Genomic DNA, 54,662 nt, shown 5'->3' on the forward strand with positions numbered 1-54,662 from the left:
TGGCTTCAAAGAGGGCTAGGTCCATTTTCGGTAGGAGCTCCAGTTCGAGGGAGGAATACGACCCAGATTTGCAACTTCCATACTAGCCGACGATCCGCATTGCTAGCCGAGAGGAAAAGGAGCGGCTAGAGCACTTAATTGGTCGTGAGGTAATTCCTTCTCGGTGGTTACACCGCCCTACTCTAGAATCATTTGGTTTGTATGATTTTGTAAAACGATTTTTAAATGACATTGGCATGAGAAAATTTGTTGATATGCACTATCCTACATTCCGAGAACTTACTTGTGAATTCCTGTCTTCTTTACATGTTGTTAGTAGTAGAAATGGGCCAAATTTATGTTTTAGGTTGAATAATAGAAATATTAGTTTAACTTTTGTAGAATTTTGTAAATTATTTGAATTAAATTCTGAACTATCTCACCAATGGCATGTGGACTATAAAATGGGTGACATATATAATGCTTTGACTGGTTTACCTACTCCCGACCCCCAACATGCTAGTACCAAACCTATTCACCACCCTGTCCCAAAAATCTGGCAAAGATTTGCGGGTTTGTGTTTTTTAGGTAGGGCCGAGTCCCATAATGCCCAAACTAACGAACTAGCTGTCATAGGACACTATGTGTATGGGTACGGTAAATTGAACATAGGTAGGTTTATTGTTCACCATTTGAGTAGGCATGCCACGGCCAGCACCACATCAAAAACCCCTATTCGTTTAGGTGGCCTTATCACTCGAATAGTTGTGAAAAAGGCCGGTTTTATAGTGGATGGACCCCACCAGCTGACCAACTGTGGATCTGATACCTATATGACTGCTAGGTATTTCGAGGAGTTGGGGTGGGTTCGGCCGGATAGCGAGCAGACACCCTTTTGGTGTATTCGGACTGGGAGCGAGCAACCTTTGCCCATCTTTCCCCTTCCCAGTCCTGACTTGACCGCCTTTCCCCCAGGGCAACCTTCTTACACTTATGATGTTTTAGTTGCCAACGCTAGGGGGCAGGCACCACCACCGCCAGTTCCACCACCCCAGCCTCAGCCGAGGTGGCATTCTCTCCACCTCGCATGTCTCATTCCGTCCCTCATGTTGACTCTGACCCAGTTTGGGACCTTCAGAGTATAGGTCAGGCCTTAGGACGTTTAGAGCATTCCCATACTGACCTTAGTAGGATGGTAGGCTCCATAGACCATAGGTTAGGGTACCTAGAGAGGAACTAGGGTAGAGCTCTCTACCCTATGTACAATGATTATGCTTGTCGGGGCAACATTCCCGACGACGCTATTCACCCTGACTGGTTTCAGCCTCCACCCCAGGGATACGATAGGGATCCCACTGCCCGTGGTGTTTACACTGACTATTCTTCCTTCTACGGGTACGGCCAGGACATTCCTTTCGGGGGACCGGCGGGGGGGGGGGAGTTTTCATGTTGATTATTTTGGTGGTAGCTCTTCTGGTGCAGGTGGTGCAGGTGGCAGTGGAGGTGCGGGTTTCGGCTCGATGGATGAGGATGATCAGGACTAGCTATGTTGGGCTAGTTCCCGAGCCAATGAGGACATTGTCTGATTCTGGCTTGGGGGAGATTTTAGTTTTGGTATTTTTCTTTTCCTCTTTTCTTTTATTTTTGGTGTGTTTTCTTAGGTTAGATTTATTGCTTTCTAGGTTGGTTTTATTGTTTTCTTATATATGAAAAAAAAAATACAAAAAAAAATTTGAAAAAAAAATTCAAAAATATGTTCTAATGAATTGTAAATTATGCTTCCCTATGCCCCTTACTTGAGAAAATTGTTTTGATTCTTGGTATTTGATGTTAGGCATTGTGGATTAGTTAATCATGATTTGATGTTTGATTGCCTTGAAACCTTAACATGCGTCAATTTTGTCCAACTACTTGTGAATATAGTGCTTGACTAGTTGATTTGGTTAGGAAATGTGTGATAGTTCCATAGTTCCTGGTATGTCAATGAATTTGAGTATTGGTTTGCAACTATTAGTAATATTTATATGATTCATTATTATGCACATTGTGGAGGACGAAGGCATTTGTTCTTTTAGGTAGCCTCCAAATATTGTAGATACATTTGTCCCCTTCTTGCTACCCATGTTGTTGCCTTGACCTTTTGTTGTTTTATTAGCCATATTACAAGCTTATTTTGCCCCATTGGTTACTAGTCCCAAGCTTGGCTTGGGGGAGCTATTAGTGAGTGAGGTAAGGGAGTTTGTAGTGTGTTTATTATTTGCACAGCTTGGGTGGGATTTTGAGAAGTTGTTTTGTTGTTGATCATGTTTATTTTTGATGAGTTTGAGAGTTATATTTTCTTGAAAAAAATAAAGCATGATGTTATGAAGAAAAAAAAAGAGAGAAGTTCAAAGAAAAAAATATGTTGAAAAAATAAGTGAACTTCAAAAGAAAAAAATGTTCAATGTTCAAATGTTCTAGTTGGAGGTTGATAAAAAGAAAATAATAGAGCTTCAATGAAAAAATTCAAGTTTGGAAAATAAAGTTTGTTTATTCACTCCACTTCTTCATTATTATATTTTTATGAGTAAAATTGTAAGAGTTGGGATTGTTTATTATGATTGGAGTATATTTGGTTGATGTTAGAGTTGGTTATGTAGGAGATGTTGATCATTATTTATTTTGATCATGGGTTTTATTAGGATATGGCTCCTTTAAGCATAGCTTTTCTCTCACTTATTCCCAAATTTATCCTACCCTTCACCCTAGCCTTACATTACAAGCTTTAAAGACCTTCCGACCTTTGTGCATACAATTTTATGAATGTGAAAGTGTTGTTTATCAATGCAAGTTATGATTTGACATATTTCGAGTCGACTAGTAGGTTGAGCGTTCATTGTTTTATACACACGAGAGTGTGAGTTGGGAGGGCATTGTTCACATAAAGGGGTTGGATGGAGAGCGATCGAGTACATCTTTTACTCGCCACAAAAATGAGAGTTGAGTGCGTGAGCACTAGTCTTGAATTCTATATGCTCTTGTGGTTTGCTCTGTTTGACAATTGTTAGGGAAGATTGGTAATTAGATGGATTTGATTGGTTGATTTTGAAGCATGTTTATTTGATCTACCCTGGATCGTTTGTGCTTGATTTTTACTTTTGGGGTGAAGCATATTTATTGATTCATTGATGAGATCTTTGCTTAGGGACAAGCAAAGGTTTGGCTTGGGGGAGTTTGATGTGTCTATTTTATATAGTATTTTACCCCCGTCCCTTGCTCGTAATTAGTAATGTTTTTGGCTCTTTAGAGCCACTTTTATTACTAATTGGTGTTTTCTAGTGTTTTCGTAGATTTGGTTGACTTTTGCAGGGATTTATGCTTGTGGAGTATTTTCCCGAGATATTTTGGAGCAATCACGAACATTGGAGAAGCACGACCAGATTTTATAGCCCAGGGCCGGTTAGAGCCATCGAACCGGTGATTAAGGGCTCGGTATAGGTGATACCGGGGCATTTGGACCGAGTATTCAAGACCGGAAGAGGAAACTCAAATTGGTCCGAAGAATTGGAGCCCAATCGTAGTCCAAATAGTGGCCCAAGTGAGCCGCCCGGCCAAAGAGGCTGGCGCCCGGAGGCACGCCCGGCCGGGCGGGAGAAGCTAAGGCTGGCGCCCGACCGGGCGCGAGATTAGTATTGATGAGCAAAAAGGCGCGCCCGATCGGGCGGTGCCTCGCCCGATCGGGGCGCGTGTATTTATTAGGAGACGATTAGCGTCGTTTTAGTTTGTTTTAATTTAGGATTTGTACGGAGTATAAATACTCCTCCGTAATACGATTTTTCACTCTCTCTCTTCTTTTACTCTTTCTTTACTCTCTTAATTGTTCTCTTAGATTATCTCTCTCTTAAACCTTTGTTCTTAATCCATTCTTAATTCCAGATTTGTTTGGTAACTATTTCTCTTCTCTTAATTTTAGTTGTTTATTCTATTCCTTTAATTATGTCTTATTTTATTGCTTTGATTAGTTTAGTTTTTACTATGTGTGAGTAGTTCTATTTCTAGGGTTTATGGGGATCTATAAATAATATGAAGGGGTAATTTATTGTTGTTAATTATCAATGATAGATTAATTTCCTATTGATTGATTTAATGCGCTGTGACTAGATTAGGCCTGATCTTTTATGCATGAGTTTGACAATATTGATTCGAGATTCGACATATGAGAATTGATGTTTAGGTCTAGTTTCAATAGGCAGATTAATTTATAAATGGTTAAGTCGAGATTCGAGAGATGAGATTTAATACCGGTAGATTAATTATGTGATTGTAATACGTAGCGAAAGCCCTTTACGATCTGGTTAATTGATGCATTGATGATTGACTATTATTGATTTTTGATATTGCATGATAATTTCCTATTGAATTGTTTTAACGCTTTACAATTATGGCTTGTAAAAGTATAGCAATATTGAATTGATGAATCGAGCAGATGTTAATTTGATATTAAAGGCTATTTTCAATAGGAACTTAGATCTAGTAAATTGCGAGAGCCTGTTAGATCTATGCTGATTAATAAATTGCGAGAGCCTGTTAATCATGTTATTTATGCAATGTCAATGATTGATTATTATGTTTTACCCTGGAGTATTATTAATTGGTGAACATATGCCCTAGATCCTTTTATATATTGCTTTCTACCTATTCTCAATCTTCGTAGTTTAGTTTCTTATTCAAATATAAATATTGGTTACTTCATAATCTAGATTATTTTAGTTAATTAGGAATAGAAAGACTTGTTTCCCTGTGGAGATCGACCCTACTTCCCTATCTACTTTAGTTAGAGGACTTAGGAATTATTTTTGATTAGGGGATACGACTTTACCCTGTCAAGAGATATTCACACCTTTGAGAGTATTAATATCCTCTGCCAAACTCAACATCCTTGAGAGAACATCCATACAGAAGAGGAAAAGATAAGGAGAAAGAGGGTCCCCCTTGCCGTAAGCCACAGTTAGGCCTAAAGGTATCTGAAGTTTTCCCATTGATAAGGGCCTTGAAGGAAACCGTAGAGATAGATTGAGAAACCATTGTATCCACTTTGGAGGGAAACCATAGGCTTGGAGAGTCTTTAAAAGAAAAAGCCAGTTGACTCTGTCATAGGCTTTAGACATATCCACTTTAACTGCAGCCAGATGCGTAGTAAGACGTCTAGAGTTAAGGAAATGCAAGATTTCTTGAGACAGAAAAATATTATCTTCCATATGTCGGCCCGGAATAAAAGCATGTTGATAATCTGAAATTAGAGAAGGGAGAACATGTTTCAAACGTGAAACCATATATTTTGCAATACACTTATAAATTGTATTGCATAAACTGATTGGACGGAATTGAGAAGCCAGCTCCGGGGTATCAAGCTTCGGAATCATGACTAACAAAGTAGATTTTAGTTCTTGTAGAAGAAACCCAGTACTGAAAAAATGTTGGACACTTTTGGAAGCCAGATCCCCAACAATTTCCCAATTAGAATGGAAAAATTCAGCTATGCATCCATCTGGTCCTGGAGATTTTGATCCTTTTAGCTCGAAAAAAGCGTTTTTTATTTCATCGATGCCAAAAGGCTTACAAAGCTCCTCACAATCCATAGGGGAAACAGTCGGGAAAGAGAGTTGTCTCAAGAGTAGGTCGATGTGCTGCTCTTGCAAAGTATCAACTTGAGGGGAAAAAATATCTTTCAAAGAGTCCACAATTAGGTTAGAGACACCCACTTCACCCTCCACCCAAGAGCCATCATCAAGACTTAGGGTAAGGATTTCATTCTTAGCTTTCCTTAATTTGACTTTATTAAAAAGCCGTTTAGTAAAAAAATACTTTACATGTAAACTCCCTCGAAAGAAAGGGCGAACCACCTTGAAAGAGAGGATAACCTACCGCGGTACATCGTGGTTTTCTCCGGCTACAATGGCCGAAGAATTGATTGACAAGTGCTCTAATCTGAATTTAGACGAAGATGAGAACGAAATTGTTGACCTGGGCGCGATGGATTCGTCAGAACAGAACGCTAGGGTTTCGTTAATGCTTGTGGGGAAATTGTTAACTGACAGAGGAGTGAATTTTGAAGCCTTCAGAAGAACGATTACACAATCATGGGCGATGAAAGGTAAAGTTGTATTTCGTGGAATTGGTGCAAATTTATTTGTATTTCAGTTCTTTTATTGGCGTGATATGGATAAAGTCCTTGGAGGTCGCCCATGGTGTTTCGAACAAAACCTCTTAATTCTTAATACCATTACTGGAGATGAACATCCGCAGGAGGTTAAATTAACTCAATCGCCGTTTTGGATTAGACTCGAAAACTTGTCGTTTAACTGTCGTTCGGATGCTCATGTGAAGGCAATTGCTGCTAGTCTAGGAGATTTGATTGAAATTGAGGCTGACCCTATTGGGATTGGCAAAAACCGCATAATAAAAGTAATGCTCGATGTGAATAAACCTTTACGAAGGTTCCAAATTTCTTTGAAGTATGAACGGCTACCGTTCTTCTGTTTCATGTGTGGGATTATGGGACATAGTGAGAAAGATTGCATCAATGTCTCTGAGGATATGCATGATAAAGGGTTTCGTTGGGGTACATGGATAAAGGCATCTCCGATAAGAGGGAAGAAACAAGAGTCTGATGAGATTGAGGGCCTGCATGCCGCAAGAAAGCTTCAATTTATTACGAAGAAACAATCTGATATAGATGTTGCAACTGGTGGAGCAGGGGGGCAGGTTACGAAGAGTGGGGGAATGCCCTTAAGGTGTAATGAGGACAGTGATTTCTTGTTGAGCAATGGGAGTAATAAGGGAACAGAATGTACTAGGGAGAGCATGGGAGAAGGGGAGGGTGTTGATATGGGGGTGAGGTATGAGCTGGGGCACAAAGGGGATGAGGAGGTTGAGGGTGGGGTCTCAAAAAATAGGGGAGCAGAAGGATACTTAAGCTTGGAAAATAAAGGAGTGGATGTTGGGGGGAAAGGCGTATGAGGTGTTGATGTGTCTGGGTTAGTGGGTGTTGATGTGGGGATCCCTATGCTGACTTTTAATGTTGGGGGGGGGGCAAAAGCATACAACACCCTATGAAAAAGAATAAAAGGAAAATCCGAATGTCTAGTTCCATTACAGCTGATGTGAATGCAATGGTGATTGATGATGGGGGGCATAAAAGGAGAGGAAGAGAGGGTGTGTGGGATGAGGAGGAGGAGGAGATGGGGGTTGGTGTGAAAAAGCAGAGGAATGATGTTGTTTGTATAGGTACTGCAGTTAATGAGAAAGTAGCGGAGGTTGGTGTTGTCCAACCCCGCGAACAACAATGAAAACCTTAGCTTGGAACTGCAATGGGCTTGGCAACCCATTGACAGTTAAAACCCTCCAAGATTGGTGTTGGAGGGATAGGCCAGAGATTGTTTTCGTTTCGGAATCAAAAATTGATGCTCAAAGACTTGAATTAATTAGGAACCGGTGTGGTTTTATTAATGGTCTCTGTATCAGTAGTGTGGGAAGATCAGGGGGGTTGGGGCTTTGGTGGAGAGATTTGAATGTTAGGATTGTGAGCTATTCGATTCATCATGTTTATGGTGAGGTGCTCGATAGTGAAAATGTAGCAAAATGGAGGTTTGCTGGGGTGTATGGGTGGCCGGAGGTGGAAAACAAGCATTTAACTTGGAATCTCATGAGGTCGATTTTTGCCTTGTTTTCTCTTCCATTATTGATGTTCGGGGATTTTAATGAGATCCTTGGTATACAAGAGAAAGAAGGAGGGGTTGTGAGAGGTGAAAGACAAATCGATGCCTTTAGGGAAGCAATTGATGATTGTGAGTGCCGAGATCTTAGGTATAAGGGGAGTGTGTATACATGGCAACGTGGCAACTCCATGGAGACGGTAGTTCGTGAAAGACTTGACCGATATTTAGCTACAAGTGAATGGTGCTCGCTTTTTCCATATTCGGATGTTATACATCTTCCATTATGTCACTCTGACCACGCTCCAATATTGCTGAAATTTGGGGATAAAGAAGAGGAAAAGAAGGATGGGAAAATTTTCAGGTTTGAGGCATTATGGTTATCGAAGGATGAATGCAAGCAGGTTGTTGCGGACTCTTGGCTAGTGGGTGTTGGTGAACCAATCCAAGAGAATTGCGAGAGTGACAAAGGGGCTTTCCTCATGGGCTGCTATGACTTTCGGGGATATAAAAAAAAAAGATCGTAAAGGCAGAAACTCGTTTGAAGGAAGTACAAGGGCAGAGACTTGATGGCCGACGACTTCAAATCTGTAATGAGATTGCAAATGAATTGAATGAGCTTCGTAGACTTGAGGAATCCTATTGGTATGCTCGATCTAGAGCAAATGAGCTCCGTGACGGAGACAAAAATACCAAATATTTTCACCATAAAGCAAGTCAAAGGAGGGGTCGGAATAGAATTTTTGGTCTTTATGATGATCAAGGGGTGTGGCAAACTTCGACAGAGGGGAGGAACAAGGTGATTGCAGATTATTTTAGTGGCCTTTTTGCTTCAAGTATGCCGAATAATTTTGATGAGGCACTCATGGGTGTTGAGCCGAAAGTGACAGATGCAATGAATGACATTCTTGACAAGGAGCCGAAGGAGGATGAAATTAAAGACGCTCTATATCAGATGCATCCGAACAAAGCTCCGGGCCCGGATGGGATGCACGCTTTATTCTTCCAAAAATTTTGGGGGACTCTCGGTCATGATGTGGTCAGTTTTGTACAGTCTTGGTGGCGTGGTGAGATTGATTTGTCGGAGGTAAACCGCACTTGTATTGTTTTGATTTCGAAATGTGATGATCCTAAGCAAATGTCTGAATATAGGCCTATTAGTTTATGTAATGTGCTTTACAAAATTATTTCTAAAACTCTTGCAAATAAATTAAAGCCTATGCTTAGTTCAATCATTTCGGAAAATCAGAGTGCTTTTGTCCCGAAGAGGTTGATGGTAATGCCCTTATTGCTTTTGAGATTTTTCGCTCTATGAAGAGAGGCGGGGAAGGTAATGATGGAACTGTGGCCCTTAAATTGGATATGAGTAAAGCATACGATAGAGTGGAATGGGTCTTTATTGAGAAAATTATGATGCAAATGGGCTTTCGAATAGCATGGATTGATCGGATTATGAGGTGCTTAACGAGTGTATCTTTCTCGTTTAAGTACAATGGTGCTATTTCGGGTGAGTTGACCCCCACTCGTGGGCTTAGACAGGGTGATCCCATTTCTCCATATTTATTCTTAATTTGTGCCGAAGGTTTCTCATTTCTAATCTCGAAGGCGGCTTCGGACAAATTAATTCACGGGGCACGGGTGTGTAGAGGTGCCCCGAGGGTGTCACATCTCTTCTTTGCGGATGATAGTATATTGTTTGCTAGAGCTAATTTGCATGAATTCTCTAAAATTGCTGAAATTATCAGTACTTATGAGAGAGCTTCCGGTCAGAAAGTCAATCTAAGCAAAACAAAAGTGGCTTTTAGCAAGAATGTTAATTCGGAAAGAAAACAGGAGATTGTTGCGACTCTTGGTGTCCGTGAAGTTGATAGACATGAGAAATATCTGGGATTGCCGACAATTATTGGGAGGTCAAAGAAAATGGTTTTCTCTTGCCTTAAGGATCGCATTTGGAAGGAGTTACAGGAATGGAAGGAAAAATTGTTGTCTCGCCCGGGGAAAGAGGTTCTTATTAAGGTTGTGGCTCAAGCTATTCCGACGTATATGATAAGTATTTTCAGAATCTCGTACGGTCTTATTGATGAGATTCATTCGTTGATGGCTCGGGTTTGTTGGGGGTCTAATGGCTCAGGCAGGAAGATCCATTTGAATCGGTGGGAGGCTCTTTGTCTTCCAAAATCAATGGGGGGCATGGGTTTCCGTGATCTCAAGTGCTTTAATCAAGCTCTCCTTGCTAAGCAAGGTTGGAGGCTTTGTAATGATACTAACTCTCTTCTTTCTCGAATTTTAAAGGCAAAATACTTTAAAAATTCTGGTTTTTGTGATGCAGCGAGGGGTTTTGATCCAAGTTATTCTTGGCGCAGCATTTGGGGTGCAAAATCGTTGCTACTTGTAGACACCCATTTGTGTCTCCCCAAAACCAAACCCAGTGATGAGTACCTTTCACGTCGAATCACAATCGAATGAAACGAAAATGTGGAAAGGTCTAGTGTTGCGGAAAGTTTTTATTTCTTTTCTCTTCTCTCTGTTTTTGAAAACTTATTTTAAGAAAACAGCTAATCCAGTTTGGTTGGTCCATGATATGGGTCCAATAGCAGTATAGTTGGATGGGGCTTGCAAAGACCTTTCCAACGATATATTATAAGCCCAATTCCGATGAATATTGAGGAAGTTATGGCTAATTTACTAAACTGGGCCCGGTTTGAGCTTTATGTACGACCCAATGATCTAGGGGAGGGCCTAATATGATTTATCATTCCTAATGCAATTAGGAATGGTTTTAGTCTTCTAGAATCTTCTAGAAGGTTCTTTTCATTCCTAATTCAATTAGCATTGATAAATTGACTTTTGTTGACTTTTCAGAGTTTTAATCAAAATCAAATAGCATTTTCGAGGAAATTATATTATTTTATTCTCCAGTACGGTAAACTTATCGGATTTTCGAAAACGCGTTGGAATCAGGCTTGGCTCCTAACCCCAGGCCTTGGCGCCTGGAACTAGGCCTGACGCTAGCCACTGGCGCCTGGCGCTAGTGTTGGTGGCTGGCGCCAGCTAGCCAGGGTTGGCGCCAGCTCTGTTTTTAATGCGTTAGACTCTGTTTTGTCTAATTTATCTTTTTGGCCGATTTTCTCTATAAATATCGTATTTAAAACTCCGTTTTCATTCATCAATAATCATCTACATCTATCATTCACCAATTGTTTTCATTCACCAATTGATTTTTCATCACCTATTCTCTCTTTCTCTTCATCATTCTTGAAAATTTGCTTTTTCATACAAAATTCCGCATTCACAAGATCTAGAAACACCTAGCCATATTCGAAGTTGCCTTCACCCTAGACGTGAAAGGTTTAAATTCTGAGGGTTTGGTCCCAAATCTCTCTTTCAATTATTTAATTTGATTGTTTTGTTTATTATTTTCCTTGAAGTTATTAACGTGTGTATTTTGTTATTAGAAAGAGGTACGAGGCATCAAAGTAAGTACTTTAATGGTTTTTATTGATATTATGATGTAGAAATCATGTTTACATTGTTCTTATGATATTCCTAGTATCATGTCTAGGGTAATTTTAATATTAAATATGATTGTTATGATGCTTCCTATGTTCTTCCTAATATTTATGATTGTTAGTATCATGTTAGGGTTAAAGATTTGATTTTTATTGCTTAGTGACATGCTAGGGTTTGTTATTAATCTTCTTAGTATCATGCCTAGGATCTTGCTATTTTTATTATGCTTTAATATTTACATGAACATGATTATGATTATAATTGTTATAATTTATGATTATTATTATGACTATTATAATGATTTATTATTATTATTTATTATGTTGCTTGATATTTATTTTATTGCTTGATCACACTTTTTATTGCATGTTTAAAGGGAATTTTATACTTGTAATCACGCTTAATAAGATATTAATAATCTTGTTTAGGGTTAATTGTGATTATAATTCAAGTGATCGCCAATAATAGTTTATTTGTGCATTAATATTCAACCAACATAGATAAACAGGTTTAGGGTTAAATTTATTGATTGCATGTTAATTAAAAAGCGCACATGAATACGATCAGAATAAAGTAGAGGCCTATTATTAGGGCAGGTTCAATCTCTTTTAGGTTGGATTTTTATCTTCATCCCCGAACCCTTATTTGGTTCTAGACCTTATGGAGTTGACGATCTCTTGGATCGTTAAGGGGTGTAACCTTCACCTCGTGAACGGTTTACAAGTTCCTTAAAAAACTTATTGGCGACTCTTTTGCTCTATCTTCTTCCCTTTTGGACGCCACTGTACTTTAGTGTATGATCACAGTGGGGTTCAAGCTAGTGGGATTTAAAGGCTTGAAATTATTCCCTACATTACTTGAGGGATTGAAGCGGAGAGTGGGTAATGGTTCTTTGATTAAGGTTTGGGATGACGCTTGGATTTTGGGTGATGGAGCTCATTCGGTATTATCTCCGCAGGCTAATAGTGACTTGAATATGCGCGTGTGTGAGCTGATTGACTTTGATCGTATGGGGTGGAATGTTGAATTAGTAGCTGCAAATTTTTCGGAAGAGGGGGGTAAGAAAGTGCTGGAAACTCCCCTGCCAAATATGAGTGTTTGTGACAGGCTGTATTGGTGGCCGAATGCTTCTGGTATATTCAGTGTTCGATCAGCTTATTGGTTGGGAAGAATGGGTCACCTTCGTACTTGGGAGTTGTTTTATGGAAATGAGCGTGAGGTCTGGAAGGATGTGTGGAGCATGAGTGGCCCTCCGAAACTTAGACATTTCATCTGGAGAGCTTGTAAGGGTACGCTTGGGGTGATGGATGTCCTGTTTTCCAGACATATCAGACCTACTGGAACATGTCCTATATGTGGAGCTGCTAGAGAGTCAATATTGCACGCCTTATTTCACTGTAAATTCTCTGAACCCGTGTGGCAGAATAGTCCCTTTAAGAGTCTGTTGAGGGATGCACCTCATGAATCCTTTGCCGAGTTATTTTGCTGGTTGGTTCAGAGGATTGACAAATCCCAACTGCTGACCTTTGCTAGTCTTGCTTGGGCTGCGTGGCATACTAGAAACTCTTTTATTTTTGATGGCTGTACTCAGATTAATGGTGTGAGTGTGGCTGTGGGATTTGTTAATTTTTGCAGGGAGTATGTGAAATATAATGTCAAAGTCGGTAGGTGCATTCCAGCGTATGTCGTGCCTTCTCAGTGGGTGGAAGCCGCCAGCTCATGAATGGGTTAAAATTAACGTAGATGCCTATGTTCCAAGGGATGGAGGGGTGTGCTTAGGTGTTGTTATCAGGGACGAACAGGGGAAGCTTTTGCTTGTGGCAGCGAAGAAAACTCACTGCAAATGGGGTGCTAAGATCGCTGAAGCTGCAGCAGCAAGATATGGTATGGAGGTTGCAAGAAGGATGGACTTTAGCAGGGTGATCCTCGAATGCGATGCTATGGAAGTGGTTCGATCTGTCAGATTAAAGCAAGAAGGGGCTGCTCCCATATTTCTGTTTTATGATGATATTATTAGAATGAGTAATGATTTTGATAGCTTCAATTGTAGCCATGTTAGACGGGCGGGTAATACAGTTGCTCATTTTGCTGCTAGGTGGGATACGGGCACAAGTGATGAGCGTGTGTGTATGAGTTTGTTCCCCCAAAGTTTCTTATCTTTGGCCGAACTTGATTTAAGTTGATGATATCCTGCCTCGTGTTTCAAAAAAAAAAAAAAAAGTCGTTTAGTAGGAGCATCCCCATCTCTAATCCAATCACATTTTAATCGTTGTCGCCAAAATTGAAATTCAATTTTACATTTAGGAATAATAAAGTCTAACCTTTGGATAACACTGATTTCCGAGCAAGGATAAATCCTTTGAGATACATCGCCAATTTATACCCCAAAGCTTCTTATTATCCAAACACCATCTCTGAAGTTTATTTCGGACATGTCGAATTTTCCTCATTAAGCAAAAAGGAAAGGAACCATAGCAAGGAAAGGACCACTCCAACCGCACAATCTCACGCACCTCTGGAAAACCAAGACACCATAATTCAAGCTGGTAAGGCCTATTAGATCGTTGAGCCAGAGGGTCCGAATCATAAGTTATTGCCGCATGATCCGAGACTGTTTTATCAACGCAATAAAACATGTGTAAAAAAAAACCAACCAACAAAAGGAATATTAGCCAACAAAATAAAGATATTAGCTAACTAAAGAAACATAACAGCAAATATGATGTTTGATAGCAGCCAACAAGGAACGTATCAAAAATGTTAAAAAAAAAAAACAACTAACAAAAGGAATAGGAAATTATCCACACACAAAAACCATATCAGCTAATTACAAATGAAACAAATCAGTCACATGAAACATATCAGCCAGAATAGTTTAAGGAAATGTTGAACAAAATCCATCCACTTGGCAAGCTCGGATTCATCTCCTTCGATGAAATAAGTGGTCGGAAATTATTTAAGGCACGCGTCGCATCTTACACCATATTTGATGGTATTTTGGCTACTAAGTAAAGTTTAGGGTGCTCAGTGCACTTAAGACATACTTCAAAATGTTACGGCCAATTTTGTAAAAAAAATAAAAAAATAAAAAAAATAAATTATTACAGCCGTTCATGGCAGGGTATACTTAAGTGTCATTATTAATTGAGCCACACTATTAAACCTTTTCATAGTTTCATAATCACGTTTCTGCGACTAAAAGTCTTGACATTAAAATATTTAAAAATACACTCCTAATTAATAATGACATGACCTCATAAATATAATTACTATCCATAACCCAATAGAACTAGAGGGTACTTCTGGGTTCAAGAGGCTTCTATAACTATGAGGTACCATTCTTAAAAAATGACACCAGGTGTCATGTTATGATTGGTCGATTTTTTATTTATTTTTAAATACCTAAATATACTATACATGTATGTATAATTATGAATACGTGTATTTTTTATAGAATACCTAATTAAAGTTTTTTAAAATCTATTTTAAACATAATAAAATCATTTTCAAAAATTAAATTAGAATTACAATTTAGTAAAAATAAAATCATCATTGTTCTTCGTTGCTCTTCATTCCGTCCACAATTCCGACCAAAATTCCGACCACAACTCCGACCACAATTCTGACTAAATTTCGACCAAGTTCTGACCAAAATTCCGTCCAAAACCCCATCCAATTTCAGGTATAAATTTCGTTTAGGGTTTGATTGATGATTTTGATTGATGTAAAAATCACTTTATTTGATAGTTTTGAGAATGGAAAAAGCCTTAGTCGTGTGTAATATGATGATGTGAAATGCTTAATTTCCATTTTTTTAACGTCAATGGATAACGAGGGTTTGCTCTTCAATTTAGAATTCGAGTTTGTTTTTTCTTTTTCGAGCTGTTTGATCCAAAATTTTCATTTGCGATTTTTGAAATATGTTTGTGATTAGGTAATTACCTGTATGTAGTTAGGTCATTACCTTTATTTATATAGGTCATTATCGTAAATTTTTAGCTATAATTAATTAGGTTATTACCAATTGCGTTTAGTAATCATAATTTTACGCTAATCACATAACAAAAAAAATGATTTAAGGAATTTTTATCTTATCATTTTGCAAAAAATATTTATGGTATCATTAACTTATTGTATTTTGAATAAAATATTTTTGAAATTTTTATCATAACATTTTAGCAAAAAAATAGTTATGAGATTATTATCTTATTATAATTTGGAAACAATATTTTTGAAATATTGGGCATATAATTTAGTGGCTATAATTTTGGGATATTCCTAAATTAGTATATTGTTCTTTATCAAATCCTGCCATGTTCTTAAGTAGAATTTTACTTATTTTTCTTTTTTCACGTTCAATTGTGGAATCATAAGTCCTTCTATCGAAGTTGGTACTGCTGAACTCCAATCATGGTCAAGAACACATATGTAAGTGTGCTCACCTAACTGGCTTTTTATCTTATTAAAAACAAAAATTACATAATCATACTTGCAATTTCATCTATAACATGATTTTTAAACATAATAAAAGTAATTGATTTCTATGGAGTATTTATTTTCTAACAATATATAGGTAAATTATAGTATAGTGTGAGAAGGTATATCGTAATCTAATATTTTGTCACTTCCATATTATAATAAGGTTCATACCAAAGTATAAAAAACATTGTTTTCCTATGTAGTGACCAAACTTAGTTTAAGTCATTACCTAATCCACAAACAAGTTCGAGAAAAGCTAATTACATAATTACATTTATCGGATCAAATAGAATGCGACCACTTCATTGTCTACAAACTTGATACTCCTTGTTCTTTGACAAAATTGCACAATTTGAGTCCACATAAAACAAATTTCGAACCATTTAAAGAGGAATTCTTTCTTTACAAATACTTATGAACAATATCAATTTTCTAACAATATATAACTATATTATATTTTATTTTGACAAAATATAAGTATATTATGTTAGAGTGAAAACGTATATCATAATTTAATTTTCTGTCTAGTCCATAATATAATAAGGTTAATACCATAATTTTAAAAAGATTATTTTCTTATGTCATGACCAATGATAATTTAGGTAATTACCTAACCCACAAACACCTTCGAGAAAACTTGAGTACATTTAACAGATCAAACAGGGGTTGCGGTAGTTAAAAACATGCGACTAACTTCATCTTCTACAAATTAAACTTGACACTCTTTGTTCTTTGACAAAACTGCACAATTTGAATCCACATAAATCATATTTTCGAACCATTTATTCCAAAATTCGTCATTTGCAAATAATTATAAATGCGATTGTTGTTGAGATTTTTGTATGAACGAAAACCTAAAATCAAAAAGTGCAAAAAACAAAATGCAAAAACACAATTATTTTCGAAATTTTATCACGATTTTAGCTGGGATATGCGAAATTATCAACAATTAACATTGAATTCGGGAATGGGGGGCTAATCTAAGGTATGATTGATGGATGAACGATGATGAATGATGAATGATGAACGATGAGCGATGATGAGCGATGAACGATAAACAATGATGAGTGATGATGATCGATGAACGATAAACAATGATGAGTGATGATGATCGATGATGAACGATGATGAAAAATTTTGACGTAAATGATGAATGAATTTAATTTTATGATTTATAATTATAATTATAAATTCGAAAATTAATTTTTATTATAAAAAAGTTTTTCATAATTTATAAATATGTATTTCTAAAAAAATACATGTATTAAAAATAATACAAAAAAGAATACAATTTTAATACATTATGGACATTAAAAATAATTCAAATTAATAATAAAAATACAAAATATGGCCCAATCAGATTTTGCCACATAAGCAAATTGTGGTGTCATTTTTAAAGAATGACATTGTAGAATTTTTATTCATGGCAGGGTATACTTAAGTGTCATTATTAATTGAGCCACACTATTAAACCTTTTCATAGTTTCATAATCACGTTTCTGCAACTAAAAGTCTTGACATTAAAATATTTAAAAATACACTCCTAATTAATAATGACATGACCTCATAAATATAATTACTATCCATAACCCAATAGAACTAGAGGGTACTTGTGGGTTCAAGAGGCTTCTATAACTATGAGGTACTCTCTAGATCATCTGTCAACTTTTTATTTTTTTAGCTTTATTCGCTTAAAATATATACTTTATATATATTCTTGCAAAATCATAATATTCTTGTTGCCAAATAATCAAGGGAAAAATATAGTCAGTGTGCTCAAAATCTTTCAGTAACCAACTTTGAGGAGCTGCTACCATGGCTTTAAGAAATGCAACGGTACGTTCTATAATCCATTTTTTTTCCTTAATAAACTTTTTAATCTAGTACTCCGTATCATTTCTCAATTTATCGTATATTTAGACTTAGCTCTTCAACAAAGAAAGTATATTTTGGATAGCTATGCTGTAATTAAATTGAATGTTGTAGTAATATAATGTAAAGTTTGCAAGAATAATGAATACATTCAAATAATCTTTCCTGTATTGATACTCGTATTAATTAAGAAATACACGATAAAATCACTAGTTGAATATTATATTGTAACTAATGTTGAATTTTACTTGTCACTCGTATTTTAACTTTTAGCTAGCTACTCGTATTTATGTTGTCTTAAGGGCATGTTCACATTTAATGAAGTGAACTGAATTGAGTTGAAATGAATATTTTAAGGAAATTAGGAACCGAGCAAAGCTGAATAGGCCCTTAGTGAACAATTTTTATTGATTTTGTAGGCTAAAATGCTTCAAGGAGTGATGCCCGTTATATCAAAGAGCCGTAACATAGGGACAATAGCAAGCGAAGAGGCTCAAACATGCGTAGGGACGGTCCGTTCCCATGAAAGGAAGAGCATAAAAGATGAATTGTTGCCTAAGGGTAAACCCATGGGAGACTATGTTCCGGTGTATGTAGCTATAGGGATGATAGGACTGTCCGTAACATTCGGGCTAATGACCGCGAAGCAAGAGCTGTTGTATGCCCCGGATGTTCATGTTAAGAAGAGTAGGAGAGAAACTTTGCCTGAGGTGGTGGAACCTGAAAATGTTGTTCATGAAGCTGAGGGGTTTGTTAAGAAGTCTTTCTTTAGGAAGATTGCTCATATTCAAGAGAATAAGGAGCCTGTTATTATTCCTAACCCAAAATGAAGGGGATAATTGTCACGGCTCATGGACTATCTCGAAAGCCTAATTAATCCGCGTTGTGCATTTCTGTTGTTAATCCAAATGTGTTTACACGATAGTTCTGATACAGAGAGGTTAAGAGGTGTACTGGATTGTATATATGCTTTGTAGTGTTTGTACACTGGATTTGCTTATGTAGCTTATTTATTTAACCCGTCAATGAAACAAGTTTATGTATTCAAGAGTCCAATATATGATTGGTAGGGCTGTGCAGAGTACGGTCTAGACCGCACCAAACCGCAAATCAAACCGCAATTTTGCGGTTTGGTGCGGTTTGCGGTTTGGAAATTACGGTGCGGTTTTCAAATTTGACCAAACTGCGGTTTTGCGGTTTGGTGCGGTTTCAAAAAAATTTCAAACCAAACCGCACCGCAAACCGCAATTTAATGCAAAGACTCTTATATGGAAAGAAGACTCTTATATTGTATTTATATGTACTGAATTGTGTGGGTTATTATTAAGAAAACCAAAGTTTTTCTTTCTTATTACTCTCCGTTTCTTATGCTTTGGAGTTGCAATGGAGTAGTTGTGGTTTACTTAATGATTTTGCTCCATGTTTGCCTTGGCATGTTACTGGGTCACTATTAACATTGAAGTAAAGCACTACTTTATTGAATTATTTGCATAGTTGTACAGTTTCCAAGTAAAAATTTCATAACAAAAGATTAGCAAATAATCATTATTTGTGAGGTAAAAAAATTATGGAAAAACCGCAAACCGCACCGCACCAAACCGTATTTTGCGGTGCGGTTTGTATAAAATTGCGGTTTGGTGCTGTTTGAAAAAATCACAAACCGCAATTTTGCGGTTTGGTGCGATTTCAGATCCAAACCGTACCGCGCACAGCCCTAATGATTGGATTGAGGATTGTTGGACTTGTATTGAAATAAGACTTGGAATCTAGATGGTTGTCTTGCTAAGAAGACAAGTACAGTATATTAATTTGACAAAAGAATAACAATTGCTTAAGAGGCTTCCTATCTTAAGATTCTTAACTAGTATTATAAGTAAAAGTTCTCTAAAGAATAGGCCCACTTCTATATCATTAGCATATATAGCCCAATAAAAACCCTATTAGTCATATATCCATCTTAATTTTTGATGATCAAATGTGGTTTACTTTTGTATCTTTGCTCCCAATAAAAATCATTTTTTTTTTAATTAGCAATAAAAATCATTTTGTTATGCTAATACAGTAATACTTATTATATAGGGAGTTTTATATTTACTTATTTAAATTCCTTTTTAGATTATTTCTTAAAGTTTGATGACATATTAGTATATTACCAAAACCTTTTATACACATACGGGGTTGACTTGTCTCATATGAGTATTTTGTAGGGAAAAACAAAAATAAAACACAAACAAAATTACAAGATGTGGCCTATCACCTATGGGATTTTATCTCTGGACCTGCTGCACTAGTATATCAAACTTAACTATCTTTCTATTGCTAAACAAATACAACAATTTGGTATTTAATTCTAAAATTTATGGGCATGATGCAGGCTATGGTCTAGGTAGGCTCGCCCCTGGATCCGGCCATGTATAACAACCTCAATACAAGAGACATCATATAGATATAGATGAAAGGATACTAATTAAATAATAAAAGGGTTCACTCAAGTCCAGGGCCGTAGCAAGGGGAGGGCAGTTGGGGCGGCTGCCTTGGCCCCCTTGTTAAAAAGCCCAGTTTCAATACAATACAAGGCCCCAAATAAATATACTTCGTACTAAATAATATTACATATATATATACAGTTAACACACACACAAAAAAAAAAAAAAAAAAAAAAAAAAAAGCAAGAAGTGTGTACTGTAAACACTACAATAGTATTGTAGAATTCCAAAATATCAAATGACATTTTTGGTAAACATATTTCCTCCCTAATTTTTTGCCCAAATTATTCACTTTCCCTAGTGAATTTGATTAACAAAAAAAAAAAAAGTCATTAATTTTAATTGTATCCCCATTTTTGGTAATTTTATTTTTATGTCATTACAATTTTCAGTTAGTTAAATTCCTTCTCTTTCGCGATTCAATTGAAGATGAAAACTATAATAAATAGTCATTTTACTCTTAAATTTTCAACGGGATTAATCTAATTATATATAATTCTCTTTGCATACCCTACTTTGTTTTTTTTTTTTTTTTTTTTTTTTTTGAACGGTGCATACACGACTTTATTCATCAAGATCTCTTATTTGTATTAAATTATATTTTTCTTTGTATTAAAAAAATCTAATGGATTGGTTAGATACTTGGTTTGAATGGTTCGGCTGGTGTAATTACTTCAACGAAAGTTACGGGAATGTAATTTCAATGTTTTATGAAATTTGATGTTTTAAAAGATTATTGATCATTATAAAATATTTTTGCATACCCAATTTTTTAAAATTTTATATAGTATATGTGAATTAGGGCCCCGATTTATGTTTTTGCCCCATGCCACCGAATTCTCAGAAACGGGCCTGCTCAAGTCAAGATGTGTTTTGTCAGATTTATTAATGGATACACTTTAATAACAACCAGTACATTTTGCTATTATTTCAAATAAAATACTCCGCAGTAAATTTTATGTTTTCATTAACTTGCAACACAATCTCGTGATATGCTCATTGAGGTTGAGATTAGATGGTATAAACTATAAACGAACAAAATAGCAAAATAAATTTTAAACATAATGCCTAACTCTTCCCTATTTCTTATGTCAAAATTATTTTGATAAAGTCAGTCATTTTTCTCCTCTAATCCCTTCTTAAAAATGTATTATAACTACATTACAAGTAAAAGAAAACTAGAGTGAATAAAAGTACAATTTGTCAATCCGATTGGTACATAATTAGTTAGTCCAAAATTTAGCTCGACTTGGGGCTAGGGATGACAATGGGGTGGGTCGGATGCGGATGGTGGTATCTCCATACCCATACCCGCCTAAAAATCTTATACCCATTCTCGCCCCATTACTCATGGCAGGTACAATATCCACATCCATACCCGTGCCCGCTGAGCACAAGATAAGATATATCCCCGCCTCACCATATATCCACTTAGATATCTATACTCATATCCATCCCATACCCCTCCCCTAAATTGTCCCAAATTCACTGCCATGATGTTGTATTGTATCACATTAATGATAATTACATCAAAATATGTTAAAAAATTTGGGACTCTTACGGTTTGGTCGAATTGAGCTTAAGAGGTATCAAGTTTTATAAATTCTAAACTCTTCTTAAAGAAATATAAGGCGGGTACGGGCGGAGCGGGTATGGTATGGGGTGATTTTTATTTAAAATCCATACCCGCCACCATCACCCATGACGGGACACACATTTCTTACCCATCCCCACCCTATCACCCGCCAAACCTCCCTCCATCCCCGCCCCAACAAGGGAGCGGGTCTCTCATGTAACTCAATCAACTGCCATCCCTACTTGGACAACTACATATTAATCCCAAATTCCAATAATGAAACACCCAATCTTCCATACCCATTAAGTAAAATAAAAATAATAATAAAAAATAAAATATTACAGTATCAAACACCCAAAAATAGAATAAGAAAAACTACTATTATCGGAAACATGTAAGAAAAACAAGGAATGGAAAAAATTAAACCCAAAACTCGGGTCAACGAAACGGGTGGGTGAGAAAAATAAAATAAAAATAAAAAATGTAACGTAGGAAAAATTGACGTGGCATAAAACCATTGGCTAATTTAACGTGGCGAGTGATATCATTGGTCCGAGTACTTCGTTAGCAGTCCTATTAAAACAAATCTCACTCTTCACTTTTTTTCTTAGATGCGCTTCATTTGAAACTTCTCGATCATTCAAACTACGGTAATTTTCTCTCACTCTTCTTCTACTTAGGGTTTCCTGAATCTCATCTTTTGTTGTTGTTGATCAATTTTTGCTTTGATTTTTCCAGAATTTGAGCTCTTTTTCAGTGTAATTTGTGTTAATGGAGACGCGTAAAAGGAGTAAGAATCAGTTTGTTGGATTGTTGCTTGTTGCATGCTTTGCGATTCAGCTTTGTGCTGCTGATCCTGTAAGTCAATTGAGTTTTTGAATTGTGATATTTGAATTATTTTTGTTGATTGATTGATTGATTGATTTTTGTAAATTGGATGATGAACTCAGATCTTTTACGAATCGTTTGATGAAATGTTCGAAGGTCGATGGATCGTTTCTCAGAAAGAAGAATACAATGGTAAATTTTTACGAAACAAATTCTTAGTTGCTTGTAGATCTGGATAATAGAGTGGTTTTGTGTTAATGATCTTGAAAATTAGCTTGTAATAGTAGTTAAGGGTTATTTGACAAATGCTGTTTTGATTTTTGATTTTTTGAAGTTTCGATTTTAGTTTAATTTGCCTTACTCGTAGATCTAATTGTGGTAGAAGCGTCTGCTGGTGAAAAATTTTAATTTTTTTTAGGTTGTTAATGTCAATGTTAGATGGTTGATAGAATGTGAGTGACTTCGATTGTATTTCGTCTGGAATTCTAACAATCACCTGTACTATTTTGAGATGTCGGGAATGATAGACACATTTCCTGAAGTAGATTAGATAATGCATATATTCTAGATTCTGAATGTATCCTCACTATGAAGGATTGGGACAATGCGACTATTAATTATGGGTAACGGGAGTATTTAATGTCATTGTGTTAGGTTGCTTAAATTGCACCGTTTCTGAGTGCTTCCAAATAGCCTATTCTTTGATTGAATATTACATTATTACAGAATATTATACACACATTAATCTTGAATATTAAGCAAATGTACAGCGGATAAAGAAGTTGTGGAGGGAGGAAATATGGTTAGAGTGGAGTTCAATTAAAAATTAATTTTACTCATAATTATGTTTGTCTGTGTGAGCAATACAAGGCCTGAAATAGAATTATATAGAGAAGATCCTAGAGCGAATTCAAGCATGGTTAATGAATTTGCAAGCTACCTTTTACGGTTTAATAAATCATATCTTGGTTGGGTATGCAAGTTGTCTTTGACATTACTCGTGTTATGTAACTCTTCTCATCACCTGGGTTTTGCCTTAATTCCCATAAATATTAAGAAGGTAAACTATCTTCCACATTATTAAAAAATCACAACTTGGTTAAGCATGAAAATTGTCATCCAAGCTATTATACAACCATCTAATATGAATGAGAATCATGAATCATCTCTCATTACAAATAGGCATTAAGTGCTGTGCCTTGGCGTGCCTTGTCGTGTAATCATATGTGTATCATGTCATGTGTCGATACATTTTTTTTTACCTTGTAGCATTAGGATATATTTTGGAAACTAGTTTTTCCTGGTATAACTTTGATTTCACATTTATGGTCTAATGGGTAACGTGGATCTGGCTCTCACTACTTTTGTGTACATTGTAAAAATTGTGTTTAGACTTTTATATTCTGAAAGAAGGATTTTTTGTCTCCTTGCTTTCTACTTTCCTTGATTTAAAAATTTGTTTTCTGCAATAGATATTTGGCTATGCTTATCTTGCTTAGGATAGTAATGTAATTGCTTGAAGTACGTTAACAAAAGAGGGAAGGTGTAATATGTGTGGAATTTCTTATTTCAAAATCAATTTGGTATGAGTGTTGTCTTATATAATCTTGTTTTTGCATAGGTGTTTGGAAGCATGAGAAAAGTGAGGGACATGAAGATTATGGGCTTCTAGTCAGTGAGAAGGCAAGAAAGTACGCCATTGTGAAAGAACTTGAAAAACCTGTTGAATTGAAGGGCAAAAATGTTGTTCTTCAATTCGAAACTCGCCTCCAGAATGGGCTTGAATGTGGTGGTGCCTACTTGAAATATCTCCGTCCTCAAGAAGCTGGATGGGTGCCAAAGGAGTTTGATAATGAGTCACCTTATTCTATCATGTTTGGGCCTGACAAATGTGGGTCAACAAACAAGGTTCACTTCATTCTGAAGCACAAGAACCCAAAAAGTGGAGAATATGTTGAACACCATCTTAAATTTCCTCCATCTGTCCCATCTGACAAGTTATCTCATGTGTACACCGCTGTTTTGACCCCTGACAATGAGGTGAGAATCTTGGTTGACGGGGAGGAGAAGAAGAGGGCAAACCTTCTTTTAGGTGATGATTTTGAACCAGCTATCATCCCACCAAAGACTATTCCTGACCCAGAAGATAAGAAGCCCGAGGACTGGGATGAGAGGGAAAAGATTCCTGACCCAGCAGCAGTTAAACCTGATGATTGGGATGAGAGTGCACCAATGGAAATTGAAGATGAGGAAGCTGAGAAACCTGAGGGATGGTTGGATGATGAACCAGAGGAAATTGATGATCCCGAGGCATCTAAACCTGAAGATTGGGATGATGAAGAGGATGGTGAATGGGAAGCACCAAAAATTGAGAATCCCAAGTGTGAAGAAGCACCTGGTTGTGGTGAATGGAAGAGGCCGATGAAGGCAAACCCGGCTTACAAGGGGAAATGGCATGCTCCACTAATTGACAACCCAAACTATAAGGGTATTTGGAAGCCACAGGAAATTCCTAACCCTAACTACTTTGAGCTTGATACTCCAAACTTTGAGCCAATTGCTGCCATTGGTATTGAGATATGGACCATGCAAGACGGCATATTGTTTGACAACATTTTGATTGCCGAGGATGAAAAGACAGCTGAATCATACAGGCAGACCCAGTGGAAGCCAAAGTTTGACGCAGAGAAAGAGAAACAGAAGGCTGAGGAAGCAGCTGCCCAGCCAGATGCCATTTCAGGCATTCAGGTAGAAATCTCGCCTTTGTTTTTGTCATAAAGTGTTTATGCTATTTGAGTCTGTACCTGAACTGTGGTGTGTTCTCTTTTGCAGAAGAAGGTGTTTGATCTCTTATACAAGGTTGCTGACGTCCCATTTTTGGAACCCTACCAGTCTAAAATTCATGTAAGTAGAGGGATATATATTGTTGACTAAATTCTTGTGTAATAAATTTTAAGATGATGGTAACAGGTATTCTGGAGGTGTATTAAACCATTTGTTTCTTTACAGGAATTGATTGAGAAAGCCGAGACACAACCAAATATCACCATCGGTGTCCTAGCTTCCATTGCCGTGGTCTTTGTTAGCATTTTGTTGAAGCTTCTCTTTGGTGGGAAGAAGCCGGTGAGTTTTGCATTACTCTCCAACAGATAGGTTTAAGCTCCTCATATCTTTTGTTCATGTATCCTTAATTTTTTGGGTTACCCTGTGCAGGCTGCTGTGAACGCTCCAGCAAGTGAACCTGCTGCACCAGAGGCTTCAAGCACCAAGGAAAGCGGTGAGGAGAAGGAAGAGGAAGAGAAGGAAGAAACTGCTGCTCCTCGCCGAAGAACTAGGCGTGAGACCTAGATAGTTTGTTATAAATGTGATACCGGTTTTAATGTTGTGATGTTGTCGGACGTAATGATACGGCCACCGAAAGAAGAGTAACCATTAGTGGTTGCAAGAAATTTTTTGGAAGCATAATTCAGTTGTAGGAATGTAAATGAGGATTTTAACAGGATCTCAGGGACTAGTTTCTCGATGAAAATGGAATTTTGCACTCCCTGTATTTTGGTTTTTATTGGATATTTAGTTTATTTTATCATGACTATGAAGTTTTACTCAGTTAGTAATTTTATGTTTGATAAAAGCCGATAAACATGTATCAATTTAAACCCATTGTGATCTGTAGGAAAATGTGTTGTGGAGAAAGGCTCGCCTATAATAACTGGAGTCGTCAATGACTAATTTTGCCTGAATTTGAAATCTAGTTTTTGTATTTGTTGGTACTCATACCGTCGTACTAAACGATGATGAAGATACTACACATTTTCACAAGTAAAAAACTATGATGAAGTTCATTGGTTTTGGAACAGGGCTGGACAAATGACAGCAGAACTTCCTAATTCCTAAGCATGCTGTATTAATGTCGGGATTCTCGGGAATTTAACTAGCTGTTAATCTGCTATGCTACACAAATAAAATCCTACTGAATTTAGGACTAGTCTTTAAAAACAGCATTGCATACAAATGTAGGAAGTACAAATGCAGTTCTGAGTTTCTGACCATTTTGCTGAACTGCTTCACAGAAGAGTAGATATCATGATGATGACAAAATGAGCTGTTTTTTTTTTTTTTTTTTTTTTTTCAAGGACGATTCAAATTGAAACCTTAAAATCCTCTATGCTGAAGCCACATAAAAACACCAAAGGTACAATTCTTGATCAGTGGAGTTGAGTTTGCCCATAAATAGCTTTTATTTGGCACAAAAAAAATCCTCTATGCTGTTATGCTCGCAACTGCCGTGGAGGATAGGTAGTACTTGGTGTATTTGAAATCGAATCGTTAGGACCAAGATCATCAATTGGGGGGCGCTGTTTGTGATAATCAGTTATTGATTGAAAAGCGATAGCCAGTGCCAGAGCCTGCAAAAAAGGAAAATTAAAAAACTGAACAAAGCAAAATGACCTTTCAAATACACTGTGTTACTCTAGACTCGAAGTAAGTTGGACATGGGAAAAGTCCAAGTGTTAGATTTAGCCTTTGGTCCCAAAGGTGCTTAGTGTTTATGCCGATATAGAAAACCAAAGCATCCAACACAATTGGGGTGAAATGAAATTATTGGGATCCGAGTGACACAATAATCAAGGATGCAAGTATCGTATCAGATTGCAAAACAATTGACATGTCCCACAGAAAAATTGAAAATCTGTGTCAAAAAAAAAAAAAAATGAAAATCTTACAATGTGATCATGCTGAGGAGGGGCATAGATGCCAGTCGTGACAGTAGTTCTCCTTCGAATGTCGCTTGAAGTTGAGTTAGCTATTGGATCGAATCCAACAGGTATAACCATCACAGGCATGCCAACAAGGTTTCCCATGCAAACTTTCTCCCAGTCAGTTGCATTACCAATAAATGCATCAACAGTAAAACTTTCTCGCACTTCTTGAATTAATCTTCCTCTTGCTCTTTGTGCCTGCAAAATATCTGGATATTAGGGTCTTCAAATCTGTACTTTGAGTATAATAAACATTTCTTCCCAACAAAACTGCAGATGTCACACAACAAGTACTCTTATCATCTTTTAAACGAAAAGCTTGCGGGACTTATGGAGCTATAATTAGTTTGGCAAAATTTCTCAATAGAAAAATGTTATAAATCATAGTTCTTGAGAAAACAAACATTATAACCTCCAATCTACACCAAAACATAACAAAGGGTGGTTTATGTATTTTCAAGTGTGTGTTGGGGGTGGGGTTGGGGGGGGGGGGGGGTGGGGTGGAGGAACTTGTTAAGTATGTATTGTATACTTAATGGTACCCTCGTACTTTTTTACTTTTACTTATGGTACAAAAATATTTCAAGATTACACTCGGTACCCCTGTACTTTAGGCTTCATTGCTACTATGATCAAACCATTAATCAAACTTTATTAATGTTGAGGATGAAGGCGCAAATCTCCAGTTCTTCATTTTTCAATTAACACAGCTGCAAGACCATAAACTGCTATACATGTATATATTATCTAATAGGTGGTATAAGAGGAGTCCTTTAGTTGCCAAGGTTGATCAGGTCAGGTTGTATACTTGCATTCATGAAATTTGGAAGGTCATAAATACTTTCATGAAATTTGGAAGGTTATAAAGGCTTAATTACACGTGAGGCATCCATCAGCATAAACTCAAAATCATATTAGTGAAATCAACAGCATGATCAATCTCTCAAATAGATGCCAAATACTGTCCACTATCCGTTTCAGGAAACTTGTATTTAACATATCAGAAATTTTTTATATAGATGCCAAAGCATCATGAAAATATTATATACAGAAAATCTGACTAACCTGCATATAATCTACTGCAGTAACGACTCGCGCACGTCGCAGCTCAGATGGCCATTGATCCTGAGCTTCATATACATCATCCAGCCCAGAGCGCTGCCACTCATCAAAATGAGCTAGCATATCAACATCCATTGTGAAATTCAAAATTCCTTGGACAGAGTCAACCGTGTAATTTAGTTGGAAAGGAACCATGTTAACGCCCTTTGATGCAAGTACATTAACAACCTAAAATTAGGCAAATAAATCAGGTTAAAAAGAAAATAGGTACCATAAAAGAATTTCATCTATGACTCGACAATGAACATTAATTCACTAATGAATATAGGTTTCTCTTTCTGCTTTGGTGAACAAAAATGCACACCTCTTTCTCAGAATCATCAAGATATCCAACAGTGAGTTTTGTGAGATCAACATCAAAAGGATCACCAAAGGGCATATTCCTTGAAGACAGGTCATCTGGATCCTTGCCTCGAATGTTATCTAGAATGACAGCACAATCTGCTGCACTTCTGCAAAAAGGGCCAAGCTTATCCTGTTTAATTAACAATAACATTAAATTCCGAAATATCAGCTGTTCTGAGAGTAAGAGCGAATACGAGACAAATCATAGCAAATACTCCTCCATTCCCAAATTTTAAAAAAATAAATAAATTTATATTTGTTAGTAGCATACTAGCATTTAGTTTGTCAAGAATAAATCATTAGTATACTGTATACAGGTCTCGCTGATATATTATCAGACAGATAATATGGATAATTATTAACTAAATAGATGAACAGATAATATGGAGTGGAGGGAGTAGCATGAAAACTGAAGAAGTTGAATTCTTACCAAACTTTCTGATATACTCATCACACCTGTTCGACCAACAGTACCAAAGGTTGGCCGTAAAGCAGATACACCACAACGAGCAGCAGGGTAAGTCATTGAGCCTACAGTTTCTGATCCAATGGCAAAAGGCACCATGCCTATCATCAAAGCATATCAACTCTTTAGAGAACTATGGAGATAACAAACTAATCAATTTCTGTGAAGTGAAAGCAAGCTGATAATCTTAAAGAACACGATTGAACTGCTCTTTTCAGCCCAAAATTATCGTTGTCTGTGACTTCTATGGTTAAGGTCAGCTCATTTCAGTATTGTATAATGTATATGGATGTATCTCAAAGCTTTAGACAAATACTAAGACTATTATATTTTTATACTAATACTATCAACAGCATTAAAAAGATGGAGGTTAAAGGGAAAATTCTACAGTTGAAGGGAAAATTCTACAGTTATGCGACCGCAGCATTCCCCTACAGTTGAAGGGAAAATTCTACAGGACTGCCATAAGACCAGTGTTGCTCTATGGTACAGAATGTTGGGCTTCTAAGAAAGAGCATATTAAAAAGATGGAGGTTACGGAAATGCGCATGTTAAGGTGGATGTGTGGAAACACTTTAAGAGATAGAATCAGAAATGAGGTTATTCGCAAGAAAGTAGGTGTGGCAGACATTGCAGATAAATTAAGGGAAAATCGTCTGCGTTGGTTTGGACATGTAAGACGGAGACCCGTGGGTGCACCGGTGCGAAGAGTGGAAGAGTGGGATCATGGAGGGATTAAACGAGGAAGAGGGAGACCAAAAATGACTTGGTTGGAAGGAGTGAGGAAGGATATGAAGTGCATGGATTTACGTGAGGATGAAGTTTTGGATCGTAAGGGATGGAGGAGAAAGATTTATGTTGATGACTACACGGAATAATCATATTTGGTTCATGTTAGCCGACCCCACTTTTGGGATTAAGGCTTTGATTGATTGATTGATTGATTGATTGACTATCAACAGCATTAGGAAGTTAAACCTTATAAACGCAAAGAAGCAAAACGAAAATATTTTAGGAACACACGGGGCATACTAATTGAAATGACCCCAAATAGGACCAAAATTTTGTCTAATAAATGGTAGGCAGTGATTTGTAGGGGGGAAAGGTGAAAAATAACCTGCGGATGTGCAAGCAGCAGGCCCAGCAGAAGAACCAGTTGAAAACTCCTCTATGTTCCATGGGTTTCTTGTCCTGCCTCCAAACCATATGTCATCATAGGCCAGCGAACCAGTCACAAGCTTTGCAACAAGAACTGCACCAGTAGACTTTAACCTTCCAGACATAAAAACTACATTTAATATCTACGTTTCTAAGAAAACGAGGCTACATTCAATAGCTTAATTTCATGAGAAAATAAAGCTTATTGCACACAGAAAGAAAGGGATTTTTCTTTTGGACCTTTTATAAACCCAAGCTTCAAAATCAAGCACTTGATCTTTGAAACTTTGGGAACCCCAAGTTGTCTTATACTGGGGAACTGCAATTATATCTTTCAATCCATAAGGAATCCCATGAAGAGGACCTGCAAATATTTTAACATACAAATCATGTAACTGAGTATTTTGCAAAGGGAGATACAAAGTTTACATTTCCTTCCAGCATCTCCATTTCCATTTTTACAATTCTATAAATATTACTTACTGTTGACGACAACTTTCCTTATACTACCCATAGCAATCTATTTTGGTTCAAGTTCAACTGAGAAACTGTATTTTTGACATTTGTGAGAAGATGTGATACAAACATCTGTCAAATGAAAGCTTCAGTTATGTAACAAATGCTTATAAAACTCCACTTAGCTAAGTTAATATCTTAACGAGTCAAAATTAGCAGTTGCATACAAGTTCAGCACTCATACATTGAACAGATACAGAAATGTGAGTGACTAAATGTCAAGAAGATACACATAAAAATACCTAAATATACACCCTCAGAAAGCAGCCTATCAGCTTCTTTTGCTTGCTTGTATGCTAGTTCTTCTGTTACAGTCACCACAGATTGGAGAACATGATTATACCTGGCACAGACTAAAAACTGAGAAACTTGGAAGCAAGATGGCACTATAAAAACCAATTAAATAATTACTACCCCTCATTCCCGGATCATATCCTGACTACCCTTGGGTCTCTTTCTGCATTTTTTTTTATGCTAATGTAAGCAGAGATGCCTAGATTCAAGACATCAACTTTTGATATTTGAATTTTTACACTAAGGGACAAAAACCTATTGTAAATACAGAAGGTAACATCTAATATATCTGGGGCAACACCGAAATTTAGGGTACTATAATATTTCCATTACTTCTATATAGAAAGGATAAAACATTAAGCAAAGAAAATATTACACCTTTTCAATCTCTTGAGGAAAATTTCAGTAAGCTCAACAGATGAAATCTTTTTCGCCTTAAGGAGCTGTCCCAGTTCAAGAATCTAATCTTACCAACAAAAAGGAGACAAGATACAAATTATGGAGGCGGGAAGAAATACACTAACAACAGAAGTCAAAGAAATGCACTAACAATAGAAGTCAAAGAAAGTATCTAAGAAGCAGATATAGAAGAAGTGCAGAAAACTCACACTCATAAAGGCAATATCCTCCTCATTGGTAGGCCTCTGAATGTCAGGGAAAGAAGGGTAGGAAAATGTTTTTTTTGCAGGTTCTGCTTGTTTAGCACCCCAATCAGGGTTAAAAACTAAAACAGATGGATATTTCAGTCCTCCATTAGAAGTAGCGACTAGTTTGCGATCAGCTTTAGTAATAGGGAGGGTAAATTCTGAAGCCTCCTTTACAATATCAACCATCTAAATTGCAGATAAACTTTTAGCACTACAAACTTGAAGCATATTAATAGTAAGTCTAATACTAAGAACTTCACATGCATCCAAAAAGAATCACCTTCTTGTCACTCAAGAAATCAGCATCAAGCATATGAAATGCATCGTGCATGGAGAAATTGCTACTGGCACTTCTAGATTGCGTGCTGCAAACTTCGGATTTATACTTTTTACTGTCCTAATTGCAAAGAAAACAACATTCTATGTCAGCATATAATACATGAAAAGAAGGGGAAAAAAAAATCTATTTTTTAGGTAGGCGGCATTGAAAATTTGATCCAATTGAATATGCTTATTCTATATTCACAGCAGAAAACAACTAAACATATATCTCTCCTCAAAGAATGCTAACAGTTTATTATCATCACCCATGCTTAAACGTACGTCAATTGTTTAAGCAGGGAGATGCAATAACATCCCCCCCCCCCCCCCCCCGGACTGCATACCAAACAAATCATGTTATCTTTTCTGAAACTTAGAACACATATCAAATGAAAACAATTCAGCTGGGCCAAAACTGCAATTCTACCTAAGATTTGATACCAGAGGGTGCTCATAGTAGGCTGGCTGCTCTATCTAAACCCATTATCAACTTCAAGGAGCTTTGGTGTGGCTGCCGAGGGGGAAGAATGGACTGTTGAACTAGTGTGTCCAGACCCCCCTAATGAATAGACATTTAAATACTTGAGGACAAAAGGGAGCTTGACTGCAAGACCCACCCCATTACACTTTGCTGCTAAGCTTGTGAATGCTGTGATTGATAGCCACAAAATGCAGATTGATAGCCACAAAATGGGTGCATTTTGTGACGATCAATCACAACATAGGAAGAAGTTGGACTCTTAAATAGATACATGGCCTATTCTCAGTGAAGCTCCACAGTAATGAACTAATGATGCTCATCAGGTTTAAGATTGTGCTAGGCTTGTTTGGACAATCAGTTTCTTCTTGCCATGTGGAATTTGAAACTACTGCTATAGAATAACCCATTTAAATGTGCATACCCTTCATATAACAACCAATCCCATGTGATATTGATTATATCCTTATAAAATTGTAAACAGTTGAACAATCACATTGAAAATACAAGCATCAACTTAACTAAACAGAGGTAATATTTACCAAATACTTTTATACAATCAGCTATTTGCAACCATCTAGTAAACAGAGGTAATACTTACCAAACACTTTCACACAATCATCTAGTCAAACCAGCTAATATTATGAGCTATTCAAACCAGTTGATGACAACCATCTAGTCAAACCAGCTAATATTATGAGCTATTCAAACCAGTTGATGACAACCATCTAGTCAAATCCGCAAATATAATGAGCTATTCAAACCAGTTGATAAACATATTTACAATCATGAACCATCTAGTCCAATTAAACCAGCTATATCAATCCGCTACCAGGTCTATGTCCGTTCCAACATGGCTAATACGGTCAAGACACACACTAGTTTGGCCATTAAAACATACAAGTAAATAAAATCATTAAAATTATACTCATACTATTTGCAACGATTTAACATAAAGAAGACAGAAAATATATATATATATATATATATATATATATATATATATATATATATATAACCGGCGCAAATAATACGAAAAGGAGGTAGTATAAAAGTTGATATTACTAAATTAATCTAAATTATTTTTTAATATCTACTCAACAACATTATTACACTCGACACCATTTAGTTTTAATATAAGCCAAGTCAATCATTCTACCAAACAAGGGATCACAAAATCACAACAACCCAATAATGCTCACAACACACTCCCAACTAACTAAAGGTCTATTCACATTTACTAAACTGAACAGTTGAACTGAGAATATTTTATAAGAGAGGGAAATTAAGAGCTGAATTAAACTTTACTGATTAGAGCTGAGCTGAACTGAAATTAAGTAAATGTGAATAAGGCCTTAATTAACCCAACCCAATAATATCAAATTAATTGCATTTTTAACAGCATTAAAAAAAAAAAATCAAAATAGATAAAAATAGTAAAGAGAAATTACACAAAAATTCTTCGCATGAGACAGGCAAATTTGTGGAGGTTTAAGAAAGTAGGAGCAGGAGCAAATATGAGAGAAAAGAAAGGTGATACCATAGTGTTGATGTTAATGTTGATGTCTTTGAAATTGGAGCAGCAACAGGAAACATGAACAAATGAGAATAATAAAAACATAGTAGTAATTGTTGTAGTAGTGAATAAAAACAGTGAAGAAGAAGAAGAACGTGTCTTTGACTGAAGAAGAGCAGTAAAACAGATGTCATTTGGGTTTGCCATACACGTCGTTGACCTCTTTCTGCAGCTTTCTTTCATCGCCTCTTTACTCTCTCTTCTTCCTTTGGTTTTCTAATTACTCTACTTTAATAAGAAAACCCAAGTGTAATAAGTGCTTGTGGATATCTAACAACCTTTTAATCTTTTATTGCATGTGGCCCCAAATGTAATGCTATTCTAATTGGAATTTTAAACATGGGATTAGAATAGTACTTGTATTTATTAATAAGAAAATTCAAATTTATCATGTGTTCGTAGATAAATAAATAACAATCTTTTATTTCATTCGACCCCAAATGCCATGCTAAGATTGTTGACCATGCTAATCACTAATTAGGATTTTTTGTTGATTTATTTATGAAATTAGTATTTGACAAGTGTTTTTTAACCGTTTATTTAGAAGATAAACTGAATCTTCCTAATTAAAGGTTGACCATAGCATTTTGAGCTCTTGATAAATTTTGGGACATCAAACGACATGGAAAGAGGAGATTTGTTTAAGTTTAGAAAAACAAAATTTTGTTGTTTGAAAACTATATAATAGAGAGTTAGAAAAAAAAAAAAAAAAAAATTTGAATGATAATCTACATTTGTTTTAGGTAAGTAAGATGAATTATCAAAAATTTTGGGCCGTGAGACCGATCCGATCTTATTTTACGGGTTCAGCCAAAGAGTTTTTGGCCCTAATATTAGCCTGGCTCGACCAAGTGGGTTGATTAAGCTCAATTTAATTTATTTGGCCCGTCATGGCTTGTCCTTTAGTCACATCTAATGAAAACCACCTTTTAAAAGGGTCAAGGCTAGACCTATCAATTTTGGTCAACAGGTCGAATTCGGGTTAAATTTCGGGTTAATTGGGTCATTTGATTCGAGTGGTTTGGATTGCTTGGATCATTACAAATTATGATAAGTGAGTCAAATCGGGTCTATTTCGAGTTATTTGGATCGGGCCGAGTCGGGTACAAATTCTCTCTTATTCCTATTTAAATGTGTTAGGAATCGGGTCGGGTCGGGTCCCCGAATCGAGTTAGGAATTGATAGGTCCGATACTTAAAACATGGGAAATTGTGTATGCCGTTGCCACCACCACATTAATTCCCATTGGCGCGCTTTATGCATAATTTTGATCTCCGACTAAATTGTGCTATTTAAACCCTAGACTACGAAATTTATCATTCTTTCTTACAAGTTACAACAAAATTCAGAGAACTCACTTCAATCCAAAAATGGCGCTGTTATTTTTCGCTCTCGATTTACGTACTCTCTCTCCTCCATTACTGTCACAACTGAAGCAGGTCAAACTTTCTCTCTCCTCTTCATTACGCCTTAAACAATCCTTTTCCACTTCGAATTATTTTCTCTCTCTTCAATTTATTTGCATTGTTACTTTGCTTCGTTTCTTTTGAATTTTGATTATGTTTACTTTCGATGATTTTGTGATTTATTTTCAATTCAAATTTTGCTGATGTTCAATTTTGTTTTGTTCATAAATCAGTTTTTATTTGCATCGTTAATTTACTTCATTTCCTGCAAATTTTGTTTATGTTTAATTTTGATGATTTTGTGATTTATTGATGTTCAATGTTTGTTTTGTTCATGAATCGGTGTTTATTTGCATCATTAATTTGCTTCCTTCCTGTAAAATTTGTTTATGTTTAATTTCGATGATTTACAATTCATTTTTTTGACAAATTTTGTTGATGTTGAAATTTTGATGTGTTTGTGAATCAGTGCTTGTTAGAGCTGGCGAATTTGTATGCCTTTTCTGCTCCGACGTCAAAATTGAAGCGTCGTAAATTTGGTTCCTCGCTTGAAGATCGCATTGGCTTGTGTTACTTGCAACGTTCTGCTGCTTCTTCCTCTGATGAGGTACATTATGATGCTCGAGTTTTGTTTTCCGGATGTTAGGGTTTTTCTTTTAAATGTTTTATAAGTTTTGATCAATTTGATGTCTGTTTCAAAACTTGTGAATTATTCCATTACTCAAGTTCAACAAACGAGGATTTCACATTACATTGAGTAGCGTTGGAATGCTATTGGTGTTTGGCCTGATTCCTGTCTCATTTAAGATTGTGTAGTGTATTTTGTTTGATTTATGCCTTATTGGCAAATTTCAGGATGAATTTCTGTAAATATTATGTTAAATTAAAATTGTCTTGCTACATTGCTGTGATTATTTGATACTTTGTAATTATTAATTATTACTGTCTTTTTTTTTGCTTTATGTGAAAGCTGTTTTACAATAAGAAGTGATTTTAAAACAGCAGGTTTGAGATTTCCACATAGCATAGTTGCAAACTCGCCATTGGCATTTATCTATCATTAAGTTGTTACTTCTTTTTGTTTGATTCAAAGTGCTGTAATAGCTTATGATCAAATGTCTTCAAAAGTTGGTCTTTTATTCTCTAGGATATTGTAATTTGCTGATACAAAGTGTCAAAAATGACTACTTTTGCATTGTTGTGAGAAGCTTTAGATTTTTTTATATACTTTGACAACTTCTTATTATTAGTTGGCATTTATGTCGGCTGTTTGCCATCTGACAATCCATTAAATGATTGAACTAAAAATATGAACAGTGTCTAGCACGTGACTATCACACAGATTAATTATCTTGAATGTGTCTCATTTAAAGTTGTTACTGTATCTTAATTACCTAATGCTTAGTAATATAGTGCCCAGATGTGTGAACATGTGTCTGAAATGAGTATGTTTCTGTTTGCATGAGCAGCTTAAAGTTGTGTACTCTCCCCGGGGAAGTAGCTTCAGTCTTCGTGATTTCCATTATGCTGTCAACCACTTGCCCTCCGATTCCTATTCACCTCCCTTATTTGAAGATTCTGGGTCAAACATTTTAAGTAAGCCCCCCCCCCCCCCCCCCCCCCCTCTTTCTCCCCCTCTCTCTTTCTGCTCCACCTACATCAGTCATGTGTGTGTGTGTGTGTCTATTGCTGATTTGGTGAAATATGCAGACCTTATCGTCAGTGATGAAGTGTTGAACTCTGCTGGTGGCAAAGATTCAGAGAAGAAATTAATTCTTATCAGCTCAAGTTTACTAGGAAATATGGACTATAATGCTAAAAAGACTCTCATGGTAAAATGTGATTGGTACCCTACAAAGATTTAATATCTCTTGCAGATTGTCAATACTTTCCATTTGAAAATCATTGTTGTATACTCTTGACAGGATGCTGCCGACAGATGCATATCTGTGGAATTTTTGTTCCTTGAGCAAAAGTCAAGCCAACTCAGTGACCTCTCAGAAAATATAAACAAATTTAGAGGACAAATATGCGATCTTGAAAACTGCTCGTTTAATGCATATCTTCCAGGTGAGCTGTTGCACTTTGTCTTTGAGATGGTGATTTGATGGTTTAATTTATCAGCAATTTTTACCCCATTGGTGCTCTCATACATTTTCAACTCTATCTTTGTTTTCCAAAGTAGCTTCATGCTTTTTTGGACAGTTTTTCACTACTTATATATCTCTGTGTACCTAGTTACCTACATTTTATGCTTAAGTTCCTCAATCTTTAGGTGAACTAAATGAATTCTCTAGTTGAATGATGAAGCGTGGAATTCTTAGGCTGGGTCTACCTTCAACTCCAAAGCATAAAAGAAGCAAATAATAAAAAATCCCTATCTGCTATCCACTTCCCTTCAAAGGTGGATTTTCGATCACAAATATCGCATTTTGCCAGATTAATTAGAAATATCTTCTTAGTACTAGTTCTGGAAGTGATGTCAGTGACCTGACTTATATATCTGGCAATCTTATCTTGTGAATACGTTATTGCATGATTTTGCATTGCTGAAAAGCATCCATGATCTTTGATGCATGTAGTTTGTTATACTCTACCTTATCAAGTGGATAACTGCAGATGGACAGGTATTTAACGGCCTGGCAAAAAGATGGCTTATAGAGTTGACGGAGAGCACAGAAGAATTGTTGGAGGCTAATTTTCTTTTCCAGAAGAGCATTGCTGGTTCTGTTAACCGAATATGTTGCAGATTGTGCTGTTCCATAAACCAGATAATGGATGGGTTCAATCTTTGTGAGGTACGTATTAAACTTTAGTGACAAGACATTAAAATATAAAATGCATGATGAAAGTTCAAAATGTGCACATATATAGAGTTTGGACTCCCATTTTGCTTGTGGATATATTACCTGATCTTCTACTCCTCCTGATATTTGGTATACCATTTCTCTTGGGCTACTTTATTTAGGATATCAATGAAATGTCTAAACAATTAATGTCAGTAGTGAAAAGTAGAAGAGAGACAATAGCTTAATTTTTATATGAATAATAAGTCCACACATGTGAGTAGATAAGAAGCAGGAGAGAGACTATAGTAAAGTAAAGACTAAAGAGTAGTGCTGGTTACAACATTTAAGTTACCAAAAAAAGAAGTGGTAGAATTGATTCAAAACATCGTAGAAAGAATATAGTAGAACCCCCCCCCCCCCCCCCCCAAAAAAAAAAAAAAAAAGAAAAAAAAATTAGAGTATATATTCTTGAAAAATCCTCTCATTTGAGGTTGCCATATTTCATGCCTTAGTGAACCTCATTCAACAAAGGTACTTTAAATGAAGCTAGGCCACTCATAAAACCTGTATGATCTTGTATTAAGAATCCAATATGGGGCTGTATTATTCAAAAATTATATATGTGCTAGATTTCAGGGGCTTAAGACGAATGATTAGGAGTAAGAGCTAATTATGATGATATGAAGATATTATGTGTATTGGAATAATATTTGTGGTTTTATTTTATTCTATTTTATATTTACGCTTTTTCTTATTTGAGGAAGATATTTAGAATAATGGTTGTTTGTGGCATTAACTTATGCAGTTATGCCCAGAACTCATTGCTTAAAATATAATTTTTCTTTGTGCAGTATAATGATTATTGTATTCATATTGTCTTTGGTTAAGCTGCTTAGCAGTATACCTTGCATCTTACCTCATTTGCTTCCATGTGGTAGAAAGGGTAAGAGGAAATGGAAGGAATTTTGAATCTATGGGGCCAAGTTTCTCTTTGTTCAATCAATTTGTTTCTATAGCTTTGCTCGTTATTAGGATAGCGCAACTTACTTCATTCTCAACAAAACATGTCTACCATGGTTAAAGTTGAAAGAAAAGTTTGTATGTACCGTATTGAGGGGCTCCTAATGCCATGTTAGGTGGAAATCTATATGACCTTAGCTTATGGTTTGGGATGACAGTTAAAATATTGAGAAAGCGTTATTTTTTTTTGGTTTAGTAATAAAGGCCTTTAGGTTCACATGGTCATCATTTTTGTGTTAGAAAAGAAAACGAGTCAATAGCCAGAGGAATGATTTATAGAAGGGGGACCAATAGTCCATCAGAAGTTTTAGGCCAAAAAAAAAAAAAAAAAAAAAAAGGAAGGGAACTTCCAATTTCGTAACACATCTGTAATTGACAAATTAGTGAATGTCCCCATGAAAGTGAACCCAAAGATAAGCTTATTTTCCCCACTCGCTACCATTAAATTACTAAAGTCATCAAGAAACATTCCTATCATGAAAAAGGTTTCATGGAATACGTATTACTAAGGGAAGAAAACACTTTTTTTCACATGAAATTAGCATTTTGATTGTGAGGAGGCATTATTGAGGGTTCCGGTCCACATGTCAGTAGTACATGGACATTCTTTGAAAGACATTGTATAGTATATCTGTATATGTTTTCTTGTCATATTATAGTATAGGTTCGGTTGAGAAATGAGATAATTAGGAAAACGTAGGGGTTACATCGATTGAATATAAGAATATTTGAAAAAAGGGATATAACAATATACTTCCTCCGTTCTTTTATTATTGCACCACTTGCCTTTTTAGGAAGTTTCACAAATATTGCACCATATCCTCTTTAGGAAAAAAATTATTTGTGTTCACACTACAAATACCCAACATACCCTTGTTTTTTCACACTTACTTTTTAGTTTATATCAATATGTCACATGGGCAATTTTGTATTTTTACCTTTCTCTCTCTTACTTTTTTACACTACCAAAATATTTGTACCCAACCCATATGGTGCAATAATAAAAAAACGGAGGAAGTAACATAAATCGTCACAAGAAACGTTTCAATGGTTTCTTGTGACAATTTATGTTAGCCGACCCCAAATCATTTTGGGACTAAGGCTTTGTTGTTGTTGTTGTTTACTCGATACAACCCACAATAGCTGATATAAAGTTTTTCTGCATACTATGAACTTGTCCATTGTACTAGAATTGTGATGGGTAATTTTATTAATTTCTTACAATTTGTAGACGCATAGGTGTCATGATATCCGAAGGGACGATAAAAATAGTTCCGTGTTCAAGGAATGTCCTTTGTACCATGTCAAAAATCATGATGTGGAACCAGATGATGCTGATAATAGCTCTATGACTGTTGGTGATAATGGCTTACTGGCTGACATGTCGTGGCGGTGCTGGAAGAATCTCTGTCAAGTTCCCTCTGTTGTTAATTTAAATGTTATTGAGAGGACTAGCTTGGCTTCCCTGAATGAAGGTAAGTGTGGCGCCTGGTTAATTATGTTATTAGAACTCTGATTCATCCTAGTCATTTCAAAATCTGGTCTTGTTTGATTGATAGTAACAGTTTACACTATACTGAGACTAGAAATATCTTCTGCAAGAGAGAAAACAAGAACTAGAGACCAGTTCTTGATACATTATGCACTCTGTTTTCAGTCCCTCTTTGGAAAAGAAAATATAGCAGGTTGAATTTACTAAACTATAAGTCTAAGAAATCAACTTTTAGGATAATGTATCTGTTCTGGCCAAGCTACCTGCTTGGAGTATGCTATTTCTTGATGCGGTTCCAAGGCATCAATATTGTTATTATAATTATTTTTATTGTTATTTTTAGTTTATTATTAGATGACCGAATTTATTAGGATATTTTTGTTAGTTTAATTCGGTTAGTATAAGATAAGCTTAACTTTAAAGATCATATTTGCAAAATATTATCTTTACAAGTTAGAGTTAGTTTCCTAGTTAGATTAGAATTTGTTTTACCGATTTTTAGGCTAATTATTTAGCTTATAAATACGTGATGGTGTTTAACGAAAAGTATGATTGATTGATTTGAAATTTATAAAGTTTTACGTAAGCTTGTGCTTGTGTATTCTTGGCCTAGTTTAGGTTTTAAGCTCGTGTTGCTTAGCGTTTCTTGACCGAGACTCAAGATTCCAAACCTTTCAACTGCGATTGAAGGTTATATCCATCAAAATTCATATCATTTCTGACTTTCATTTTTTTATTAACCCATTCTCCAGGCACATATGTAATTTAGTGGTATGCTTCATATCTTTTCCGTTTTTGGCCGTTTGTTGATAATCCAATAGCTGTCCCTCTTCAGGTATATATGTAAAGAAGCTGTGTGAAGATATCTCTCTAGCAATAAAATATGCTTCCAACTTGAATAGCAAGTGGCCTTAACATTTTTTCCATTTGCTTGCAACTTATAAGTGACTTGTTACCGCCTAAGACCGATGGAACCGGTGAACAAACTTATCAATTGATAATATCTCATGTCTGATGCTTGCTCAGATGGCATTTGTTTTTTATGTCATATACGAGGTATTTGGTTTTTGAGAAATTAATAATATTTAACATCATTGTGCGATAGATGCCACGTTGCTTGAAAACTTTAACTTCATTTTGCAGTTGGAATATTGAAAATTTCATGATTAAAAGACTCTAAGCTTGAAATATATCAAGTATCTGCTTGCTGTAATAGTCATATTTGGTTTGTTGACATCAGATATATGGAGGGAAGAAATGTGGTGCTTCAAACTGCCACAGCAGAAATGCATTGACATTAATTGGCAGAAAGTAGTAACCTGTAAAATAAATAATTTGTCCTGCTGAACTTATCTATTTCGACTTACTTCTACATTGGAATGCCTCTCATAATAAATAGAGTTTTGGTCTGTATATTGTTGAGGTCGCCTGTTTTTATCATTGCACATTGTGATGTGTCCAGGGACTCAGGGAAACTTGTAAATCTTTAAATTTTAGTGGTGTTATTTATTATTGTGACGAGCAGCTTTCTTTAGTTTGGCTATCAGAGTTGCAATATACATACTGAGATTCAGGAATCATGCTGCAATGCCCTTCTTCTATCTTAGGTTTTGTAATTTAGGTACCTTTCTTTATTGATGGTATACATAAATTGACAGGTGTGGTAGTTGGAAGACCTTACTTTGTCTTCCCATCAGTTGCTCAGGAAACAGATACTGCTCCCGAAGATAGCGATTTGTACCAGTTGAATAGTAGGCGTGCGTATGCTAGCAACAGTCTCACTTCATCTTTTGCAAATTATTTCCATTGTCAAAATGCATCTTGAAGTTCTCCATATTACATTTGTGTGTTATTACCTATTCAGTATCTTATTGGAGGTGTTTTATAATCGAAGGTGCCTTCTTCCCCTAAATGGGATTGTGATTGGTAGTTTTCCAGGGGCTGTGTTATGCACTTCAGTCAATGGATCAGGGTCTGATATGCTGGTCATTCTGCAATTTAGAGATAGTGAGAGAAACTGCATGTATGTACTATTACATTCTTCAACCATCTGAAAGTGGACCGATGCTGCTCAGGGTAAAAATCTGTTTCTTAAAATCTTAAATTCCAATATCATTGGCTTCGATTTTTTGTTCTTCTGCATATCAGCCTAAACCTTCTTTATTGCAGAGACTTGCAGGAGCTGAGGAAATCTTGCCCTTTCCTGAAGCAAATATAGATGACTCTTCAATTACTGAGGAGATTGATCATTGCATTCAACAGTGTCTAATGGAGGTAAGTTTGGTCTACAATTGTAATTTTGATGCACTAAGATCATCAGATATGAGCTTAATTTCCAATGATAAAGGAACTGTTAACCCTAGCTGAATGGCTGAACCCAGAAGCAAGTCGTGTAGACTCTGTAGAGGAATACCACTTAATATTCAACACTGACACTAGGACTAATTAAGCGTGCAAGAATAAAAGTATTTCATGCCATATGAAATTTGATACAATATGTTTGAATATTTTATATCTCCATACTGGTATTAGCAACACCGAGAAATAAGGATACACTTGCCACATGTATCACTCTCTTTGAATCTTTGACTCTTTTTCAAGTACTGGTACTAGCCACACCAAGTTTTTTAATCTTATCAATAAGGAAGACAGCTTTTGGAAAGTAAAATCTATTTTAGATCTCTGTGATGTTATTTTATTTTATCAAATTATGTTAGCTGTAATAAAGTGGCTAATATAGGCTTTATAAAATTAATCCAAGTTACTTCTAATCTAGAGTGAATCTGAATAAAAAATAATGTATATAATTTGCTATATTTTAACTCATAGCTTCTCTTCTGTCTTAATGTCAACAATAAAAAGCTTGTTAAAGTTTTTACTAGGAAGGAAACTACTCAGGTTGTGATATACTGTACTTAATTGGTCTTTGGTTATTAGACCCTTAATGACTCCTTCAGCCAAATTGTGAATTGGGAAACACTTAGCACCTCTAGAGATGTGAATCTTAGACCATATATTTTATTTTATCACTGATATCAGCAAAAATTCTTGATTCAACCGCATTAAGAAAAGCTACCAGATCTCCCTTTTACTCTTTTAGTAATACTTGGTTCACTGCAATTATTTTAAAAGATGATGCCTAAGATGCGTGGATGTGTCAACTGTCAAGCTTTTCTTAAGACCATGGCTGGCTTAATTCTACAAATATTGGATAAGAATGCTATATAAAAATTTGCCTAGTCTTTCATGGCAAAATTACACTCAAATCTGCGTCACTGAATGTTGTAGATACTTTATAATCTTCTGGAAATGCTCTCTAATATGCTTTCTCTCCACACAGTCCAATATTTCAAATATATCATCTGCTGTAGGTTGAAGCTTATGAAGAGTAAAGGATTTCATTCCTGTCTAACCATATTTGCAACTCTCAATATGAATTAACCTTCATAATGTAAAAACATTTGGAGATTAGCTACATGGTTCCATAACATCCATTCCATCGCAAGGATATATAAAGGTATAAACCAAATGGAACATTCCCATAGACCCACCTCATACTGGCTAATCACCATCTTTTACTTTTCTGGCTCCCATTCTATTTTCTCCTGCAATTGGATGATAGGATTGTTGTCTTTATGCATAGGAGAAATGAAAGAAATATTCATGTCCTTCAGCAAATTTGCTTAGTTGCTTCCAGTGAACAGGTGTGCCCATAAATCTTCCTGAGAGGGCTTTCCAAGCTTGTTCTGTGCTTTGTACCTCCCTAGATCAAGGCACCTTGAATCCCCTCCTTGGTTCTTGATACCTTTCTCTAAACTCTTCGTTCTTGTCAATCCTAATTTACTTCAACATAAGCTTTAGCAATTCTCTCTAGTTTTTAAACTAAGCATGCAATGTTTAGTTATGCAATGCAATTGGTAATGTGTGGAGTGAAATGAAAATGTGATTTTGCAAAATAAAGAATAGGTCTATGGATAATTTTGAGAAAAAAAATATAGCGACCAGGTACTTTCTTAGCCAGTGTTTTAAAAAAGTGTGTCTAAGTGCTGAGGCATTAGGAAAATGGGGTACTGATTTTTTTTCTTAGTTATGCGAAGCACATTCAAACAGGTGCACGGGGTGCACCTGAGGGGTGTGAGTTGCACATCTTTAATTATTAATCCTAAATTTTCTTATATGTGTTATGTGTGCCTCTCTTTAGTAAGGCACACCGAAGCGAGGCAGTCATTGAAGTGAGGCATGCCTAGGTGCAGCAGGACCCTCCTCCCCTTAGTACACCTTGGGTTCTTTAATACATTGTTTGTACATTTAAAAATAAAAACATTTTCCTAAATGTATATGATCTACCCTTTAGAAAGCAACAGAGTATCCGATATGAAATATTAATTTTAGGTTATAACAGGAGAAGTTGCTTATCTAAATTAATCAACTAGAAGTTTGTTTATTTGGTTTTTACAAATTCTAAGTACACAAATTTATGCAAGAGAAAGGCAAGAAAATTATTTTTATTCAAAGTTCACACATGGAGGATAATGAATAAGATATGTCCCAAATTACCACGGATTGTGAATATTAGGATGATTTTTGGAACAAATTACTGGAATTCATGAAGTATCACACTATTCCATGAAGTGTCTCGTCAGTCTGTGCCCTTACATGGTTGTGCAGACTGCAGAATGAGCATGGATGTGAAAATGCTGTAATTGTACTGACATGCAAATTCTGTGATTACTTTAGTTTTGTTATTTGATTGCTGACTGGATTGTATGGTCATGCTAGACCCCTAAAGCCACATTGCAGCTCAAGTGACATTTCCAAATTCCTTTGTATGTAATCTAAGCCCTCAACTCTGAGCAATTCTTGTACAAGAAGAAATATACAGGAACCATGAGCAAGATTTGTTATTCATATGACACTTCCAAGATCTTTGTTTTTTTCTGTATCTTTATCTAAACATGAAAATAGATGTGTGAAATTGTGAGTATAATATGTAACAGCTCGGAAAAGCAATCATTCATAAGACTCAATTTAACTGCTGAAATCTTGTTTAACTGGCAACTGGCTGGGATCCTGTTGGCAATAGATTTGTCTTGAGAATTATAACAATTTGTGTTCATGTTCTGTATTCCACCATTCTTTTAGGCATGAGAAATGCACTGTTAGATCACTTACATCGTTACATGAGAATACTATCTATCTTCTTCTCTACCAAAAAGCAAAAGTTTAAGGTAAGAAGAGAATGCTTTTATTCTTTACCTTACTTATCCCCATGTTTGAATAGTATACTCAATATTGTGGTTCGTTGTGTACAATTTAGGTTGCTGATTTTTTGTTGTTAACACTTCATGTACTAATTTACTTAACCTATCTTGGAACTAGAGTAAATTAACACTATTTGTTTTTTCTTTTGATTGTCACTCATTTTTACTTTTTTGAATCCATCCCTACTTTCAGGTGGAACTTAAAGACTACAATCCAGTGCAGCATTGTGGGGGTTTTCATCAAAAACTCAACCGAGTTGTTGAAGAGAAATTACGGCTTGGGTAAATTTTACTTTTGAAGTTAACCATCATGTTCTATATAGCAGCTTGTTAGGTTGTCTTTCTGCGCTATAAGCCTGCAGCATCCATGATATTATCACAGTAGGTGGTAAATATATCTTTGTGCACAGACTCCTCAGTATACCTTGATACTCATTGTCACATACATCCTATCCTCAGATTCTTCACGGAATCCCTCCAGCAGCAGCATCCACATTGGCTGTTGCTGCTGATGCCTGTTATTATATACATTTTTTTTTACTATATGTTACCCTCTCCTGATCTTGCTTGGATAGAATTTCTATGGGTATTCATTTTTTATCATATTCTTAAGCCTCGGATGGGAAAGCAGTTTAGTCGTAGATTTTTATGCTTTTTATCTGTCTAAACTTTCGGGATGCATGCTGGGGCTGTTTTTATAAAATATATTAGCCACTCAGGGTATCGATTTTCATATATGGAACCTTCTTTCTGCTGCTTCCTAATCTGGATGCATTTTTTCTTTTTACATAGTTAATCTATTATGAGGTACTTTGTGTTTCACAGATTTTGGCCAGCATCATTCTCATCAGATAATAGAACCTATCAGGTGGTGTACATAAATTTTCTTGATTCAAGACAGATGATTCTAGCCGAAAGTGAAATTCATTTACTCCATAAACATTGGATTTCTTTCCTGAATCAAGAAATTCCATGGACATAGTAGATTCAGGAGAAAAATTTAAACTAGCTAAATTTATCCTATTATATGAGAAATTCCTAGAAGGTTGGCTTGTTTTTAATTACCACTTCCAAAGGATAAGACCCAAACATCAATGTCATTGTCGAATGTGGAACTCTTCACATGTGGAAGTGTGTATCCAGTCAGTGTCTTCATATTATGCATTTGCATTCTGCTTTAATGTTGCTGTCAAATTAAGCTCTCGTTATATGCTATAGAAACCTACTCTTGTACTGTTTTGTCTGTTAGAAATGTAAGTTTTACAGTGCCTTTAGATGCCCAACTGCCTTAGCATGAATTTCACACATTTGGCTCCTTTCATTTTCTTATATTTTAATTAGTGGTACGGTTTGTACAATCTGTATTTTCAAAATTGTCCGATCTTTGTTCCCATTTTGGAACTTAGCTGTGGGCTGTGGCCTTATCTTTTTCCTTTTTGTAGCCTGGTTGCCCCAGAAATTTCAACTACACCCTTAAGTCCTACCTGCATTGATGATGTAGCAGTCTCATTGCAACCTAGTGTAGCAAGAAATGTAGCAGCTCCGCCAGGGGAAGAGGTTGCAGTTTCATCAGGGAAAGACATTGCAGCTGTGACAGCGCAAACTCATACATCTGATCAGGCTTTTGAAGATGATAAGAGTATCTCACGTCTTACACAAGAATGGGAGCAGCTAATTGTTGGTGGTATTCCGAGAATGGACTCAGAGCTTTCAGAACCCAATTTAGAGAAGGCAAGAATATCTTCACCAGAAATACATAAACCACTGGACACGAGAACTTCAATCATACTAGAAAGGCTGGGGAACCCTAGACAGATCAACACCAAGGCAATTACTCATAAGATACTGAGTGGCTTGGCTGCAAATGGAAATAATGGAACAACAGAAGGCCATCATTCTGTTATAGACATTGATGCTGCAGATAAAGCTTTAACTGCCCCCAGCAACCTGATTAGGCCGACTTTTCAAAGATTGAAAAGGAAATATAGGTGAGAATAACAACATATGGTGGAAGACCGGTTTAGAATAAACTTTACATCATATCGTATTAGACGAGTGTAGAAGTGAAGGTCATTGATAGCTCCTTTTTTACTACTATTTCTTTCAAGACAAGTTTTCATCTCTCTAATGTCCATAATACTCATCTTTCTTGTCCTCCTGCAATCTGATAAAAGGTAGGTGTAAATCTTATGGCTGAATTGCATTCTTGGACAATTATTTGTCCCTAATTAATGATGGAATTTCACTTGCATGGAATTCGAGTTCTTGTAAATATAGTCCTATCTCACACTAATCCAATAAATGGGCAAATTTATGCATTAGAACTGTATATACTTGTGAAAAAAAGGTAGAACGAAAAGAATCATGTATGAGTCAAAGGTTATTTATCAATGATGTCGTTATAATAAGTATGTTGGTACTTGGTAGTATGTTAGGGGAGGTGACACGTCAGCGTTGTAAAAAAAAAAAAAGAGAGAGAGAGAGAGTTGAGCGGGAGAGTTGAGTGGTAAAACGCTTGAGAGATTCCTGCTAAAGGAGTTGTGGATGAAATCATGACCCCATTTTGTTAAAAAATATTACTTCTTCTAGCAAGATTTGTTCTGTAGTTTTAAAAAACAATTTCTATGGCAATGGCGAACGAAATTCAAGAAATTCAAGAAATTCATTGAATTGAAACTGAAGTAAGAAGGTTGAAACTTTTTTGGGCAACATTGGAGATAAGTTATAAAGTAATTTATCAGGTTTAAATTGTATAATTGAAAATTTTTCTCTTGATTTAATATAGCTATACTATACCCAGTAAACAAGGAATATGTTATATCTGATGAAAAGGTTTTTACAAAGGAATATAATTGATCTGAAGTTGTAAGGGTTGAAGAAGATATGTTTTCAGTTTTGCAATGAATTTGCAATTTTTAGTTTTAATGTAGTATGTCGATGCACTTGTGTGGGAAGTTAATGGTTTATAGTTAATAATATACAAGTATAATGTAGTTTTTTTTTTCTTTTTTTCTTGAGTTTTGAAAATTATAAGCAATATCAGTGAGATATGAATTTTATTAATATCAATATAATTATTGTGGTATAATTATGTTTTAAGTGTTTTGTGATAATTGCAAAGCATTTTCACCTTAATGGAAAATCTATTTAAAGCCAATTTGTATTGAAAAGGACTGTGCATTATTATTACATTGATCTAAATGAATTTGTAGTGAGGAGGGAAAGGAAGAGGGGCATCTTCAAATAGCATATGCCCCATAAGTAATAAGTTGTAAATTTGTAATGGAGTGTGAGGAAGAGAGGGAGAGGGGTCGATTGTTGATGGAGATGGGTCAATAGGGGTGGGGGTATTAAGCAGCGGCTCAGGTGAGGGAGAAGGAGTGCCGCATGAAGGGGATGGTTGAATTGACTGGTTGAGGTGGTGGTGGTGGTGGTTTTTTTTTAATTATTTCTATGGGTAATGTTATACATAGCCCTTAGGGCTCTATATAAGCATTAATATCACTCTTGAAAATTGTACTCCCTCCATCCCTAAATTACATTCCTACTTCTCTCTATTATGTGAGGAATAAATGATAGAAGTAGGAATGTAATTTAAGGACGGATGGAGTATAAAATTAGGAATTCATGACAAAAACACACGTAAATTAGTGTAATTAGTGTGTTTATGTCATGATTTTCTAAATTTGAACAATTTTCAAGAGTGTTTTTAATGTTTTTATGTAGCCCTTAGCCCTAAGGGCTACGTATAACATTTTTCTTTTTTATTTATAAATAAATTGAATTGTTAAATAATTAATTGAGTTAGAGGGTAATTAAAAAATGAGGGAAATTAGATGGTAATAAGTGAATTAATAAAAGTTCTTGGCTTTGACCAAAAAAATTTACAATCAAGTTTTAAGCACAAATTCTCCTAAACCTGGCGCAAATTAATTCCACTTTGAAGAAGGGGTGGATGAGATTCAAACCCGTGACCTCTATGTCACGACGTTGGCTCCAATGATTGAGGCTCAGGAATATTTTTTTATACTCTATCAATTTGATTGAACTAAAATTTATTAGAAGTTATTAAACTCAATAAATATGATAAAATCTTATTTGAATATATTAGACCTAAAACTTATTTGATAAAGGTGAACAAAACGCAACATAAATTGGTAAATTACTTTAATAAATCATAGTTGTCGAATAATCAATTCTACTTTACATTTTAATTATTGCCTCGATTTTTGTGCTTAAAATCTTCTCAATTTGGTGCGCAAAGGCTACACATACACTGAGTGTATGTAGCCCTCACATACACCAGTGATGTGTCACATTTCCATTGGTTGCACATTTGACTCTGAAAAAACCCTAATATGAAATTTCATTTGAATTTTTAGATTCAAAATTCAAATGAACCTGGGACCCACTCTCCCCAACCACCCCACTCTCTCTCCTCTCTCATTTCGACCAGCTAGGGGTGTCCATAATTCGGATTAAAACCGAAATCCAATCCAATCCAAACCGAATTATCAATTCGGATCGGATCCAAACTTTAAATCGGATTGGATCGGATTGAGATTTTTTGAAAATTCGGATTTTCGGATTGAATCGGATTGACCCTAATTGGATCCAATCCAAACCGAAAACCGAAATGTAAAATTAAGCTTGTACTTCCTCCGTTTTTAAAAACTTGCTCCATTTCTCTTTGACACGCATGTCGATGCTAATATTTGATCACTAATATCTTTAAATATCAATAAGTATAAATTCTAACAATTGAAAATTAATATTCTATTCATTGAGATGATTCTAACAAGTACCCCAAGACTATATTTTTTATTATGTATAAATCACAAACATTAGTCAAAGTAGGACAAATGAATAGTGCAAAAAATAGAAATGGAGCAAGTATTTAAAAACGGAGGGAGTATAAATATGGATTTCTTTGTTTTTTGAAGTTTAGCTCAAATACTTGCTATGACATAAAATAAATTAGGGAGACTTTGTATTAATTAACTAATGACTTGATGTTGAACTACTTATTTTATTCATGATTTTGAAGACTTTAATTTAAATTATAGCTTTATTTTTATAATCGTACTAGGCGCTAAAAAATAATATCTTATAATTCGGATTTTCGGATCGGATACAAATAACCGAATTTTAATTCGGTTTGGATCGGATTGGATTGGGAGAGAAATTCGGATCGGATCGGAAAATTGAAAACCAAATTATAGTTAGGATTGGATCGGATTTGGACTAAATCCAAACCGAAAACCGAACGAACACCCCTACGACCAACCCCTTTTTTTGGGGGGTCTAATTTTCTCTCTTCTCTCTCCTCTCCCCTCTCTCCTCCATTGTTCTTACTCTTCATGTTCCTATCATTTTATTTAAAAATGTTTTCCCAAATTTTATTTATTAAAATACTTTACATGTCAAAAAATTTAATATTTTGAGTTTATGGAATCAAATAGCTTCAAATTTTGTTACGATTTTTGTTTTTAGTTTACGTTTCACAAATCCCCAATTTCTAGGGTTCTTCATAATGTTCATCTCTTCATATATAATTTTTCTCCGGATTTGTTTGTTAAAAGAATTTACATGTTTCTAATCTTTGATATTCTGGAATTGTGTACACAATTTGCTTCATTTTTTTAAGAATTTTTTTATTTTATTTTCACATCCATTGAAATTCCCAATATTATTCCTCTACCAAATAAATATAATTAAAATGGTGAATTACCCCCTGCAAAATGGTTGATCGCAATTTAACCGGAGAATTGCATGTTTAACATCAATTTGGAGATCTAATTTACCGTTTTTGTCAATTTTGAACTAATTTTTTTTGGTGAACAATTATTTATGTACATTAATGTGAATTTGTAATATTTACCATTGTTCATAATTAAATTAGGCGTTTTCCAGTATATGAGTTGTTTCACATCAACCCGATTCGCTAATTGAACTTGCAGTTTTCCATAATTAAAACATAACATGTCGTTGAAGAAAATGGCAAATCGTTAATTCTAATGTTCTTCGGGTTTTCGGTTTTCTCTTAACAACAACATCAATAATTGATTGAGTAGTTTTTAGTAACACAAAATAACAGTAGTTGTAATCACAATCATACAACATGGAGTTGTTCTATGTATCCCAGTAACTGATTAAACACTGATTTTTAAGTTCAATATAAGGGCTTCGTTGTTACTAGTTTAGAAGTTATAATACTTTTATTTACATACCTGTTACATACAAATATATTATAGTTACTATGTTAATTTAGAAACTATTAATAAAATGTAAGTAAATTTCACACATAATTACAATCTAAATTCAATAAACAAAAGCAAGAATCATTTTTTAACGAAACAAATATAAGTTTGTTGTAATAATTTCATGTTATGTCATTTTTAACATTATTCTATATTTATTAGTAGTTGATAATCTTTTTTATGAATTACAATTGTTTTTTTTTAGAACAACAAATATTAGTAGTTGATAATCTTTTGTAACCCTCCACTAGTTTATTTTAACCCTTCAAAACTAACTTTTAGCCCTCTTTGTTGAGTATTGTCATTACATTGTAAATATATATAATTTTTGTCATTAATACATTTGTAGACCTTGATATACTTACGTCCCCACATTATTGATAACTACCTCTTTACTTAAACTCTTAAGATTAGTCTATGAACATGTATACCCCTATAATTCTTATAATTGAGTTTTCAACAAATAGATACCAAATACTAAAATTTGTGATAGTATCCAATAATGAAAATCTATTGTACGTGGATCCAGGAATTGCACTTAGGGGGTTCGAACTTCGTTAAACACACGATGTCCGAATGCACAGATATAAATCAGGAATTCAAGTATAAAATAGAGTGTTCAAATGAATACCAATACAAAAGTACGCAACAAAATAAGTCCAAATTCCAATAAATATGCAAAATAAAAATGATTCGATGTCTTCTTCATCCTCAATGTCTTTACTGGTTGAGAGTTTGGAGAGGAAAAGTTTGATGATTTTTGAGATTCGTTTTAAAAATGCTCCAAACTTTTCATGGTCACACACTACAATACTCTACTGCCCATTTAATAGTTAACAATACAACAAAATAATCAACATATTACCAATTAAGAAATTGAAAAACTCAAAACAGATTATTCATTATTAGATTAACGACATACAATTGACAATAATTCAATTCATTAATCAATCAACTAAACAAGTAACAAAATTAACAATTTAAACAAGTAACAGTTAATAAATCGGAAATTTCATTAAATGCCCCTGAATAATTTTTTTATTCACCAAATACCCATCAAAAATTTCAAATTCACCAAAATACTCCTGAGTTTAAAAAAATTTCACCGAATTCCCTTAATGACTAACGGCGGACTAACGGCGGTTAACACCGTTAGTCATTAATGACTAATACGCCACGTGGCAGCCTCTAATTGGTTGTTGTAATATAAATAAATTAATTATTAAAAAACTTTAAAAATATAAAAAAAAACTTAAAAAAAAAATTAAAAAATACCCCCACCACCCCCTAGACCCCACCCCGCCCCACCACCAGCCCCTGCCAGACGGCGGCGGCGGCGGCCGCCAGCTCCCAGCCGAAACCGGCGCCGGTCGCCGGCGAGGCCAGCCCCCCACCCTCGACACCCCCTCCCCTACCCCCAACCCCCTCTCCCACCGTTTCCCGTCCCCTTAAACCCCTCCCCATCCCTCGAAAAACCCCCCCTCCTTCGCGGCCGACGTCCAAACCCCCTCCCCGGCGAACCTTTTTCGCCCCACCCTCCACCCCCGCCATCCCCACCCCCTTTCCCCCCTAAACCACCACCCAAAAAACCCTATAGTCGAAAAAACCCCAAATCGAAATCTAGGGTTTCGATTTGGGGGTTTTTCGGTTTTTAGGGTGGTGGTTTAGAGGGGGAAGGGGGTGGGGATGGCGGGGGGTGGGGCGAAAAAGGTTCGCCGGCGCCGGGGAGGGGGTTTGGACGCCGGCCGCGAAGGAGGGGGGGTTTTTCGAGGGATGGGGAGGGGTTTAAGGGAAAGGGAAACAGAGGGAGAGGGGGATGGGGGTAGGGGAGGGGGTGTCGGAGGGGGGGGGGGGGGCTGCCCTCGCCGGCAAAAAGGGACCACCGGCGCAGGGGGAGGGGTGAGATCTGGTGGTGGTGGTTGGTGGTCGGCCGTTGGGGGTGGGGTGGGTCTTGGGTGGTTGGGGTATTTTTTAAATTTTTTTTTTTAATTTTTTTTTAAAAGTTTTTTTTTTAATAATTAATTAACTAATATTACAACAACCAATTAGAGGCTGCCACGTGGCGTATTAGTCATTAATGACTAACGGTGTTAACCGTCGTTTGTCATTAAGGGCATTTGGTGACATTTTTCTTAAACTCAAGTGTATTTGGTGAATTTGAAAGTTTTGATGGGTATTTGGTGAATAAAAAAATTACTCAGGGGCATTTCATGAAATTTCCGTTAATAAATAGATTTAAAAATTTAAAACAGAGTTAAACATTTAACACTACAACAATTAACACTTAAAAAGAAAAAAAAAATAACAATCTAGTAATCTACAATTTA

The 54,662-nt window shown here is 35.8% G+C and overlaps 5 protein-coding genes across 7 annotated transcripts; 4 read left to right on the top strand and 1 right to left on the bottom strand.

Moving 5' to 3' along the window:
• Positions 1–7,303: 7,303 nt before the first annotated feature.
• On the top strand, positions 7,304–13,366 carry LOC145575543 (uncharacterized). Its single transcript, XM_081633401.1, has 5 exons — positions 7,304–8,077; positions 8,194–8,760; positions 8,901–10,064; positions 12,142–12,863; positions 12,943–13,366. Exons 1-5 carry the CDS (start codon positions 7,304–7,306, stop codon positions 13,364–13,366), a joined length of 3,651 nt encoding a protein of 1,216 aa, XP_081489527.1.
• Positions 13,367–17,336: 3,970 nt separating this feature from the next.
• Positions 17,337–18,364, top strand: LOC145575549 (uncharacterized). The gene is made up of 2 exons (XM_081633407.1): positions 17,337–17,498; positions 17,954–18,364. Exons 1-2 carry the CDS (start codon positions 17,478–17,480, stop codon positions 18,362–18,364), a joined length of 432 nt encoding a protein of 143 aa, XP_081489533.1. The 5' UTR covers positions 17,337–17,477.
• Positions 18,365–22,115: 3,751 nt separating this feature from the next.
• Positions 22,116–26,013, top strand: LOC145600643 (calnexin homolog). The gene is made up of 7 exons (XM_081656529.1): positions 22,116–22,246; positions 22,335–22,454; positions 22,547–22,616; positions 24,046–25,172; positions 25,257–25,328; positions 25,434–25,547; positions 25,638–26,013. Exons 2-7 carry the CDS (start codon positions 22,368–22,370, stop codon positions 25,770–25,772), a joined length of 1,605 nt encoding a protein of 534 aa, XP_081512655.1. The 5' UTR covers positions 22,116–22,246; positions 22,335–22,367; the 3' UTR covers positions 25,773–26,013.
• Positions 26,014–26,566: 553 nt separating this feature from the next.
• LOC145600625 (uncharacterized) lies at positions 26,567–34,428 on the bottom strand. 3 transcript variants are annotated; one of them, XM_081656510.1, is made up of 12 exons: positions 34,072–34,428; positions 32,013–32,129; positions 31,694–31,918; positions 31,464–31,546; positions 31,034–31,134; positions 30,516–30,639; positions 30,235–30,389; positions 29,082–29,218; positions 28,611–28,781; positions 28,250–28,474; positions 27,149–27,382; positions 26,567–26,830 (listed from the first exon to the last, which is right to left on the bottom strand). In XM_081656510.1, the coding sequence occupies exons 1-12, from the start codon at positions 34,288–34,290 to the stop codon at positions 26,693–26,695; spliced, it is 1,929 nt and encodes a 642-aa protein (XP_081512636.1). In that variant the 5' UTR covers positions 34,291–34,428; the 3' UTR covers positions 26,567–26,692. The 3 variants fall into 3 exon arrangements, with proteins under 3 accessions (XP_081512636.1, XP_081512645.1, XP_081512642.1); XM_081656519.1 differs by having other exon boundaries at positions 32,013–32,124; positions 34,072–34,087; XM_081656516.1 differs by lacking the exon at positions 34,072–34,428 and adding an exon at positions 32,495–32,734.
• A 1,028-nt stretch (positions 34,429–35,456) lies between these two features.
• On the top strand, positions 35,457–48,461 carry LOC145575556 (uncharacterized). The gene is made up of 12 exons (XM_081633413.1): positions 35,457–35,546; positions 35,983–36,120; positions 36,983–37,109; positions 37,224–37,345; positions 37,439–37,583; positions 38,133–38,311; positions 40,554–40,797; positions 42,473–42,589; positions 42,745–42,890; positions 42,984–43,088; positions 46,269–46,357; positions 47,518–48,461. Exons 1-12 carry the CDS (start codon positions 35,478–35,480, stop codon positions 48,065–48,067), a joined length of 2,031 nt encoding a protein of 676 aa, XP_081489539.1. The 5' UTR covers positions 35,457–35,477; the 3' UTR covers positions 48,068–48,461.
• The last annotated feature ends 6,201 nt before the right edge of the window (positions 48,462–54,662 follow it).

This window comes from Chenopodium album, chromosome 2 (genome assembly GCF_948465745.1).
Source record: "Chenopodium album chromosome 2, dcCheAlbu1.1, whole genome shotgun sequence".
Lineage (NCBI taxonomy): Eukaryota > Viridiplantae > Streptophyta > Magnoliopsida > Caryophyllales > Amaranthaceae > Chenopodium > Chenopodium album.

Coding starts and splice junctions, on each gene's coding strand:
- LOC145575543 (XM_081633401.1), top strand. CDS start 7,304: ATGAAAACCTTAGCTTGGAACTGCAATGGGCTTGGCAACCCATTGACA. Junction 8,078..8,193: donor CGAAGGATGAATGCAAGCAG/GTTGTTGCGGAC, acceptor TAAAAAAAAAAG/ATCGTAAAGGCAGAAACTCG. Junction 10,065..12,141: donor GTGCAAAATCGTTGCTACTT/GTAGACACCCAT, acceptor TTATCTCCGCAG/GCTAATAGTGACTTGAATAT.
- LOC145575549 (XM_081633407.1), top strand. CDS start 17,478: ATGGCTTTAAGAAATGCAACG. Junction 17,499..17,953: donor TGGCTTTAAGAAATGCAACG/GTACGTTCTATA, acceptor TTGATTTTGTAG/GCTAAAATGCTTCAAGGAGT.
- LOC145600643 (XM_081656529.1), top strand. CDS start 22,368: ATGGAGACGCGTAAAAGGAGTAAGAATCAGTTTGTTGGATTGTTGCTT. Junction 22,617..24,045: donor TCAGAAAGAAGAATACAATG/GTAAATTTTTAC, acceptor GTTTTTGCATAG/GTGTTTGGAAGCATGAGAAA. Junction 25,173..25,256: donor ATGCCATTTCAGGCATTCAG/GTAGAAATCTCG, acceptor TCTCTTTTGCAG/AAGAAGGTGTTTGATCTCTT.
- LOC145600625 (XM_081656510.1), bottom strand. CDS start 34,290: ATGAAAGAAAGCTGCAGAAAGAGGTCAACGACGTGTATGGCAAACCCA. Junction 30,640..31,033: donor TTCTGAGGGTGTATATTTAG/GTATTTTTATGT, acceptor AAATATTTGCAG/GTCCTCTTCATGGGATTCCT. Junction 27,383..28,249: donor CTGCAGTAGATTATATGCAG/GTTAGTCAGATT, acceptor GATATTTTGCAG/GCACAAAGAGCAAGAGGAAG.
- LOC145575556 (XM_081633413.1), top strand. CDS start 35,478: ATGGCGCTGTTATTTTTCGCTCTCGATTTACGTACTCTCTCTCCTCCA. Junction 36,121..36,982: donor CTGCTTCTTCCTCTGATGAG/GTACATTATGAT, acceptor TTGCATGAGCAG/CTTAAAGTTGTGTACTCTCC. Junction 38,312..40,553: donor ATGGGTTCAATCTTTGTGAG/GTACGTATTAAA, acceptor TACAATTTGTAG/ACGCATAGGTGTCATGATAT.